Consider the following 72,089-nt stretch of genomic DNA (forward strand, 5'->3'; position numbering starts at 1 on the left):
GAGGTTCGATTTGATAGAGTTTTTTGATTTTTCGTAAACGCCCTGCCTTTTGGCTTCAAGTTTAGGTTAAAGAAGTATAAAAAGTCGAAAAGTGACTTATATATGTTGTCTCTTATTTGTTGCTATCTAAAAATATAATAATTTTAGTACCCATTTTTTTAGGGGTTTGCAAATTGCCACTAAAAAAGCTAGTTTTTGAAGTGATGTGAAAGATTTGAAAAAATGATTATTTTTTTTGTGAAAATAAAGGAAAAGAGATATAAAAGAGTAATTACGTCGTCGTTTAAAGTAAGTCCTCATGGTGAATCGCGTCACATCGTAATTTCCGGAGAGTAGAAATTAAAAAATAAAAAAAGAAATTCAAAATGAAGAATGCAACGGTTATTAACTTCCTCTTCCCTCCTTCCCCTTGTACTTATATACTATTCTTTTGAAATCTGTTAATCTTCTACTCTATTTTCTCCTCTCTCTTTCAATCCTCTGTGGCGCCGCTTGGTGTAGGCCAAGCGTCGGCGTCGCAAAAATAATGGACAATCATAATACATCCATTGTGCCTTATCATGACCCTTTTGATGATGATGATGATGATGATGATGATGATTCTTTTGTTAATATTTCACTCTTTGATGAAAATCCAACCATTGACGGCGGTGACCACCCACCACCTTTAGATGAAAATCCAACAAATTTGAATTCTGATTTTGGTGTCTCCGACTATGATCCAATTTTGCTTGACATTTCATACGAATGTAGTAATCATTTGGTTGGGAATAGTACCAATGCAGAGGGTGATGTTCTGGGGAATAATAATAATAATAATTTGCATAATTGCCAAATTCTAAGAGAAATAACTCATGCCGATGGTCAGTGTGTTTATCTCTTAAATTTCTCTTTGGTTTTGGGGGATTGTGGAATTTTGAAGTAATTTAGTTGTTTGTTTCCTTCACAGGCTTGTTGATATCTAAGCTTGGAATTTTCGGAACAATAGGAAGGATCAGTCATGCAAGTCTTGAGAAATACACAATGGATTTTTCTGATCAAAGCCATGTCTCATCCCAAACATATGAGTACGGAGTTACATACCCTTCTCTATTGCTCTAGTTTATTTATAATGTACCTTTTTTTACTTGTTTGCTGAAATTAACTCTAGTTTTATATTCTTCTTCAACAGTTTTAGCAATGATAGTATAAGCAGTGTGAAGCAATTTTTAGTTCAATATTTCGAGGCTTGTAAGGGTGATGGTTATATGGTGCTCGAAGATCCACTCTGTGAATTCTATCAAGCTTTAGGTGTTGGATTTGACGGTAGTGACTGTATTGACATTGATGGTCTACTTCAGTTATCTCCAACAACTTCGCGTAAGTAGCGTCTTTGCTTAGTCCTTTCATCTGAATAAATTATACAAAATATTGCTTTAGTACTTTCATCTGTATCACCGAGATAATGTTCTTGCACGATATTTACATGCAGATGATATCCAAATGGAACAGCAAGAAATGGCAAACGAAAAAAACGAGGGCACTAGCAGTGACATGAGACACGAAAAGATCCCCCTTTCAGCACAGGTTTGTAGTTTGCACGCAGAGAGCTTATTAATATATATGGCATCAAAAAATTACTTGATTGTTCATTTTCTCTGATACTACATTTATGTAGAGATTTTGCATTCTGATCACTTTTTTCTTTGATAGGGCAGAGGGAAAGAACTGCAAAGTTGAAATTGAAAGACTTTGCAGGATATCTCCATCTTCCCATTGAGACAGCAGCTAAGAAATTGAAAATATGTCCTACTGTGATGAAAAAAATTTGCCGAAGGGATGGCTTACCAAGATGGCCCTATAGAAAGGTCTCTTCTTTTTTCCCTTCCACCATCCCGCCCCTCATTTCTACATTGCCTTGATAATTGAGGTCACGGAATTTATTGCCTTGGAAATGATTGCAGATTAAAAGCATTAAGAGGAAGATATCGGAGCGAGGAAAGAGTTTAAGCTCTACTGATGTTAAAGAAAGGGAGAGTGCAAAGATCGACATCAGGAAGCTGGAAAAGGAACTTGCTAACATTTTAAAAAGAATTCAATGACATCACATAGGTTTCTTATAAGTTAATAGTAATTCTCAACCATTTTTTGTCTCTACAGACTTCGCTTATTACTTGTATTTTTTATTTCTATTGTATTTATAGTTGAAGGCAGATTTAAATGTACAAAATGAGTTATATTGTGTATATACAGAATTTAGGAGTTTGAAACTTTCATATTTCTTTCTGTAATAAAGTTTGTTATGTAGCATAAGCCCACATTTCCGAGTGTCTTAGAGTTAATACAGCAGTTTGTTAGAACTACATTCCATTGGTTGTTCTATGTTTGCTTTTTGTTTGTACTCATGCCAACATCCTAGTAGTTAAAAGGACAAAATTTGCTTGTTTTATTCTCAGAATATACCATGTTTTGGAGCAATTTCCATTCTAGTTCAGATTGTTGTTTTTTCACTTTGTTGGCGTTTTGCTCACAAGAATCTGTAGAGCCGGCCTGTTTGATAAATGACCCTTCGGATACATCAAACCAGAGAGAATATTTCTCTAAGCAAATTATTGAAGACCACAGTACCTTTCTGACGTTCACAACTAGAAATCTAATTCACCTTGAGATGTCCGTGCTCGAGTTCATTAACAGAAAGGGTTGATCAGTGCTAGATATATATGAAGCTATTGCGGCTACTCAAGAAATACTACTGTTCCATCTTCAAGAAGAAGAAGAAGAAGCAGATGGCGAATGTTGAGAAAGTTGTTGGTGTGAAGAAAGTGAGGCAAAAAGATCCAGATGGATGGGATCTGAGCATGCCACTCCCAGGGGACATCATAGAAGGTATTGCTGAATTAGCTGCTGATGATGACTCCTTTATTCAGGCCAAAGCATGGTCAGAGTTAACCTTATTTCTTGGTAAAATTGCTGGACATTTTGTTTGGTTCAAGGTTAGAAGGGGAGAGAGTACACTTAAACTCAGAGGATATGTCTTAGTTGAACGACGTTCCAATCTCCAGAAAAGGTTTGTCGTTAGAGCAGCATCTGATGAGAGACATCTTGCTGTTATAGCAGAATTAACTTTCGAACGTTGCACTGAACTCCAGGGTATAATTCTTCCTTCCACTACTACTACACATTTAAATAGAGTAAAACATCTTTATACTGTCTGCGTATTATGTATTTTTGCAGCAGTCTACCAGGAACATCGTACATAAATTATTTATAGCGGAATTTTGTTTGATGATGCAGAAATGAGCAGAAGAATGGTCAATTCGGGATCACGGGGGTATAACCAAATGGGATTACAATATGACTGGAAGATGAAGGTGGGAACTTATCTACCAGATTCTCGTTCTACAGTTGTATGCTCCATAGTTTTTATGCCTCTGACAAGAGAGTATAGAGTAGAAGCCACATTAGTTCGTACCATGGCCTGGTTTTCAGCAGCAGTATCTTCAGGAATCCCTCTTGTATTCATTAACATTCAAACCGAGCAAATCAACAATTTGGTATTCCTCTCTACCTTTTCTGGTCGAGTTTAATTTCTATACATTGATAGTGTAAAATAATTCTTTACAACATTAAATCACCTAAAATCACTACAAATAACTGTACAAAATAAGGGGATTACTAACCTGGATAACAGATGGAAAATTCTTTAAGCTGTCAGTGTATATAACTAAATGAGTTCACCCAAACAAAAAGTTGCATCGTCAACTAATCTTTTCGTTCTTCTTCATGCTTTTTGTGTAAAGGAGAAGAGAAACACTAGTGGAAAAGATCTCACTTGGAGTAGGCAACTAGATGGCTATGTTGGTAACCAATCCGCACAAGGTGTAAGGCTATGGTATCTACTAGGAATTGCAGAGGTTCCACTTGAATTAACACCTGAACCAACAGAAGCAAGATTTGGAATAGACATTAAACGAACAGATGAAGTAGTAGTCATTGCCTTTTCATTTCCGAAAATGCCTTCATATATATATAACTTAAGGCTAAGACATGCTAAAAGAAAGAAAAGGTAAGCTTCACATACCTTTTATGGATTAATTGTGATTTACAAGCACCCTCACTGCACACTTTCTATATATCTGTCTCCATCCAATCAAAGACGTTAACCCAGCTCGCCTCGTTATCTCCTTGACCTATTAACATGAGAGTAATACTAAGTTTAATAACCTTTCACTTTCCAATTTCCAACTCTACAACCAAGTACCCATAGGAATCATTTCCTTATCCAATACCCTCGACTAGTTTGTTACTAGTTCTAAAGTTATCGAAAATCGGGCAGCATTTCCCCTATAACTTTACCATCCCCGAGATTTCAAATTGGACACCGTGTCAACAACCATACCAACAACAACAACCAACAGCATATACAAGTGAATCACTTCAACATTACACAATACAAACTCCAAACAACTCGCCCGAAGCTACGATATCAAAATAGAGTTTTTAATCTTTATTTCGCAAAACCTTTAACAATACGAAAGGGAGGGTCGTGTGGCTGTAACCAGAAGTACCCACACCCCTTTTAGAACACTTTTCAGCCCTGCAACATGCCATCCAACCAGCTGCAACCGCAGCACCACAATCGCAATACACTAAGTGGTGACATGTGTCAAGCCCTAAGTGGTCCAACGTACCCCCTCCTCCAACTAGAGGCTACCACGTGGTAGGTGGGGGACCACCCCCTTGCTTCAGTTGCTGCCACGTGGCATTCCCAGCTGCTTCCATATGGCACTACCTCATGCTGCCATGTGTCACTCTATTTTCCTCCTCGTGGGTTCGTAATCTCATCTTACTTTATGAAACTATGTAATCCTTACTATGTAAGTTTGGTATGCACTCAAGTAGCTTGAGTATGTAATATTTTTAAGTAGGTAGCTTACGTACGTAAGTCGAGTCCTACGACTCATTCAACAATAGCTCATAATCTTCAGCTTGAAGAAAATCCTCCATATGAGCCTTCCACCAGGAATAGTATTTCCCATTAAATAGAGGTGGTCTATTGACGTGTTGCCCTTCACCGTGTTCGAGAGGAAGTACAGAATTCATAGTAATCTTTACCTTAGTAGTTAGATTCTTTTTAAGATAACCCACTCTGATACCAATTATTAGAATACTGACCCCCTAATTTGCCTAAGGAATAGGTCTGGATAATCTGTTCCTTACCAATTATCAAGACTGGACTTCAAATGACAAATAAAGTAATGACACAATGATTTATCGTAAAAAATTTGATTCAAAAGGATGAAAAATCACGGCCTACAACTCTGTAGGATTTAACTCCACTTCACTAAAACTTTGAGCCTCAATAATTGTTTAAGATTAAAAACCTAAGCCATCTAAGGAATTATAAACTCTAATTCCTAAACTTCAACAATCACCCTTGATTGTTGAACCCTTTCTTCCAGTTTCCCCAACTAGAAGAATACTTTACTCTAAATCAACAATGATTACAACTCGATAATCACTATTACAAATAAAACAAACTTAGAACTATAAGCATAAGCCTATGGAAAAAGTAGTTCAATTTAGTTTCTTTGTCTTCACAGCACTCTGAAATCTCAATCAGAACTCTCTCAAATATGAACTCTCTCTTACTTGAATTTGTTCTGCTTGAAGCTCTCTATCGTAAGTGCGCAAGCCTTCTTTGTGAAAAACCTTCTTTATTTATTGACACTAGACTTCTCCTTCTTTGAGTGGAATTCTGTTTCTTTTCCTTGTTAAACTGCTACTGTGTTTAAGGAAAAACACTGTCTTAGATTTCCACTCTTCCGTGTATCTGTTCTTCTCCTACTCCCAGATGGATTTAGATTGATAGAAACACTAAGTTGTAACTTTTTTCTTCCATCTACTCCTTTTGTCGATCATCAAAATCATTCTTGATCCAACATAACGAATTTAGTTTCATCTATGAGCATGTTTTCAACCAACTGAAAATAATCACATTTACCGTTTTCCTAAATTAACAAAATAAGAAAACAAGTGAATATCTAGGTATTTACATACATCCGGTTTAGTTGAATGTACAGACCTTTCGGATTGCTGAGACATGACTATCAATTTTCAAAGATCAAATGACTGTATTAGTAGAAGAATATAAAAGATGAATAAGAGAATGTGAAATGAATGACAACACATATTTATTATTGAAAAAAATTATCACATTTAATCAAACTAGATGTGACAAAACATTAAAGATTAACACTTCAAAGAATCTGAAAAATCAGCAAAGAGAGATTTCATTCATGTGAATATTTCAAAAGCAAACTGCAAGAATTCACATGAATGTCTAAAAAGCTAATCAGAATAAAAAAATAATTGTAGTTTACCCATTTTTGGCCGAACTCCTGAACTTATTTATTTAATATTTTATATTTGGAGAAGAAGGACCATTATAGTGGTGTCATCAGAGACAGTTCGTCGATTTTTGGATAAAATATCTGTTTTGACACACATGTTTTTAGATAGGATCCATTATGTTGTATCCAAAAAGTATTTGTTTAGATGTCGGACTGAACCAGCTTTAGTAACTGAATTTAAACCAATTTGGATTCAAATAACTTTGCTCAAAAACAATATTTTGCAAGCGAGGCCCCATCTTTCAATCAAGTCATGTGTTTAGAACTAAATAGTATATAGGTGAATGGGCAAGAGAGAAATTAATGTCTTCACTTAAGTGTATATATGGTCTCTTTCTTAAGCAATGAAAAAATAATTCTCGAGTGTCAAGTGACCACTTTGAAAGGGATAAGTCAAATATGTATCTAGTTCAATTTTTTTAAATAGTTGATTGGAAATTGGAATAGGAGACATGGCATGGAAACTTCACCTGATCAATAAACATGAATGATGGCATATTCAGTAGTGTCTTGGATCAAGAGCCCCCCCACAAACACTTGGACCACATCTTTATTCTTCTACCCATTTATCACTTTCTTGTTTTGGTTTTCCCCCTTTTCCTTTTCCTTTTCCTTGGTTGTCTAATTCCAAACCAATCTCCAAGCATAAACTTAACAACCCTTTTTTGTCTTGTTCATCTTCATAGTCTTTTGCACTGTTGGATGAAAGCAACTTCCTTACACAATCTCTAGTTGAACTCTTTATTTTATTCTATAAGGAAAAAAAAAGATTTTCATGCATGCCCTTTATGCTCTTTCCTCAAATGGATGGAATCTTGCCTTACTTACTTTTATGATATATATCCTCTCTTTTTGTTTTGTTTATTAATGTCTGCGTTCACTTTATCCTAAATAAGAAATACAGCGAAAAGGATTCATTTTCATGATATAAAAAAAATATTGTCCTGAAAAGAAAAATAAAAAATATTTCTGTTTGAATTACTGCATACCACATTCGGATTTTTAATTGTTTGGAGGTATAAAGAATTTTGAAAAAAAATTTGGAAGTCATATTATTTCAGTTTTTAATTTTGTATCACTGTTTCAATCGGCATTTGAACTTTAGTAGACATCTTTAGCAATTCATTTTTTTTTAATGAAAGTGCTATCTAATTTATTAACATTATAATTATAGTAATAAATACTTCTCTAGGACAAAAAGTTCACTCACCAACAATATATCAACAAATCATTTTCTAAGAAACTACTTTGTAAAAAATAACTTAATTATTTTAAACATTGTAAAATATTTTTCATTTGCCAAACACAACAAGCTCAGTTATTTTTTTGAAAAAAGGACCAAAAATGTCCCTTAATTGTAGAAAAGAGAATAATTTTGTGCTTCTTCAAAATTTGATCCTAAAGATGCCCTTATGTTATGGAAGGACTCTGATTTATTCCTCATATAAAGAATAGAAAAAATTGTGATTAATGTTATGCTAAAAAAGTAAATTAATAAAATATTGATTTTATTTCTGTTGAACTGAATTTATGCATATGATTTTAATCATGTAGATAAAAAAAATTTGATTTTTAAGAAACTGAAAAAGAAAATATCCTTTAGTCATTCTTTGAGCAAAAAGTAATTTTAGAAAATTATTTTCTGTCCTTTTGATGTGTAAGAATCTTTAGAAAAATATTTTCTATCCTTTTGACGTTTAAGAATTTTTTTAGACATTCTTTTTTTTTTGGTTCTTTCTCTCGTCGGTTAGAAAAAAAAAATCAAATAAACTAATTATGACCTAACATAAAATGATTGATTGAAAGGGAAAAAAAAAGAGAGAAGTGAATTTCGTTAGTTTTGAGAGATAAATTTGAGCAAGTTCTTCCTTGATAGAGAAATATTTGGGATCAAATTTAGATGGAGGCCACATTTACTTTATTTCATATGGTCGAAGAACATATTTAAAATTAAATTCAAAAGGTAAAAGCATTTTTTAGGTGAGTGCACTCACTGTGCCACGTCACCCCTTAAAGGGATATTTAATTCACTTAAAAGATGTTAATGAGGATATTTAAACATATGTATAATTAAAATGCTAAAGTAAATTTTGATGCCAAGGTCGGAGAGAATTTGATATATTTACTCTTAATTAAAGGACTCAATGACAAGTTATATTAAGTCTGAAATAAATTTTGGTATAACTACATGTAATTATAATTTTTAAATTTATATAGTCTATTTGATTCAATTTCTTACGGTAATTTTTGCTTTAAATCAAAACCTAAACAAATTATGTTGGTTTTTAAAATAAGAATAAAATCAAATGAAACAAATAAAATTACTGTCATTTTTTTCTTTGAGGTTCGATTTGATAGAGTTTTTTGATTTTTCGTAAACGCCCCTGCCTTTTGGCTTAAAGTTTAGATTAAAGAAGTATAAAAAGTCGAAAAGTGACTTATATATGTTGTCTCTTATTTGTTGCTATCTAAAAATATAATAATTTTACGTACCCATTTTTTTAGGCGTTTGCAAATTGCCACTAAAAAAGCTAGTTTTTGAAGTGATGTGAAAGATTTGAAAAAATGATTATTTTTTTTGTGAAAATAAAGGAAAAGAGATATAAAAGAGTAATTACGTCGTCGTTTAAAGTAAGTCCTCATGGTGAATCGCGTCACATCGTAATTTCCGGAGAGTAGAAATTAAAAAATAAAAAAAGAAATTCAAAATGAAGAATGCAACGGTTATTAACTTCCTCTTCCCTCCTTCCCCTTGTACTTATATACTATTCTTTTGAAATCTGTTAATCTTCTACTCTATTTTCTCCTCTCTCTTTCAATCCTCTGTGGCGCCGCTTGGTGTAGGCCAAGCGTCGGCGTCGCAAAAATAATGGACAATCATAATACATCCATTGTGCCTTATCATGACCCTTTTGATGATGATGATGATGATGATGATGATGATTCTTTTGTTAATATTTCACTCTTTGATGAAAATCCAACCATTGACGGCGGTGACCACCCACCACCTTTAGATGAAAATCCAACAAATTTGAATTCTGATTTTGGTGTCTCCGACTATGATCCAATTTTGCTTGACATTTCATACGAATGTAGTAATCATTTGGTTGGGAATAGTACCAATGCAGAGGGTGATGTTCTGGGGAATAATAATAATAATAATTTGCATAATTGCCAAATTCTAAGAGAAATAACTCATGCCGATGGTCAGTGTGTTTATCTCTTAAATTTCTCTTTGGTTTTGGGGGATTGTGGAATTTTGAAGTAATTTAGTTGTTTGTTTCCTTCACAGGCTTGTTGATATCTAAGCTTGGAATTTTCGGAACAATAGGAAGGATCAGTCATGCAAGTCTTGAGAAATACACAATGGATTTTTCTGATCAAAGCCATGTCTCATCCCAAACATATGAGTACGGAGTTACATACCCTTCTCTATTGCTCTAGTTTATTTATAATGTACCTTTTTTTACTTGTTTGCTGAAATTAACTCTAGTTTTATATTCTTCTTCAACAGTTTTAGCAATGATAGTATAAGCAGTGTGAAGCAATTTTTAGTTCAATATTTCGAGGCTTGTAAGGGTGATGGTTATATGGTACTCGAAGATCCACTCTGTGAATTCTATCAAGCTTTAGGTGTTGGATTTGACGGTAGTGACTGTATTGACATTGATGGTCTACTTCAGTTATCTCCAACAACTTCGCGTAAGTAGCGTCTTTGCTTAGTCCTTTCATCTGAATAAATTATACAAAATATTGCTTTAGTACTTTCATCTGTATCACCGAGATAATGTTCTTGCACGATATTTACATGCAGATGATATCCAAATGGAACAGCAAGAAATGGCAAACGAAAAAAACGAGGGCACTAGCAGTGACATGAGACACGAAAAGATCCCCCTTTCAGCACAGGTTTGTAGTTTGCACGCAGAGAGCTTATTAATATATATGGCATCAAAAAATTACTTGATTGTTCATTTTCTCTGATACTACATTTATGTAGAGATTTTGCATTCTGATCACTTTTTTCTTTGATAGGGCAGAGGGAAAGAACTGCAAAGTTGAAATTGAAAGACTTTGCAGGATATCTCCATCTTCCCATTGAGACAGCAGCTAAGAAATTGAAAATATGTCCTACTGTGATGAAAAAAATTTGCCGAAGGGATGGCTTACCAAGATGGCCCTATAGAAAGGTCTCTTCTTTTTTCCCTTCCACCATCCCGCCCCTCATTTCTACATTGCCTTGATAATTGAGGTCACGGAATTTATTGCCTTGGAAATGATTGCAGATTAAAAGCATTAAGAGGAAGATATCGGAGCGAGGAAAGAGTTTAAGCTCTACTGATGTTAAAGAAAGGGAGAGTGCAAAGATCGACATCAGGAAGCTGGAAAAGGAACTTGCTAACATTTTAAAAAGAATTCAATGACATCACATAGGTTTCTTATAAGTTAATAGTAATTCTCAACCATTTTTTGTCTCTACAGACTTCGCTTATTACTTGTATTTTTTATTTCTATTGTATTTATAGTTGAAGGCAGATTTAAATGTACAAAATGAGTTATATTGTGTATATACAGAATTTAGGAGTTTGAAACTTTCATATTTCTTTCTGTAATAAAGTTTGTTATGTAGCATAAGCCCACATTTCCGAGTGTCTTAGAGTTAATACAGCAGTTTGTTAGAACTACATTCCATTGGTTGTTCTATGTTTGCTTTTTGTTTGTACTCATGCCAACATCCTAGTAGTTAAAAGGACAAAATTTGCTTGTTTTATTCTCAGAATATACCATGTTTTGGAGCAATTTCCATTCTAGTTCAGATTGTTGTTTTTTCACTTTGTTGGCGTTTTGCTCACAAGAATCTGTAGAGCCGGCCTGTTTGATAAATGACCCTTCGGATACATCAAACCAGAGAGAATATTTCTCTAAGCAAATTATTGAAGACCACAGTACCTTTCTGACGTTCACAACTAGAAATCTAATTCACCTTGAGATGTCCGTGCTCGAGTTCATTAACAGAAAGGGTTGATCAGTGCTAGATATATATGAAGCTATTGCGGCTACTCAAGAAATACTACTGTTCCATCTTCAAGAAGAAGAAGAAGAAGCAGATGGCGAATGTTGAGAAAGTTGTTGGTGTGAAGAAAGTGAGGCAAAAAGATCCAGATGGATGGGATCTGAGCATGCCACTCCCAGGGGACATCATAGAAGGTATTGCTGAATTAGCTGCTGATGATGACTCCTTTATTCAGGCCAAAGCATGGTCAGAGTTAACCTTATTTCTTGGTAAAATTGCTGGACATTTTGTTTGGTTCAAGGTTAGAAGGGGAGAGAGTACACTTAAACTCAGAGGATATGTCTTAGTTGAACGACGTTCCAATCTCCAGAAAAGGTTTGTCGTTAGAGCAGCATCTGATGAGAGACATCTTGCTGTTATAGCAGAATTAACTTTCGAACGTTGCACTGAACTCCAGGGTATAATTCTTCCTTCCACTACTACTACACATTTAAATAGAGTAAAACATCTTTATACTGTCTGCGTATTATGTATTTTTGCAGCAGTCTACCAGGAACATCGTACATAAATTATTTATAGCGGAATTTTGTTTGATGATGCAGAAATGAGCAGAAGAATGGTCAATTCGGGATCACGGGGGTATAACCAAATGGGATTACAATATGACTGGAAGATGAAGGTGGGAACTTATCTACCAGATTCTCGTTCTACAGTTGTATGCTCCATAGTTTTTATGCCTCTGACAAGAGAGTATAGAGTAGAAGCCACATTAGTTCGTACCATGGCCTGGTTTTCAGCAGCAGTATCTTCAGGAATCCCTCTTGTATTCATTAACATTCAAACCGAGCAATCAACAATTTGGTATTCCTCTCTACCTTTTCTGGTCGAGTTTAATTTCTATACATTGATAGTGTAAAATAATTCTTTACAACATTAAATCACCTAAAATCACTACAAATAACTGTACAAAATAAGGGGATTACTAACCTGGATAACAGATGGAAAATTCTTTAAGCTGTCAGTGTATATAACTAAATGAGTTCACCCAAACAAAAAGTTGCATCGTCAACTAATCTTTTCGTTCTTCTTCATGCTTTTTGTGTAAAGGAGAAGAGAAACACTAGTGGAAAAGATCTCACTTGGAGTAGGCAACTAGATGGCTATGTTGGTAACCAATCCGCACAAGGTGTAAGGCTATGGTATCTACCAGGAATTGCAGAGGTTCCACTTGAATTAACACCTGAACCAACAGAAGCAAGATTTGGAATAGACATTAAACGAACAGATGAAGTAGTAGTCATTGCCTTTTCTTTTCCGAAAATGCCTTCATATATATATAACTTAAGGCTAAGACATGCTAAAAGAAAGAAAAGGTAAGCTTCACATACCTTTTATGGATTAATTATAACCCAGCTCGCCTCGTTATCTCCTTGACCTATTAACATGAGAGTAATACTAAGTTTAATAACCTTTCACTTTCCAATTTCCAACTCTACAACCAAGTACCCATAGGAATCATTTCCTTATCCAATACCCTCGACTAGTTTGTTACTAGTTCTAAAGTTATCGAAAATCGGGCAGCATTTTCCCTATAACTTTACCATCCCCGAGATTTCAAATTGGACACCGTGTCAACAACCATACCAACAACAACAACCAACAGCATATACAAGTGAATTACTTCAACATTACACAATACAAACTCCAAACAACTCGCCCGAAGCTACGATATCAAAATAGAGTTTTTAATCTTTATTTCGCAAAACCTTTAACAATACGAAAGGGAGGGTCGTGTGGCTGTAACCAGAAGTACCCACACCCCTTTTAGAACACTTTTCAGCCCTGCAACATGCCATCCAACCAGCTGCAACCGCAGCACCACAATCGCAATACACTAAGTGGTGACATGTGTCAAGCCCTAAGTGGTCCAACGCACCCCCTCCTCCAACTAGAGGCTACCACGTGGTAGGTGGGGACCACCCCCTTGCTTCAGTTGCTTCCACGTGGCATTCCCAGCTGCTTCCATATGGCACTACCTCATGCTGCCATGTGTCACTCTATTTTCCTCCTCGTGGGTTCGTAATCTCATCTTACTTTATGAAACTATGTAATCCTTACTACGTAAGTTTGGTATGCACTCAAGTAGCTTGAGTATGTAATATTTTTAAGTAGGTAGTGATGCAACCATAAATTGTCTACTCAGCCAAGTGACCTAGATGGTGGACAATTAAACAACTTCAAAACAAACTTTAAAAAAAATAAGAAGAAAAAGCTACAACCACAAAAAACTATTAGATTTTTTAAAAAAAAAATTGGGGTCTTGAAGAGGTATATTGTTTTTGACTTAGATAAATTATGAAAAATTTAATGGAGGTAGATTTTTATTTCATCCAATAAGAAAATAACAAATGATAAATATTTTTAAAAAATAAAAAATAAAAAGAGTGTTGTTAGTTTCAAGGATTATAGTGAGCCAAAAAGGTGAATTGAAAGGTATTTTTAGACCAAAATGTGAGTAGAAGGATATTCTTAGACCAAAAGGTGGATGGAGAGTATTTTTAAATATTTTTCTATAGTTCATGAGTATTTTTGGCCCTTTTTCGAAAAGAATAATACAATTACATAGGAAGAAAATTAGGTTTAAGTCACCGACAGCCACTCAAAGTTGTCTGCATATTTCACTTGGACACCTCAACTAGAACGTGTACCTATTGAACACCTTATTTGTTCAAAAGTCATTCCTATTAGACACAAAATGCTGACATGGCAAAAAAAGTGTATGTCACCTCTCTTAAGCGCGTAAAACAATTAGAAATAATATTTCTTCTATTTTTATTTTCAAGCTTATACACCTGGAAAAAAAAATTAAAAATAAAAAAATGGGGTCTTCTTCTCCGGTCCAATGTTTTCCCTGCAACCATTTCCATGTCTCTTTACACACACACCCTAGCCCTCACCTCTCCCCCTCTCTCTCTCTCTCTCTCTCACCCTCTCCAATTCTTCTTCTGTTTTTTCCTTCTTTCGTTTTTTTTAATTATTATATATATCTAAGTCTCAAATTTTCCGACAAAGCTCTATTTTTTGATAAAAATAATATGAATTGATTATTTTCTTTGATAAAATCTGTTATTGTTTTTTATAATTATGATGAAGAAATATTAGTGGGAAAAAAATGAAGACAATGGACGGAGATTTTGATACTATCAAAATGAAAGGGAGTGAATTTTTTAGCTTGGATACGCAATAATGGTATATTATTTGCGCCAATGAAAGGATCAGGTTCAGTAGAAAAGAATAAAGAGGTGGGGGCGAGTTAATTAACAGTGATGGTAGCGCACCGCTGGTGAAAGGGTAAACGGGTTTGACGATGAAGAAGAAGAACGGATGGGGCTGGGGTGGGTGGGTTAATTCAAAAAAAACTTTTTGTTTTTTTAAAATTCTTTTTGAATTATCTAAATGGAGTTTTAAAAAAATATTTTATCCAATCGCCACGTGTTGTCATTTCATTGATCCGTCTACTGTGCATTTGTGTTTGAGATACACGCACCTTTGCCTTTCAACTGATTTTCATTTTGTGTCAAATAGGTATAAATTTATTTAAATTAAAGTGTTCAATCGATACACGTTCTAATTGAAATGTCCAAGTAAAATATGCAGATAACTTTGAGTAGCCGTCGATGAGTTAAGTCAAAAAACTATTGGACTTTATCACAAATATTCTTTTCCAATTTAACAATACATAAAATTTATACATATCTTTAGAAAAAATAGGGTCCTAAAATGTTGAGTCTTAAAACCATTGTTTAACTGCTTTGTAGTTAAGCCAGCCCTCTATTTAACTCTATATTAAGCTAAATTTGGGTTGATGATGTTAAACGCATTTCTCAAAACAGAACACTTGGATATTCACAATAGGTCCTCAATTGATAATTTGATTTTCAATAATTTAATTTTAAAATGTCCTTATTGTTACCTAATAACTTGGTATAAAAGAAAGTAAATTGAGAAAAGAAAAAAAGGAAAAGCAAGAAAAGAGATACTCTACCAATACTGGGGAGAGACGTGGTACATACAGATCCCAATGTGGATGATGGTCCAAATATGAACTCTTTTCTCGACAAAAGCTTACACCACTAATCTCTCCTCCTCCTTCTTCTTCTTCTTTTGTCTCTATTTCTACTGTTTGCTTCACGTTCACTTTTTCTCTCTCATCACCTGCCCTCCCATCAAAATCCCCACCCCAAAACAATCTGCAAACTGTATGGACTATCATCATTAATTATTATTTTTAATTAAAGATTTCAAATATAATGACCTTTTCGGAGAACCCTAAAAACTAATAACCGGTAATTCTTTATTAAGTACAAATATACATATTACATATTTAATCAACATATTTTGTGTATCACAGTTGGGGCTCATAGTTAACTTGGGCCGACAGGCCTAAAGTGGAGGGGAAAAAAATCCAAAAACACCTCTAGACAAAGAGCATGAAAACATCTTGATAGAGAGTGCAATCAGTATATATGATGCCTAAAGGAGAAGTGTGTGCAAGTATGTGACGTCCACCCCCATTTAAAAGGATCTGCTTCATAATTTCAAACTAATGTCGAAAATGACAGCTGTTTCATGGATATTTTTAGAACTAATCCACTTGGAGAAGACATCAACCCCAAATAAATGAACAAATCACACTCCATATGGTCAAAGTTGAAGTTTCTAAAGCTGTGATAGCTCAATAGAGTGTGCAAGATGAAATGTTCCAGCAAGTAGGGTCACTGATGTCCGTAGTACAATACTATTGTTACATCTCCTGAATAGCACATGTTTCCTGGAGATTATTAACTGTTCCAAGTTCAGGAACAAGTTTCCTTTTCATCTTAACTTCCTGTTTATAAAACAACTCGGCCTGTGGCTTTTTTTAGGGAGATTGATGTTGATAGAAGACCAAAAACAGAACAATCACCAGTGTGATAGATAAACAGTTGCAGGCAGCAGTATTCCCTTATTGAACATAGTTTCATTCTCGTTTAGGCATTAAATCCACCTTCAGCACAAGATTATGTTGCAATTTGCAAACCAAAACTTGGAGATAAGATTAAGGATGATTGATTAGAATGCTGAACATCAACCACTACTGAAGAATGGACAATCCTCTTATTTTCAAGATCTGATCCCAATTTCTGTTGAATGGACTTTCAGTTCTGGGAATTCCGCCTCTGTACTAACATTAGACTCCTTATTTCATATAAGTAGCGTTACTGAGAACTCGACCTCTGTACATCTACCAACTGGTAAAGATCACCTCGTCTTTGCTTCTCTAATGGAAGGTTTGTCCTAGATATCAAATGATTCATATGTTAGTGTAGAGGTCTCCTAATAGTTTCTATTACAAAGAGCGTAAAAAGGAAACACATAGTAGGTGGATGGCATCTCACCTCCTCAGCTCAATTTGTGAATAGTCAATCTCCGAGATGACTATTGCCTCGTCATGTTCAGTTGTAGCCAGCACTTCTCCAAACTGACATATATACACACAATTAATCAGAGTTGTAATTACAACTAGTGGTCTTTGTAAATGGATTCACTTTTGTATATTTCCATATCATAAGGACATAAAATATGTTTACTTACTGGTCCAATTAGTGTGGAATGGCCCCAAGCCACATATCCACCACCAGCGTCTCGAGCAGGTGCACATGTTGCAACATATAGCTGAAACAAATACATTTATTTTTTACCACAAAACATATGAAAAATATTCAAAAGAAAATTCATACATTTTCTAAGAGTTTCCATACATGACACTTGTAAACAAGACCATTTTGTGTCCTCTGAACGGTACAGGTAGTTATACTAATTACAATTAGACTTAGCTTCCAGTGAAGTTATTGATTTACCTATGCTGTAGACTGTAGTATCCTTGCCCTATTCCTTATACTTCATTCGTTTTATTTTATTTGTTTTTAAACCCATTTCCAAAACAAAAGTTAAGAGACGATCCAAGTCACAGAGAGTGACAGGAAATCTACAAGCCTGGATAAACATCTGTTTTTGTTCATCTTTCTCCATCCTTCCCTCAGATATTTCATGCATCACATGGTTAGGCTCCACTGTGAAAGCAAAGCTTAAAAGGCAAAAATGGTTCAAGGTATCACAATAAAATGGCGTAGCACCAAAAAGGTCCACACCAAAAAGGTGAGAGGCATCTCAAGCCCTTCACTTTTAAACCTTTTATGGTCCAAAGGAAAGTGATTATATATCCATTCCGTTATACCTGATTATCAACTGCCCTGCAGATGAGAAAAAGGTACAGATTAGTGATGTCACGTGTGGCGCTATTGGAGTTGGACTGGCAAATAATTAAACATAGATATGGTTTTAAATAAACAAAATTTAATATAGTGATGCAACCATAAATTGTCTACTCAGCCAAGTGACCTAGATGGTGGACAATTAAACAACTTCACCGAAAAAAAGACATGCATATATACCTTGCCCTTTGCAGTAACTCCCAGTGCAGTGGTCCAGTAGTCATGTTGAACGCCCCAGGATAGCAGATCAGGTGAGCCCCTGGTAATCACAATTTTCAAAAGGTTCAAAGATTTCGCTGACAAAGATAATGATAGTGGAAAACTATGGATAAACAGCCACTATTGTTAGGCAGGGTGCTGAGTTAGCACAAGTTAGTATCTGAATGAACAAAGGACGGAAACAATTAATGAGGTATCCTAAGAATTCCACATAAGTGACCAAGTAGCTTTGTTATGTTCACCAAGTGTCAAATTAGTTGCATGGTATATCTTACACTAAAAGAAAGTTTGAAGGTTTAATACATCGACAACCCCTTAAACTTGCAAGCAAGTTTCATTTAGGCACTCAAACTACGATTTGTTCCAATCGAACATCTGAACACATAATTACGTGTTCCTATTGACCCATTCGGTTCAAATTTTGAAAATATTTTTGTGTGAGTTTTCAAGCATCTGTTAGGTAGTTAAGTTAACCACATAAATTATGCTCACCAAGAGCATATTAGTTGTGCATGATACCATAAAATAAAATAAAGTTCGAAGGTTTAACACATCGACAACCTCTTAAAATTGCAAGCAAGCTTCATTTAGGCACTCAAACTACGATCCATTGCGATCGAACATCTAAACACATGATAAAGTGTTCCTATTGACACATTCAGTTCAAATTTCAAAAATATTTTTGTACGTGTTCTCAAGCGTCTATTAGATAGTTAAGTTAACCAAATAAATTATGTCACATTTTTTACTTATACACATCAACATCAATTGAAACATACCTGAGGGTTTATGGCTTAATGAGGCTAATGCATATAATTAAAGGGGGTGACATATTTTAAGTGATTAACTTATCTACATAATGGGCACTTAAGAATACGTCCGGGAACTGCTTGAAACTTTGAGCACGAAGTGTCTAATAGGAATACTTTAACATGTGTTCAAGTGCTCAATCGAAAGAGATCGTAATTTGAGTGTCTAAATAAAATTTACCGGTAAATTTAAGAGGACGCCAATGTATTCCACCAAATTTGAAAGTTGCATCAGATTATGATGACACATAGCTCAATCGAAAGAGATCATAATTTGAGTGTCTAAATAAAATTTATCGGTAAATTTAAGAGGACGCCAATGTTTTCCACCAAATTTGAAAGTTGCATCAGATTATGATGACATATTTAAAATCACTGTATCATAGTGCTTTCAAGTTTGTTTCCCTCTTCAAAGAATAAGAGTTGACGCAACCAATGGTGTGGCCTAAATACTACGTGATTTCTTCCCATCTTCCCTAGCCTTGGTAGAAAGAGTTATCACGCACCAATTGCTAGCCGGAGGTGACAAGCACCCCGTGGAACTAGTCGAGGAGCATGCAAGCTTGCCCTAACATGACGGTTATAAAAAAAGAAAAATAAGAGTTGACCACGGTCAAATATTTGAATAAATGAGCCCGGATTCATGATTTGAAGGTTCCAACAAGTTTGTATGATAATTTTGGCCTTGTCCGCAAATTTTGGTTAGATTTCTAGGTGGTTTGGGTGGGTTTGGAACACTTTCAGCATAAATTGCATTTCAAGAGAAAAATAAAGAACATGACCCCTCATTTATGAGGTCAAAAGGGTAATTTAATCGCATGGTTAGGCCTTCGTAATTTGTGACTTATAGCAACTAATTTCATCCAATTTCAAGTTCGTTTGACAAACTCAGCCCATGGTTAAAGAATTATATTGGGTTCATCCAAAAAACAATTATTGGATTCATCATTTCAGACATGCCACGGAAATCAACAATTATACTCCCTCCGTCCCATTTTATGTGGCACCTTTGACTTGGCACGGTGTTTAAGAAAAAAAAAACTGTTGAAACTTGTGGTCTAAAATAATCCTTAGATATTTGTGTGGTTGAGAATCATTTCATTAAAGATAAAAGAGGAATTTTAAAGTTAAATTATCATTCTTTTTGGGACAGAGGGAGTAATACTTTTTGGTTCCACAAGCCAATTAGTTGTATTTATGGCATTGCTCATTCCAGTATATTTAAATACACAAAGGTCTCAATCTTGAAAGATGGTGAACAATATTCCTAAACACAAAGGTTTATCTCCCAAGAAAACAAGTGCAGGCCAAAAGAAATTTCGTTGTGTCCTTTTGCAAGCTGGAATCACTCCACATCAAATCATCCACGGAGACCTGATCTTAACCTCCAAGGACTAAGAGTGATATCCACAGAAGATCAGGAGTGGTTACAGAGGAGTCTTGAGGAGGATGAAGTGTGGGAGAGCAATAAGTCTTGTGCAATTGACAAGGCTCCAGGACTAGATGGCTTCACAATGAACTTTTTTCAGACATTTTGGCATCTGGTCGAGGAGGACATCATGGGAACATTGCACTATTTCCATGAACACCATGTGTTTGAAAGGAGAGCTTTAATACCACTTTTGTGGCCCTTATCCCAAATAAGGCCGGAGCAGTAGAGTTGAAACTTTAGTCCTATTAGCTTGATCTCTGGGGTGTACAAGATATTTGCCAAGTTTTAGTAGAAAGAATGAAGAGAATAACAGACAGACCGGTAAACAAACATCAAATGACTTTTGTAAAAGGAAGAAAGATTATGGATGCAGCCTTAATTGCAAGTGAATGCATAGGTACAAGATCTAGAGGGGAAGTGGCTGGCCTAATGTACAAATTGGACACTGAAAAAGACTATTATCATGTTAATTAGGGCTACCTTCCAAACACTCTCAAACAGATGGGATTTGGGGACAAATAGTTGAAATGGATAGGCTTCTGTATCATAATTGTACTGGGTTTTTCACTTTGATAGGGGACTCAGTAAAGGGGACCTTCTATCCCCCTTCCTATTCATTTTAGCCATGGAAGGCCTCAATAGTATGATGAGGATACCACTAGAATAACTAACTGAGGGGCTTCAAGTCTTCAACATAGGAGGAGGTGGGAGAGGGGATCTGGAGATCTGCCATTTGCTATATGCAGATGATACTGTTTTAATCTGTGAACCTAAAGTGGAACAAGTTTGCAACATTAGTGTCTTGCTGCTAGTAGTGTTTGAAGTTGTATCTGGCTTAAGGGTGAACGAGAGGAAGAGCAACATTAATCCTGTCAAAGAAGTGTCTTAACATTCAGACTTTTGGTAGCATACTTGGGTGTGGTGTGGGTTATCTGCTCACAGTGTACCTAGAGATGCCTTTAGGCAGGAGACACAAGGATGCGGAGATTTGGGAGAACATTCTGGAGAAAGCTGAGAAGAGGTTGGCTCAGTGGAAAGCACAGTACCTTTCACTAGGGAGAAGGGTCACACTAATCAACTCAGTGTTGAACTCTCTCCCTACCTATGTGATGTCTCTATTTTCTATACCTGCAAGTGTGATCAAGAGGCTAAACAAACTGAGAAGAGACTTCCTAAGGAAAGGCAACAAGGAAAGTGGGTGGTTGGGATCTGGGAGGGGGGGGTGGGGGGAGATTATCTGGTCAAATGGGAGGTGGTGCAACAGAGCAAAGGTCAAGGGGGTATTGGATCAGAAACCTGAGAATCCAGAATAACAGTCTAATGATGAAACGGTGATGGAGATTTAGTGCAAAAGAATCTACTTTATGGAAGGAGGTCATATCCCCAAGTTTGGCCAATCTAGCCCATGATATTCTAATGAGGGTGAACTGGATGGGAGTTTGGAGGACGATCAGATCAATATGGCCAAAACTACAAGGCAATTCCAGTATTAGGGTTGGAGATGGTACCAATAGCTTGTTCTGGAAGGATGATTGGATTGGGCAAGCCCCTTAGCAAGAAGCTTACCCTGATCTTATGATGCTGAGTAGTAATCCTGAAGCAACCATTTTTGAGAGCTGGTCAAAAATCAAAGGTGGATTCTAAATTTTAGAAGACATTTGAATGACCGGGAGATAGATAGGGTGACAACTCTTTTGTGTGAAGTGGAAGATTTTCCTAGCACTACTATGCAACATGATACACTGAGATGGAGAAATTTAAGGGATGACTTTTTCTATGTGAATAAAAAGTACAAGATGGACAACAGTGTGATGCATGGAGAATGCCCAAACATCTGGAAGAACATTGGGAAAAGCACGGCTCCCACCAAGGCTAAATGTTTGACCAAGTTAATGGTGAAGAGAGCATGCCTTACACATGAGGTTCTACAAAAGAAGGGGAGAGTAGTAGTGACAAGATGTTTTTTGTGCAACGAAACTGGGGAGACAACAACCATATTTTTTCGCATTGCAAGTTCGCTACACAACTGTGGAACATGTTCCTTAGTCTTGTAAAGACTTAATGGACAATGCCTAAGCATTCTGCAGATTTGATGAGTTGCAGGATGAGAAGAGGGGGTAGCAAGAGTCAGAAAAAATGGTGAAGGACAATACCTTCAAGTATATGGTGGACGGAAGGAAAGGAATAAGAGATGTTTTGAAGACAAGATCAAGTCCATTCATGATGTGAAATGGAACTGTTTAGCAGTGTTGTGAAAAAGCGCTAAAGCGCTCGCTTTAAGCGTGAAGCGAAGCGAGGCGAGGCACTAGCGCTTCAATACCATGAAGCGAAGCGAAAACAGAAAAGCGTGCGCTTCATGGAAGAAGCGAGAAGCGCGCTTCATGTTGAAGCGAGAAAAAAGCGCGCTTATTTGTTAAAAGCGGCACTAGGGTTTATTTTAAAAGAACAAATCTGTAAACTTACAATTAATTATTCGCTGCTGTGACTTCTTCGAGACTTCGTCAGTTCAAACTTCAACCAGGTTAGATTTTCTTCTCTTCTTCTTCTCTTCTTCTCTTTCTCTTTCTATTTTTATTTCTATTCAGCTTCTGCCGCTGTGATGTTCTTCTCTTTTTCTCTTCATCACTTCTTCTCATCTTCTTTTTCTGTTTCTATCCAGCCAGCAGTGCAGTTCTGCGCAGCTGCTGGTATGTTTTGGCCCTTTTTTTTTTGATTTGGGTTCTCAGTGACCTCTGTTTTGTTAAGCTATGCTCTGTTTTTTTCTATCTGTATCATGATTTTCTTTCTCATAAATCATTTTATCATATAATATTAATTAATTTGTTGAGCTGAAAAATTTGGTTGAATTTTTTATAGTGATTTTATTACACAAAACAAGGGCTGCTTTATTACACAAAACAAGGGCTGCTTTATTACCCACTGCAGCTGCTTTATTTTTTTTTAATACTGCTGCAGCTGTTTTATAAGGCTAGTGGGCTGGTGATATGAAGTGGAGAATGGTTATTGGATGTTTAATTAACTGCATAAAGGGAATTTATCAAAAAGTGGAGCCCATAGACCACTTTCATGGCCAATTTTTGACTTAAAACACTGCTGCAGCAGGCCAGTCACTTATGGTGAAGTTGCTACGGCTAGTGGTGTGGAGGAGAATATTTATGGTTTTAGGGGGAGTACTTTAAGGGGCAAGGAAAAAAGAGTAGCTACAGGTTCAAGTTCATGTTCAAAATCAAATAGAAGTAGAACTCTTGTTGATGAGTCCTCCGATGAGGAAGAAGATGAGGACCAAGTAGAAGTAGAACCCTTGTTGATGGCACTTCAAAAGTTTGAGGATCTTGTTGAAGAATAGGATTTTGCTCTCTTTGTGATTTGGTTATGCATTTGCTTTATATGTTGTTACTTATGAGGATTATTGACTATCTAGTTACTTTTTAATCTAAGTCTTTTGAGTTCTTGATTATTTATCTATGCATATTTTATATTTTATATTTTATATTTTATATTTTTATACTAAATAGCGCTTTTTCTGGAAAAAGCATGCGCTTCGCTTCACGCTTCTCGCTTCTGTGAAGCGAGCCCCCGTCGCTTTTTTCCGCTTCTCGCTTCTCAAAACACTGCTGTTTAGTGTCTTGTTTCTCTTGGTGTTAAGGAAACTGTATAGAAGAAGTAGATGAGCTTGTAGATTTCTTATGTGCTCTGTAAAGCTTAAAAGCTTAACCTTACTACATTGTAATTTTTTGGAGGTGGACTGCACTCTTTAATGCAGAAGAATACAACAGTACTTCTTCTCAAAAAAAGCTGAAATGGACCAAAGAAGCCCTAAATGAATATTGGGCTTCAAAACCGATTGATCAAGATGCACAAGAACCTTATCCGCCGTCTACAAATTTTATCCAATGGAATGATAATACACTCCCGATCATACAGGTCTCACAAGAAAAGTCACCAGAAAATTTTAACCAATAGAATGATAAGTTCTCCCGCTCACATAGGTCTCACAGCAAAAATCACCAGCTAAAAGAAAAAAATATTGAAGCAGAGGAGAGAAGGGGGAACTAACTGTAGTTAAAAAGAAAGGAGACAATGAACTGAAAGGCCTGGAGTTGAGTACAAAATTTATGAGTTATGGAACTAGAAGTAGATGGGGATATCTGGCGATAGGAAAATGATGAAGCTCAATATTGTTTCATGGAATGTTAGGGGGATGAATAGTGTGATGAAAAGGGCTGTATTGAAAAATATCCTGAACACTTGGAAGGCAGATTTGATCTGTTTTCAGGAAACCAAGGTAGAAGGGGAGATCACTGACATAATCAAAGAAGTTTGGGGGAACAGATGGGTTAATTATGCCCAATTAGAGGCCAGTGGGACTAAATGAGACATAGTCATAATGTGGGGCAAAAGAGAATGGGAGGGGTATATTAGTAGTGTAGGCAAGTATTCTGTCACCTGCAGTTTCACAGGGAAGTGCCATGATTTCAATTGGCATCTCACAGGAATCTATTCTCCAAAAGTTAGAGAGGAGAGGGAAGAAACTTGGTGGGAGATTGGTGCAGCCAGGGGTCTAATCTCTGGGCCTTGGATCCTTTGTGGAGATTTCAACACAGTTAGATATCCTTCAGAGAAGAAAAATTGCAACAGAATCAACAAAGGCATGCCAATTTCTCGGATTTTGTCAAAGACATCGAATTGGTGGACATTGAGTTATCCAGGGGAAAGTACACATGGAAGAAGGGGACAATCACACAACAGCAGCCAGACTGGATAGAATCCTATTTTCTTAAGAATGGGGGGCAAATTTCAAGAATATCAGGCAAAGCATTCTACATAGAGTGACCTCAGACCACTCTCTCATTATGCTACAATGTGGAGAATGGGAAACCACAAGGCCATATTTCAAGTTTGAAAACTGGTGGGTAACCACAGAGGGGTTCAATGAGAAAGTCCGAGTGGTGGGAGTCTTTCAGATTCTCAGGAAAACCAGATTTTGTGCTGGTGGCAAAACTCAAAGCACTAAAAGGAAAGTTGAAGGAGTGGAGTGAGACTACTCATGGGAACCTGGGGCTCAGAAGCAGAATGTTTTGAGACAACTAGCTGAATTAGAACAGATTCAGGAGCACAGATCTTTAGAGACAGATGAAATAACAACTAGATTAGCTCTAACTATGGAATTTGAAGATATAGCAAAAAGGGAGGAGATTGCTGGGAGACAGAGGTCCAGGGCAACATGGTTAAAGCAGGGGGATAGAAACACTGGGTTCTTCCATAGAATTGCCAATGCTCATAGAAGAATGAACACAATTACAAAGCTGAAAGTGAGAGGAGAATTGTTGAGTAATCATGAAGAGGTACAAGAGGAGATAGTTACCTTTTATGAAAAGCTCTATTCAAAAACAGAAGACTCGAGGCCACACCTGGGAATGAGAAATTGCCCTATGATTGGAGCAGAGGAGAACAACCTGTTAATGGCACCAATGGAGGAACATGAGATTCTACAGAGTATTAAATCAGGTGTAGGGGACAAAGCACCAGGACCAGATGGTTTCTCTATGGCTTTTTTCCCGGTGTTGGGACACTATCAAATCTGATCTGGTGGCTGCAGTACAGAATTTCCAGAAGGAATTTTTGAAAGAAGCATTAATGCTACATTTGTAGCTTTAATTCCTAAAATAGTGGGAACCATGGAGCTAACTGATTTCAGACCTATAAGCTTCATAGGAAGAGTACTCAAGCTTTTGGCAGAAAGACAGAAGAAAGTGATCCACATTCTAGAGGACAGACAACAGATGGCCTTCATAAAAGGAATGCAGATCATGGATGCAGTATTGATAGCAAATGAGTGTGTGGAGTCCAGGCAAAGTAGAAAACAACCTGGAATCCTATTCAACTTGACATACAAAAGGCCTGTGATCACTTGAATTGGAACTTTTTGGTACTTATGATGCAAAGAATGGGCTTTGGAGCCAAGTGGATAAGTTGGGTAAAATACTGCATTAGCACAGTGAAGTTCTCAGTCCTTATAAATAGGACCCTATGTGGATTCTTCTCCACTCGAAGGGGACTGAGATGGTGATCCACTGTCACCTTTCCTATTCATCCTAGCTATGGAAGGTCTAAGTAACTTGATAGAGACAGCCAGGGAAAAGAATTTGGGTCAGGGGATTTCAGGTGGACAATAGAGCTATAAGCAACCTGGAGACAACTCATCTACAATATGCAGATGATACTCTATTTTTTTGTAGAGCAGCTACTGGCTAGATGCTGATACTAAGGGTGATATTAATTATTTTTGAAGCTGTCTCTGGGCTAAATATCAATTGGGGGAAGAGCTACATATACCCTATTAATGAAGTGACAGAGGTGGATAATTTGGCAGCCATTTTGGGTGGAAGAGTAGGGAAATTACCTACTATCTACCTAGCAATGCCACTGGGAGCCAAAAGTAAATCAAAGGGGATTTGGAATGGAGTGATAGAAAAATGTGAGAAAAGGTTGACCAACTCGAGGAGTCAGTACCTTTCTTTGGGGGGTAGATTGACCATGGTCAATAGCTTTCTGGATGCAATGCCTACATATATGATGTCAGTATTTCCAGCCCCTGACAATGTGATCAAGAGAATAGATATGCTAAGAAGAAAAAAAAATTGGCAAGGAAATGAAGACAAAAGAAAACTTCATCTAGTCAAATGGGAAGAGGCCATAAAAAGCAAAACGGAAGGGGGAGTGCAGATCAAGAATATGAAGATGCAAAACAGAAGCCTAATGATGAAGTGGTTGTGGAAATTTATTACAGGAGAGAATATGTTGTGGAAGGAGGTCATCTGTGCAAAGTATGAAACGGAGGATAAATGGATTACTAAAATAGTGACCACTCTTTATGGTTACAGTATCAGGAGATCAATCAGGAAATTGTGGCCAGCGCTATTGTCCATAATAAATTTCAAATTGGGGAATGGACTCAAAGTGGCATTTGGGAGGACAAATGGATAGCTCAGAGCCTTTGAAACAACTTTTCCCTGATCTACACCTTCTAAGCTTTCAGCAACAGGCCACTGTTGCTGAAATGTGGACAGGTCAGGGATGGAACCTTCATCTCAGGAGAAATCTAAATGACTGGGAGGTGGAAAGAATAGCTTCTTTCTACAACACCTTGTCCCCCTTCAGCAACCTAACTGAGGAAAAAGATGCTGCAATATGGAAGGTAGGCAACAAAAGTGTTTCACAGTGAATTCAGCATACAAGAATCTCACCACTTCAAACAACAGGATGGAACAGTGGCCTTGGAAGATGATATGGGGGATAAAATTTCATACAAGGTCAATTGCTTCACATGGCTGCTGACCAGAGAAGTAGTACTGACACAGGAAAACATGAAGAAGAGGAAATACCAATTGGGTTCCAGATGCTACTTATGTGAAGAACAAACGGAGACAGTCAACCATCTCTCTTTACACTGTAAATGGGCAGACCAGCTATAGAGACTATTCATTTGCTTGAAGAAAATCACTTGGGTGAAACCAAGGAACATAGAAGGAGTGCTGAAGTGCTGGATGAGAGTTGGTAATACAACAGCAAAGGAGGAGAGATGGAAGATTGTCCCAGCTTGTATATAGTGGACAGTGTGGAAGGAAAGAAATCAAAGATGTTATGAGGGAAAGCAGAGCAATTTACAGAATTTTAAGATGAGCTGCATGGCTTTATACCACTTTTGGTGTGAGCAAAAAGTGTTGTGACAGACTGAAGATATTTTTGATATTTTAGACTACTTGTAACAAAAAGTACAAATAGGCCTTTTAGATTGTAATACTTTTGGAAGGGGGACTACATTTTGATGTAGTATACCTGTGGATATATAGACGGAAAAGTTACCATTTCAAAAAAAAAGATCACAGAAAAGAAGAGAAAGGAATAAAGCGTTGTTCGAAGTAATTTATTGTGAAGAATGGTGGATAAATGAAGCTTGAAGTGTACACAAGAGAGCAATCTACAAGAAGTGCACTATTCAAGTACTGTCCATTATTGCAGTTGCAAAAATATTACAGGGAATCTTATCATAGCCCTAAAGCTAATAAGTTATTGACTGAGCATATATATACTTTTACAAGTCTTTCAATATACAATGAAATTTCTCACTACGCACAAAGTAGGTGAGCCCTAGTGGCCACTATGTTAAAATAAGTGCTCCTTAATTGTTCTAAATGGTCACTAGGTCAAAGAAAGTGACCTTAGTGATCACTTAGTAGTGTCTTGTTCCGGATGAGCTTTTCAGCTCACATGTTTTACATGTTAAAGTGTCGGTCCAATTATACTCGAGCAGTGTAATGAAGGTTAAAAAAGGGCCTCAGTCGAAGAGGAGCAGAACTCTCTTATTCTTGGAAAATATTGTGGGTTGAAATTGAATGCTTTCTTTCTAAACTTTCTCTCTTGTTTCTATCTTCAATTATGGGAAGTTGATCCTTCATTGAGTGTAGAATCTTAGAAATCACAGTAGGTGGTGCATACCATGGTTCAAAGATTCTTCTTGGATAAAAGCCAAGCCATGCAAGGTTTGTCATGTTAATACTAGGCTAGGCAAACCTTCATCTACAATGAACTTCCCACGTTTTACATTCTACAGATGACATAATTAAATTGGGGAAATTGATTGGTTCAGTTCATATTCTTTTCTATTGGTTTATGCTACACTTATACATTGTCTAACTCTGACCTAAATGCTTGTCCATTCCAGATTATCTTCATCCTGATACACTAATTATGCAGTAAGTCATTTTTCGCATCATATGTAGAAGATGGTGTATTGAGGCTGTAAAACTAAGCAAAACCAAGAGCTACGGCAGTTAGCTGGAAATAGGTTATTTTACTCTTTTTACACCTAAATTCACCATACTGCAGTGAACAAAGGTATGGCATGTATTTAATCTATCACTTGGTGCATGAGTGTTAGACCTAGGATATTGCCAAATTGTCAATACCTTTGCCTTTAGGACCTAATTCCTCAAAATGCATTCAAGAGTAACATTTTTCCTTTTGAGCAGTTGCATTGAAGAGTAATATTGTGAATAATTCTCAAATTCCAGAAGTTAAAACTGAGATCTTGTGAGTTGGTTCCGAATTCCTGGTGATGTACAAACTGTTTTAGTTTAAGTCTCTACTTCACCGTAAGGCAAACGATTTGGAAGCTTCTGCTGTGTATTTCTCAAAGGATGCACAACGCTGAACCTTGTTAAAAAATACTGGACCATATTTCAATGTCATTATGAAACATGAGTTGTATCATCAAATTATCTACATGTCCTGCTAGACCACAGGCATACACTTCAGAAAGGATGCAATGGTAGAAATTGGATGTAAACATACAGAATTTTTCCAGCTAATAAAGCCAAAGTCATTGCTCATTAGCATTACGGTGTAAAACATTACACAACACATTATGTTGACATCAACTATTAGGTTAAAAAAGGTTTACATATATAAACTGCAGTCAATTCATAACTCTACCAAGATTGGAAATATCAATCAGGTGCAGAAATCAAATAAGGGAAAATACACACCTCTTGCTGCATATAGCATGGCCAATTCCTGAAAGCGGATGTCATAGCAGATCCCTATACCAATTCGGCCAACCTCTGCAGAAATATAGTTATGATCATTTCTCAAAAGCACAGGATGGATACATCAATTAACTTAGGACAAAAAAGAGGAAGATATTCAAGCTCTTTCATGAAGCAAAAGCCCATCAACTCAAATCTAACAAAATATGGAACACAAGCAAGCAGTTTAAGTAACTATGTAAACTGGAAGAACTTTCAGAGCAGTTTTTTTGACACTTCCTTAGCAGTAACTTGGTTGATTTATATCGATGTATGTTCGGGAAGCAAGAAGCAGAGAATACCTGTATCCACAACAGTTGGAGTCTCTCCTGCTGTAAGCGTCTGTGATTCCTTAAAGGTTATTTTACCAGGAATATCAATGTCAAAAAGATGTATCTGCAAAGACATCAAACTGTCAGATATTTTGCAGAGTAGCAATCTTCTTGATTTTCCCACAAACTACTGGATATGTTCCTTGTCTTTGGTGTCTGAACTTAGTTAGCTAATGTGCACATGCCATCATGCAAGGCAAAAGACCGGCATTTTATTTCCACTATTTTACACCAACCCTTCAACTCTGTGTGAACAGTTGCAGGAATACTTCGATTAACATCAACACAGCTTACAAATTGACGACCCCAGACAGTTTATAGGCTGGCTCCCAAAATCTATAGTGTCTATATTATTAGTTCCCAGCCTTTTTATCGCAGAATAATACTACCATTAAACGGTCAGTCATAAAATCTGAAGGAGATTTGATTTTTAAAAATAAATAAAAAGAAAATAAGATCTATTGGCAATCCTCAAGTGCAGAGAATAAGCAACAGTTGAATAATCTTAGTTTGTTCTCTTATATTTTTGTCCCACAGTTCGTTAATTTAAACCTGACAATCATCTGTTCAATTCGGACCATTGGCAGCACTCAAAATGTAAAATGACATTATCAAGATGCTATTGCCAACCCAGAATAGCAAAAAAGAATACAAGGAATAGACCCCTCATATCTGTCAAGTGTAAGTTAGCAGTAATTTTAAAGGCAAATTATGAGAAGCTGGAACAAATAAGCAACTGACAGATCTGCACATCAAGAAATGAATGTCTAACTAGAGTCTGCAACGTCATTCAATCTTTGAATTCAAAAACTATTGAACACTGTGAGAACTTTGTCCTATTGAAGTTTATAGTTTACATAATTGATCGAGCATACTAGCATCATAGCAGCTTCTAGATTTTAGTGGCTTAGCTACCTGCCCTCACCACAACAAGAGAGGTGTATGCTTACCTTTCTGTGCTTAGCTTTCAACTTTCCATCAGCATCAAAGACACAGCAAGTATTATACAACTTGTCCCCACAGCGTTCAGGTATAGAGCCTCCCACTATTGTAATCTTCAAAAGTCGAGCTACTTCAGAGAGCATGGCAGTTGAGGAAGACGCATCAGGACCAGCATCAATGTCTTCAGCATAAATTGGGAAGCTATCATTTGAATATGGACTATTCCATATTTCCTAGAGAAAAACAAGGCCCAATAGTAAGCTAAAGTTAACTACTGTAAATTTCAATGGCAGGTAATAGCCAAGCTATTGCGGAAAGATCTGTTTCAGGTAGTAAATTCAAAATAACAGAACATCTCTTTGTTGCCTCACTATCTAGTCTCATATCCTTAATCTCTATATAAGTCTACCTCAGACAACAGGGAGTTGCTCGGATGCTAAAAAACCCTCACTTCCAACCCTACGTTGCGAGTTAGAGTCACCAAGGGAGCAAAAAGAGTGGGAGCACCTAGGGAGGGGTAAAGGGCCTGAAGGGATACTCAAAGTTGATCTACATGTATGCGTGACAGCCCTTGTACAAAATCTGGCAATAGTACGTGCATTTCCTGTCCATTGATGAATTGGTATAAAGATTACAAATAAATTCAGACATGAAAGAAGTGCAGGTTTCATAGGCTTTGCAGCTAATAGGGAAGCTAATTTAAGATTGAAGGGGCAATAATATTTGGAACTCATTTAGCTATGGTTAAAATACACAATGTCCCATGTTTTCCTTATAATCATGGTATACGTGTCAGCTTGCACACACCTCGATTAATTTCAGGGTACTTGTTGTCTCCCACCAACACTAGTATTGGGTAACTATGTCCCCCAAGTCTTAAACAAAAAGGAAAAAATCACCTAGTATACACAATGTCACGTGTAGTTGTATAAAGTATTTCAGAAATTTACACCGCCTACTCTACCCATTATCTCAAAAAAAAAAAAAAAAAAAAATTGGGTTGGATGCTCAGATATTTCACAGCTAATTGGAATATCTCGCTATTGGCTGATAATAATATTTGATTTATAGTTGAATGGAACAAAATATTGAGACCTCGTACGTTGCTCAATAAGACTGAACTCTATGTGTGCACACAAAAAATTACAGTCAATCAGGTTCAATACTAGCAATCAAAAAAAGCATAACTATATCTCTATGCATAGAAAAAGAAACAGCTGCATCGGATGAACAATTGATATCTGAACTCACAGGCAAAACAACAAGCTTAGCCCCCTTCTCAGCAGCTTCCTCAATTGCTGCTCGCGCATGAACAATATTCCTTTCCTTATCTGCTGTCACCGCTAACTGACATAACCCAATCTTAAACTGCTCATTCAACATCAAATTTACAAATCAAACACGGATTAAACATAATTTAAAGGAAAATCAGATCAACTTAGCGTAAATTCCGACACTAGTTTGAGGTCAACTATAAGTATCATAGTTTGAGTATATCTACACGGGTCCACAACTCAAGCTTGGTGAGTGAGACCGGTAACTTTTAACTCAAAAGGGAAAGGGAGACCTTAGTAATGGAGGGAGAGGGCAATTGGAGAGCAGGAGGAACCCTAGCTTGTTCGGTCTTGAAAGAGGAAGCCATGGAAGAAGCTGATGCAGCGAGGGTTGTACGTGCTGGAAATTGGAATCCGTTGCTGTTACTGGTTGTACGATTTGGGATGAAGTGAAAAGGACGATGGAGCAGGAGCGAGGGTGCAGGTCGTACGATGGACCGAGAAATGGAGGATCCAACTACTACTGACGAAGAAGAAGAAGAAGAAGAAGAAAGGGTGGAAGGCAAGAAGAGGAATCCAAGTCTCATTTCAATTTCACTTTCACTTTCATTTTCTGCTCAAACCCAAACTTAATTCCACCCAATAAAATTATCAATTTGTCATTCTTACCAATTAAGAGGATTTGGCCATAAGTCACCAATTCTAATTTATTATGGGTTTTAATTTATTTTTGTCTTTTTAATTTAAAAATAGTATCATTTTTTTTCATTTTACCTAATTACTATTTCCTCGATATTTTTTCACTATTTCATACTAAGAATCCATTTGGATGGCTTAAAAAAAATAACTTTTATGTATGAAGTGTTTTTAGAACTTTGAAGTGCTGGAAGTTATTTTTATAAATAAGCAGTTAAGTGTTTGGATAAAAGTGCTTAAATGAGAAAAATGATGTGAATTTTAGGGTTAAAAGAATAAAAAGGGTAGTTTGGAAATTTAGTTAAAATATAAGGGATATAAAAGTAATTTTCATGGTCAAAGAAAATGACTTTAAGCACTTAGGAAAAAAAAGTTAGGAACCCTAACTTTTCATTTTTGACTGACTTTAAGAACTTTATATCTTAAAGTTAGCATTAGGCAAACACGTTCAAAAGCTAAAAAGGGATTTTAAGTTGGTTTTGACCGACTTAAAGCTCATCCAAACGGGCTCTAAATCCATTCTCCAACTTCCTTGTTATGCTTATTTTGAAATTATTGTTGTGATTTTGATTAAAAGCTTCAAGGTTTTAAGATTATGGCATTATTTAATTGTAATATAATATGGTTTGTTTACTTGTTTTGGTTGCTTTTTTTTCCTTAAAATTAAATAGTTTTAATAGTTATAGTGGTGATATGAATACACTAAATATTTATTTTGAATTTTTATGATAATTTTTTAATATTGAATTGATGGGTGTATTAAAGTCTTGAAATATTCCTCCTTTTGATAGATTTTATGTCGTTATCTTTGTTTTGAATTAAAGTGTAATTATTGTGATAGACTTGAATCCATATGAATTGTTGCCAAAATTAACTATGTAAAACTTGATATAGTGGATAAAATCAAATAAACTAGTAGAATCCATTAACATTTATAGCATGTTTGGATGGACTTATTATAAATAACTTATAAGTTGAAAATTGCTTATAAGTTAAAAAAAATAAGTATGTGCAACTCAACTTATTTTTTTGACTTATAAGTTGTTTTCAACTTATAAACTGCTTAAACTAAGTCCATCCAAACAAATTCAATTATTTATTGGGGCTTATTTTAAGCACAAAATGACTTTAAGTTATCGGTTAAACACTCAAAAAATGTGAAAACAGCTTATAAGTAACTTATAAGTCAATCCAAACGAGCTCTTAGTACTTTGTGAACACTACATATTTGATGAAATGCCTCAAAAACATATTATTGGGCATTATGTTCCCTTTGATAGGTGATTGCTTCCAATTGTGGTCTTCCTTTTTCAGATCTTATTATTTATTATTGTCTGATAAAAAAATTAATTTTTTTATCGAATACTCACATAGATCTTTCCTGTATAGTACAATCTCTTAATCAATTTATGTAATCACCTTGGTCTAAACACTATCAAGCTACGCTCTATACTCTATGATATTTATGTCACGCCTCCAGACTTGATTTGTTCATGTTTCATGCTTCCTCATTTCAAATTCTTGCTAGTTGCGATTCGGATTGGGCTAAATGCCTTAGTGATTTCTTTTTAAGTTTTAATGGCTTTTCCATCTCGTGAAAATTGAAGAAGAATCTGGTTGTATCACTTTTCTGTGTCAAGGTGAAGTATCGTTCAATACATCGACTGATAGCTGAAATTGTCTAAATTCTGTGACTTCTTCGATATCGGTCTACTCGACCATTATTATTCATCACTCTACATTGTGATAATCAGGCAGTCATTCATATCACCATAAACTTAGTCTTTCATGAGCAAACTAAGCATATCAAATTCGATTGTCACTTTGATCGTGAAAAGTCTCAAGTTTTTTTCTTTACTAACAAATAAGAATGATTCAAATAGACTCTAGAATACCAACATGAGTTGAATGATCTGAAGAAATATTTGATGAGTCCACCATTGTTTGCCAAATCCAAAGAAGGACAATTTTCGCTCTTATATCTCACGGTGTTGGAAGTGGCAAATAATATTATTTTGGTTCGAGAAAAAAAGGTACATAATTTCCTATTTATTATGTGAACGGAACTTTAGCAAATACAAATATTAGATATCCACACTTAGAAATAACTTAGTAATGGCAATAAGAAAATTACAATCATATTTTCAGTGCCATCTAATTGTGATTGTAACAACCTATCCTCTAAGGATCATAATACATAAATTACAGACAGAACAAGTAGGAGATATAAGTTAATGGGTATGATTCAACATACAAACCACGAACTGCTATCGAGTTACAAGTCCAAGACAATCAATTCTTAGCATACCCCAATCAAGATAGGGAGCCAGAGGTTGAAATAGAATTCATAAATATCTCAGACACTAAGCCATAAATCTGAATCATATTTACGAATGGAGTATCCAACATACAAGGGTTTGGGTTGGGTATTATTTTTAATGATTTCTTTCGAGAAAGTCCATAAATAAGACATAAGTGTTACGCATGTAACTATTAATGAAAATGAGTATGAAGCTTTAGATGCAGGTCTTGATTTGGCGTGAAACCTAGGGGGAGAAATCCTCGAAGCAAAATACGATTCATTACTAGTTGTAAATCAAATCAACAGAACTTTTGAAGTACAATATGAAATGAAATATGTGTGAAGGAGAAAATACATGGAGAAGGTAAACATTTAAATCACTTCAGAGACTAGAAAGCAACTCACACACCCTAGACACATAACGCAAAAACAAATATTTAGCCAACTTGGGAACTTTAACAAACATACAAGCAAATATAACTCCAAAAAATAGTTTAATTACTCAACTCCGCTTTGAATGTTATCCATGATACAATAATTTACACAAGATTAACATGAGAATAAATAAATAAATAAATAAATAAGTACATTGAATATATGAAAGAATGCAAGTTGCTCGAAGATGCAAAAGCATCTCAAGCTCAAAATAAAAATAGCTTGTTACTGTTTGGCCAAAAGACGGTTTTATCAGAGATCATTCACCATTCTCTAGATAAATGTTTGGGGCCAATGAAACTAATTATTTCATGAATGAAATCTATGAAGGAACATGCGACAATCATTTTGGAACCGAACTATAATGTCACGTGTGAAAGTCAAGAGTGGAGGTGAATTGAAATTTATCTCCTTAGTCGACTGCTTAAGATTGAGAGTTGACTGACCTACAAGTTAGTGTTGACATCCAATTTTGGCTCTTCATTTTTAATTAATTAAGCTTCTGTAACAAATAAAAATAAAATTGTAATGGCATGAAAATATTTTTTTACATATCTATTTTAATATATATTATGTACATATGTATAGTTTCTTTATATAAAATTATTACTTAATTAAGTTTATTTTATAATTTTTATTATTATATATATTACATATCTATACACCTTATGGACATATGTATGTAAAAGGTTATTAATTAAATTTATTATATATTTATATATATTACACATATATTTTTAGTATGTATATGCAGAGATTTTTATATGTGTGTGTGTGTGTCATCTCACTTCTTGGACTTTTGAAATGGCAAGTCTTCGTATGAAAAAAAAAAGGATAAACTTTGGATCCTTTATAAATCAACTTTTACTTTCCTTTTCTTTTTTTTTATTTTTTCTTTTAAGGCTAATGTCCCCTCCTCTTTGTCTTTTACATTTTTTCTCACAATTTTGATATTTTTCAATCAGTCACAGATTGGAACAATGTGCATATTTTTTTTCTCAAACAGAAACTCTTCATATTTAGTCCCATTTGCTTTTTTTTTTTCAGAATATGAATACCCTTTTTGAATCTTGGCTTAGCCACATTCTTTCCTCCTCACATGAATACTATCTTAATAAATAGACATTTCTCAAAACTTATTTCTTTACTAAGTGAATAAGTTTATATTTAATTTAATCAATAAATCGTATATTTTGACATTCATAATTTATAAAAAAAATTCTATTTCTTAATAGTATTATTTTTATCTTTATTTTTTTTCCTATATAACAAGCTTCATACGTTCAAACATTTCTACATGACTATTTGTATATATTATGTATATGTATGCATTTTCTTTATATATATATATATATATATATATATATATATATATATATATATATATATATATATATATATATATTACATATATATTTTAATACATTTTATACACATGTGCATATAAAAAGTTATTATTTAATTAAGTTTATTATATATTTTACTTAATTATATTAATATATATATATATATATATTATACATCTATTTTAGTATGTATTATATACATACGTGCATGTATACATATATTTACATGATATGTGCATAAGTGTTTACTTTACATATAAAGTTATTATTTGATAAAATTTATGATCTACCTATATATATTGGTTATTAATTAGATGTTCATTTATTTAATTATCTTTTAAATTATTTAAATTATAGTCTTTTCTATCCAATTTATTTAATCCTAATCAATCCGCATCCAATTCATTTCAATTCTAGCCTAATTGAATTCAATGTGGTCTAATATTAAATCTCAATTTCAATCACATCCATTCATTTATACTGATCAATGACCACGATTTAATCCCTTATTTTCTAATCACTTAAACCCTTATCCTAACTTTTTACTTCATCTTCTCCAGAAGGGAGAACAAAAAAAGAATGGTTTCTCTCTCTACTTCATCTCCAAAAATGGAGACAAACCACCTCTATATTCCCTCTTTTTTGCTGCCGCACACCCCTAACTCTAGCGAGATCGTCGTCTCCACCATCTTCTCCCTCACACTACTCTTCTCCTCATCTCCTCTCAAACTCTCATCGCCCTCTCCGGCGAAGGTGGCTGGACGAGCAGCCATCACTGCTGCTCCACCGGTGGAACGCACCACCGCGTCTCCTCTCTTTATTTTCTCTCCATCGACACCCTTCTTTCTTCCTCTCCTCCAGTCAACCTGAACCACCACGCAACTCTTCAACCCAGCAGCCCAATCGCACCGCTGCTGCTTCTCCTCCGAGCTACTGTCCAGCGAGCAGTAACCACCAGCAGCAGTCGCTGCTCCTTCATCTCTTCCACCGGCGAACAACAACATTAGCAGCACCGCTAGTATCATGCTTAGATCTAAATTAAAGTAATAGTTTTTAATGAATTAGTCTACCGATTTTATTTTAATTAAAAAGGGATCATTATATATATGGGTTAGAACATTGAGTCTTAATTTTACTATCATCATTGTGCATTTAAAATATATCATTTAGTTTTAACTCCTTGAAACATCTTTTAGCATATATTAAATAATATTTTTTTCAAACTTGTGCCTTGTTTGAGTCAAATCATTGATTGTCATATTATTAAAATTTTAAGAGTTTAGTAGTTAGATTGGTACTAAAGCATATTCTTAGCCTAAAGGAATTTAATTATAATATTTTCATGCACTGTAATCTATTATAAAACTCAGTCTCAGAATATCCATCTGAATTGTCAATATGTTAATAATATCTTGCCTATAGAAAGTAGATTTGTTACATGTTCATTTAGACATTATAAATAATTCTTGGCATGTCAATTCACATAGAAATCTTGTCTATAAGATTCATTTAATATTTTTAACATGTTAATCTATATAGATATCATATCTAGGATTTAATAAACATTTAGTATGATACTTTAATAGATACAATGCCTATTGATCTTTTCAATAAAATTCTTAGAATGTTATGTCACGTAGAAATCATGCTTATAGAATTTAATATTATTTCAAGCATATAGAAATCATGTTGGTAAGAATATTTTGAGTCTACTATGTTCATGAGATCTAATAATATTTTCAGCACATTTTATCATATAATAATCATGTCTATAGGTACTATAATTCTAACATGCCGATTAAATAGACATTATGTCTACATACCTTTATAAATATTTTAGCACAATGTTATATATAGAAATCATGTCCACAGGATTCTAATAAATATTTATCATGTCATTCTATTTTGAAATCATGCATGCAACTTTAATTAATTTTTCAGCATGTCATGTTATGTTGAAATCATGCCCATAGATTTTCATTCATTTTCAACATATTGATTCATATAATATCATGTCTCTAGAGTTTCATTCACTTTCAAACATACTAATTCATATGGAAATCATACCTATAGGATTTAATAAATATTTTATCATATTATTTGTGTAAGATCATATCTAGTGGCCTAAATGATTATAAATTATCCTTGTATGTTTAATAATACACTTTTATTTTCTTTATTTTTATGTTGACTTGTGATTTGTGACGCACACGCTCATTATGTTAAGACTCTTCACTATCTATTTGTATTTTTAAGTATGCTAATTAATTAATCTAGAGGCTCATTTGAGACTTTACATGCTAACTGCTCGTCTTATTTATTTTGTTTGACGTTGTGACTAATTAGGAAACCTATATTTCCTTTTAGTCTAGAACCTATCCAATTAGTAAATTCAATGTCTCTTAAATATTAAGTCGAGACGATAGGCACGCTTTAGGACGTTAGTTTTTATTTCTTTTTATATCGCTTTAGGGTTATAATAAGAAATGAACATAAGAGAGGTAGTGGTAGTTAGACCCTTCGAAAATGATGGAAGTTGACCCGAACAGAAAAGCGACAAAAATTCATATATTTTGTCTTCCGATTAATAAGCCGGCATTGGTCTGAAGAAGATAAGAATGTAGATATTTTATTTCCTGTCAACTTTTAAATATTTCATTTATATTTGGGGTATTTTAATTTTTTTTAAAAAAAAACTTAATGATTTTTTAGGCATCACTAATTTTATTCATCCAAATTATATTTATTACATATCCATATATCTACACTTATTCATTATTTCATTTATTTTATTTTCTTTTATATCGCGTATATAAATAAAGTAATGCATTCTAATACTCGATAGTCATAATTAGTTACCATAAATTTAAGTAAACTTATTTTTTAATATGATTTTAAACATACATCTATATTTTAATACATAAAGTTTTCATACATTTCAAGCATATTTATTTATTATTTATTTTACCATACAATGAATATATTACTACTAAATTTGCTCCACTCGTATTATAGACGTATATATGGCAGGCCTTGTATTTTTCCTCTTTTTTTCTCGAATCAATGAATATTTTTTTATCATCATTTTCTAAAGCAAATAAATGAATAAAATATTCCTAATCATTTTTCTAAAACTAAATTTAAGGACTATCTTCGGATAGACTCTGAGGGATGCTTAACACCTTCCTCTCAAGTAACTAAAACCCTTACCTAGAATCTCACTGGTTTAGCAAATCAAAACAAAGTTTACATTTACATTCTTCAAAAATGGTTTTCCTAATTTTTTCCTTAAAATTAGGTGGCGACTCTAAACATTTTCAAAAATCAGAGATATAGCCATTTTATGTTGAGAACTATTTCGATCAGTTCAAAAATGGGGTGCGATAGTATCAAAAATAATATATAAAAGACAAATGCTGAGAAATTAAAGACAAAGATTTTATCCTGATTCGGATCACCGATATGATGCCTAGTCCAGTCCTCTTGGGTTACTGTCACGATCCAAGTTCGGGCCATGATGACGCCTACTATAATCCCCTAAGTAGGCAAGCCAAACCCAATCAAGCGGATGTCAAACCGCATTTTAAATAAATAAGAAATAACATATGAAAGAAGAAACAAGACGATTATAACAAAAGAATTCAGGCCAAGGTATAGATATTTAAATATGATACAAAATATACAAAAAGGCTCGAAAGTGACCAAATATGATGGACTGACACTACACCAAACCCCGGACCTGGTGTCACCTATACAGGAGCTACTAAGTACAAAAACTGACAACATGTATAGACAATACAAAACTAACTATCCCAAAATACAAAATAATAGCCAGTACAAAAGAAGGAATGTAGCAACTCTCTGAACGCTGGAAGCTCACCACAATCTGGATCTGGCATCGCTACGGATGGTCAGGCGCGTGCTGGGGGTGACTCGAACTGGAAGCTGCATTAAAGAGATGCAGAAGTGCAATATGAGTAGCAAAACACAGGGTACTTAGTAGGCATCATAGGCTGATCGAGCTCAGAAAAAAATAAATATATAATAAGCAGCACGATGATACTAATAATAATAAGAGAGGAGCATAAACTACAAATATGGAGAAAGATGGTACGGAAAGAGTCATACAGTAGTCAAGTAAGTCCAACCAAACAGGTAATCACATTAATAATCTCAACCCACAAATTATTGGAGGAATGCATGAATATAAAGTAGTAGATATGGATCAATATGACCCAACATTAGCATAGAGTGTTTGGAACAACCTTCGATCTCATCAATATCGAAGTAATAACCCGAAATATGTATCAACAAGCCACTAAGAATTCACACCTCAAGCTTATCAACGGTGAGTATAAAAGTGTAGCCCAAAATTAATAAAAGGGTCTCCTGGAATCATACCTCGAGCTCATCAACCATGAATTTCCATAAGTAAAGATATCGCCATATTTCCTTAAATCCCTCATATTTATTCATCAACCAAAAGTCCTTTTCTCATCTTTTACTCTTTTTTTTAAAATATATATTTTTAACACCGGCGAGGTAAATAAGAAAAGTAGCATGTTAAAAATCATATATCACTTACCTAAGACTTCGGTGTACTGAAAACACATCCTCGGCTCCAATATTTCAATATCATAAGCAAACAAGGCATAAGCATAAGCCCAAAACCACAACGAATGGCCAACTAAAACCAAACTAGTCAAACAAGCAACATCCTAAGTTCAAATCACATAAGAAATAGTTCTAAGGATTCTAAGTGATGTAAACAAACCAAGCTAGCACCTAGACTAAGGCTCCAACGACTAATATCCCAAACTAGATATTAACGATGACCATCGATTCCAACATGCTAAATAGGATATCAACACCTAAATCACCAACCTAATCACTCGTTGCCACCCAAAATATATCAATTCCAACCAAGCCAAGTCTAATAAGAGGAAGCCATAACCTACCTTAAGGCCAAAACTGCACATGAACCGCTAAACCTGAGCTTTTTCTTTTCGGGCAGCCTTCAAACGATGCAACTCTACCAAATTATCTAAGAACATATCAAACAAAGCCAATGATACCCATATTACTATAATTAAAAATGGAACTAAAATTGGGTCAATATTTGACATTGGGACCCGCACACAAAATTGAAAAACCAATTCTATCACAAGGTCCCAAATAGCTCAAGGAACTTGTGTCCCCAAAATGGGCACGTTTCGAGCACCGAAAGAGCTCAAAACAACCCACCAATATCAAGCCCTAAAATAGCCAAAAAATTGCAAGGAAAGAATGAATTTACGCTAAACTTAAGGGTTTTAGGATGAGAAAGGGTCTCGGAATGTCCCCGCAAGAATTTCCAACACACCAAAACAAAAATGATCAAGAATTTCTTTCCAAATCACACTTTTTCTAAGTCCCAAAATGACACTTAGACTGCTAAAAATGGGTAGTTAATTCACTGAAGCCAGTAAATTTATTCATTGCGATCGCGAGGCCCAACAAAAATACCCTTCGTGATCGCGACACTTATCCCCACGATCACAATGACCAATGACCTTGCCCTTCTCGATCGCTGCCCCTAACTCGTGAACGCGAAGAGCAAACTGGCCTGCACCAGCAGTTCAGCTGATGCTAAACTTTGAGGAATGAGATATTTTTCCAATGGGGGTACAAAATGCATTCGAAACCCCCAGAACATAAAAGTACTATGCTACCCAATTAAAAATGACATTCCAAACTCAATTGAATCGACGGATTTTTCAACTGAGGTCATTTCGTTGAAATATTGACCAAAGTCAACACTTTCCAAAAAAAGCATTCAAAATGTACAATCGGCCTAAACCTCATCCCGAGCACCTAGAGAACCTAAATAAGGGTCGTTCTACACCAAACTCGACATTCTGGAGCTAACCGCACTAACATAATTTTCATCTAAGCGCGTTTACTCAAAATGTTGACTGAAGTGAAACTTGGCCAAAACTGTAAAGTTAAAACGAAAAATTGCTCAAACTTAAAATAAAGACTCCAAAGCCCAAACCAACCTTCCTTTAAGACCAAAATAGACCTTCCGAAGCTAATGAAACCGTCAGAATTCTCATACGACACCCGAATCTCTAGATGTTGACTAAAGTCAACTTTTTTAAGACCACACATGAGCTATAAAGAAGCTACATGGAGGGGTAAAATTATAAAAATACGCAAAAGCACGGAAATGACCTTGGAGGTCATTACAGTTACAAGGATTTCTTTTAGAGCTTTTGGAATTCTCAGGGATACAATCACAAAACTATTAGAACTTTGTATGATATGCAAATCAGACTTCTTGACATAACGTCACCTCTACTCGTACAACCTATGCTAGAGATAGTTCTTTCTCTTTACTGTTAATGATACAAAGCTTTCTGAAAGATGAGAAAAAACAATAGCATAAGTTCAAGTAAAACGCGCAATTATCTTGCTAGATGAGGATGACTTTATATATGGAATTAATGAGATAGGCATCATCTCTATAAGGAAAATCAAAGGGATTTTCTTTTAATCAAGGATTTGTAATGTTTCCTTGATTTAGAATATACATCCATATCAAATATGTTCGTGCAATATCTTCGTTCCTTCTTTCACTGGTTCTTTGCCTTGTACATAGCACAACAACTTCACCTTATCTAGCTCCCCCTACCTTTAGCTCCCCCTTTCTGTATGTATCTTTGTCTTCCTTGTATAGTTATCTAAATTCTCCCTCTTAGCATAATCAAAAAGGAAAACAACAACAAAGAGGCATAGAAATATATAAACAAATATGCACGCACATATGCCAATAAAAGCTTAAACATCCAAAGTGAGGGAAGAGGCCCCCAATATTAGAGGACAAAAGTATAGAGGGACATATCCCTCTAAAATAGAGTCTTAACAAAAGAAACAGGAGAACCAAAGTCAACGATCACCGAGAAAGTATTTGAGAGTGTTTAGGATGTCCCTACAGAAGGTGTTGTAGGAATGTTCGACATTTTTAGAAAAGTTGGAGTAGAAAGTCTTGACAGACATAGCCAGATCATTATTGGAAGAGTCGGCTCCTGCTATGATGGAGTCAACTAACTTGATCAACCTGTTGACAGACCTAACTCTATCTTTCTTCAAACTCTCCATAAACAGACGCAACTTCCCCACATCAGTACTAGTCTCCTTGCTCACTTATAAATTTTTACTAATATTTTTTTGCATAACCTGCAAATTGGATTCCAAAGTAGCCATGCAAGGCTTCAGTTCCTCAGCTTCTTAGAGAAGGAGAGAAGCTTAATCAGCGAGTACCGAGAAACTTTGGAAGTGTCAATTCTTACTTTTAGAGACTCCTTCTTATGCCATTTTTTCTCAACGAGAACATATCCCATGCTGGAGAATATTCTAATATCATAGGTGGAAGCTACCTCGATAGGTTTGAACTTTGAGAGATCCACCAAGGAGTCGACTATGATGCGAGAGATAAGAAGACTATAGGACAGACTAGCAGTGGAATTTGGATCATCAACACTTTCCAACATGTACTCCCGAATCCAAAAAACCTAGTTGATTTGATATTTTTTCAAGAGACAATATAGAACAAACACATTCCTGTTTAAGATACTGCTAAGAGAACCTTTCCGAGGTACCAGAGTTGTTGCAATAATATGAGCCAAAATATGATTTTCAAAACATAATGACAAAGAACCAAAGTCAGACAAATCAGTATTTGACTCAGTAACAGCCACCTTTGCAGGTTCTAAAGAAACCTCAAACTCTTCAGGCCAAATTCCATTCATGAAAGGAATATTACCAGAAAATTCATACCTAAGCACTTTTTTGAACAAATATTTAGTTATAATGATACGATTTTCCAAGACTAGGGTTTCTAGATCCCTACTTTCCTCATAGACACAATGATTAGCATAGAATAGATGAAAAAGTTCTTCCTAAAATTCAAGATCACAAAGACGTAATAACAGAGACAACTTTTGAGTTCTGAAGTAGGAACTTATCGGACAATGAGATTCTTTTCGTTGTTCCAAGTTGACTATACGTCTGGGCACCACAGGTCATCTCTTAAGACTTCAAATTTTTGCTTCTGCTCAATACCCTAGAATTTATGTATGTTTTCTGGTCTAAAAGACAAACAGGATCAGAGCGAGCATTCTTGGAGTCCTTCTTCTTAACATAAGAGGATCTTTTCTTTGAAGAGGAAGACTTTGCAGAGGTCTCTGCTTCAGATGAGTCAGAGAAGAGCGAAAGGAAATCAATTTCGAATGACCTAGATTTCTCAATAGCTATCTTTTAGGTAGCCATTGATCTTGTTTGAGTTATATTGAGATAAATAAGTGAAAGAAGTTCTCTTTAAGGAAGAGAAGAGGGCAATCAAGGGGTTTCTTGAATGAAGAGTGGAGTGACGGTTGATGGGAAAAGACTGATAAGACGGGAATGGGAAGAATTTTTCTGAAAAAGAAACAAAAATTGAAGCACATAATTATTATGCAAAAATTCAATATTAAGAGATCCTAATTAAGAAAAAGTAAATAATGCATTCCTTGTTGTATCTATTTGTATGGTTTTGTTCATATGTCATGAGATCTTCTCTGAGCTCCTCATAGGTCATTTGTTGTAGATCGCTATCTTCAAGAATTGTTGCTTTGGTTTCCCAAGCTTTTGGGAGACTCTTGATGAGTTTCCTGACTTGTAGAACATTTGAGTAAATCATACTAAGAGATTTAAGTTCTCAAATAATTTTTCTAAATCTTGAAAAAACATGGTTTTCGCATTCTCATCATCCGCCATTTTGAACGGATCATATTATTCACTAGAGAGCTAATTTGAGCTTCCTCTACTTTGCTTGTTCTTTCATATGTGACTTCAAGTTTGTCCCACATCTCTTTAGCAGTCTCTTATGTTGAAATCTTATCGTATTCTGCTTCGCTAACTGCATAATATAACAAACTTATAGCTCTAACATTAGTTTGAATTACCTCTTATTGTTCCTTTATTATCTCAAAGGATTACATATCGATTGTTTTGTCAGAGGCTTTTTTTTCTAATAATGCTGGAAATAGGTTTTGGTTCCTTTTTTATTACAACCCATGCTTGAAAGTCATTTGATTGAACAAATATTCTGAATCTATCTTTTCAGTGAGAGTAATGTTGTCCATTACAGTAGGAAGGACGATTTGATGAATGACCATCTTGAAAAATTGCACCAAAAATCTGATAGTTAGCCATTGATCTTTTCTCAAGTGTGGTTAAACATTTTTAGTGGTGAGACCTTCTCTGAATTATGCCATGTGCCAAAGTTAGGTGGCAATCCAAGTCAAATTAAATAAGCCACTAGAATTATGCCATGTGCCAAAGTTAGGTGGCAATCCAAGTCAAATTAAATAAGCTACTAAAATCATGCCACATGTCAAAGTTAGGTGGCAATCCTAGTCAAATTAAATAAACCACTAAAATCATGTCACATGTCAAAGTTATATGGCAATCTAAGTCAAATTAAATGAGCCACTAGAATAATGCCACGTGTCTATGTGACATATTCTGACCGATCAAATTAAAACACTTCAACAAAGAAATCTGATTGGTCAGTTCAAACCAACCAATCAAATCACACCCTCATACCATTCCCTACAACTATAAATAGGGGTCCTCATTATTCTGAGAGGGGAGGTTTTTGGAAGAACAAGAAGCAAGAAGAGAGCTCGTGGATCAAAGACCGCAAATTCTCTACAAAGCTACAAAGTTCAAGCAATCAAATTCGAGTTCAAGATCAAGAACGAAGAAGAAGATCAAGATCAAGTTACTTGTTCATCTTTACTGTTCGTCATAACCATACAAGTGTTCGTGACGAATAATTCAAATCCAAATTCGAAGACGAAGATTCAAGATCAAGCTATTCAAGCCCTTGACTCTAAATCAAAATCAAATTCAAGTTCAACGTGTTTCATATTATTTGAAGAATCAGAGGATTATCATAGAGATTGTAAACCGCACTACATTTTGAAATCAAATATTACACTTTGTTACTCCAATTTTCTGGTCTTGATTATTTATTTTTCTCGGCTCGAAAATTTGTTGTTTACAAATTTTGGCACGCCCAGTGGGATAATCTCTACCTCTCATCTCTTCACATCGATCATCAAACTTCAAGAACACTTAAATGGCATCTAAGAAGTTTGACTCCAGGACTATTATTGCTAAGGCTACTGATTCCAAGTTTTCCTTTGAGGTGGAGAACATACTGGATGCTACTATGGGAAGTTTGGGACCCATCACTAGGAACAGAGCAAACTTGCTAGGACAACAAACACTTCAAGTGCCGTCCGCATCAGTTCCTATTTTTGATCTTCCATCTTCAAATGGGGCAAGATTCTTTCTGAATGAATTGGAAGAAGGAGAGAATATAGCTGATATTGTTGAAAAGACGTTGGCTCGACTTAGTCCTTTTAACACGAGGAATTGCACTATTCAAGATGAAGATGATGTCTTGATCACTAGATCTGCCTCAGTCACTCCACGTAACTTGTTTCAGATAGATTTCAGTTTGAGGGAAAATCCATGCTTTGCTCCATCATCCATAACGGCCATCCAAGCGATGATGACTAACACCTCAACTGTTGAAGAACAACTGTCGAGTTTGACGAAGGCAATTGAAGGTCTAATAAAATATGTGCAAGTTCAGGATAATCGAATTGTCAAGTTGACAGACAAAGTTGAGAATGTTATGGAGGGAGACTCAAGTCATGCACCTGGAAAAGGCCCGATGATACAAGAAAAGGGAGATTCAGTTACAAAGCAAATAAATGTGGGTGATGAGCTGCAAGTATCTGCTGAAGGAGGAATTCCCATTCATCAACTGAAGGACTTCATTATAGGAACTATCAAAGATAAGTATGACGTGTCTTCAAAGTCATCATTCACATATGCAAAGCCATACACTTCAAGAATCGATGTTTTGAAGATGCCTGCAGGTTATCAACCTCCAAAATTTCAACAATTTGATGGAAAGGGAAATCCAAAACAACATATTGCCCATTTTGTTGAAACCTACAATAACGCTGGAATATATAGAGATTATCTGGTCAAGCAATTTGTGCGCTCCTTACAAGGAAATGCTTTTGACTGGTATACGGATCTCGAGGCAGGGTCTATTGATAGTTGGGAACAACTTGAGCATGAATTTCTTAATCGCTTCTATAGCACAAGGCGTACTGTGAGCATGGTTGAACTCACAAATACACGTCAATGGGAAGATGAACCCGTCATTGAGTTCATCAACCGATGGAGAAATGCAAGCCTCAATTGTAAGGATAGGCTTAGTGAAACTTCTGGAATAGAAATGTGTATTCAAGGAATGCGTTGGGGACTTCGTTATATCCTACAGGGTATTAAACCCAAATCATTTGAGGAACTAGCCACACGTGCTCATGATATGGAGTTGAGCATGTCTGCAAGCGGGATTGAAGGACCAATTATTTATGGGCCTCGCAAGGGAAAAGACAAAATGGAGGTAAAGAGAGGGGGAAAATCGGCACCTAAGTTTGGAAACAAGGAGTCGATGAGTGTTAATGCCGTACCTTTGAAAGTGGCTACAAATCTAAGCAAGAATCAAAGGGTGAAGACCACAACTTTTCAGAATAACGCTGGTAGAAAGCTGACTTTGAAGGAAATGCAGGCAAAAGAGTATCCTTTTTTGGACTCAGATGTTCCAGCAATTTTCGAAGAGCTTCTGGCGTTAAAACTCTTTGAGCTACCTGAAATGAAGCGTCTAGATGAGGCTGGGAGGACTAATGATCCAAATTACTGCAAATATCACCGTTTGATGGGCCATTCTATTGAAAAGTGTTTTATCTTTAAGGAAAAGATTATGGACTTGGCCCGTGAAGGAAAGATATTGCTTGAAGATGAGAAGGAGATTTCAAATCAAGTCTCTGTCACTTTTGGTTCACTTGACCCCATAGTTCTTTGCAACTTTATCGAAATACATGATAGTGGTGATGACCTAGCCACATCACCATCAAAGATGATTAAATTTGGTGACTTCAAACCAATAAATGTTAACGTATCATCGCTTGTTCCTTTGATGAATGAAGTAATATGTGAAGATAAATCTCTAGAGGAAAACCAATCTTGCGATACTTATACTTATGATGAAGGATGGATTTTAGTGACACGACGAAGACGTCGTAAAATGAGCTTGCAAAGAGAACCAAATATGCAAGTGACTAGAGCGAAGATAAGAACAAAGTGGTGCCATCCACCTACCCCTAAAACTCAAAGGGTGAAGAAGAATGTGAAGAAGTCAAGAGTCGAGGGAAATTACTATCAAAAGCAACGTCCTCCGGTGATATTAGAGGAATTCTTGCCAAGTTGGTTTCGTGAAAAGATTTTTCATCGTGACACCAAGGCCTCGTGTTGTAACATTGATAGAGAAGAGACGATGGTAGAAATCTCATCACCATCATTACCTCCATCACATGAAGTCCCTATGAAGCCTCACTCTAAAGAAGTGGACACTTGTGATGCGAAGTTTACATTCACTAATGCTGATCTTTTATTGGGTGAAGTGTTGCATAATCGTCCTTTATATATGGTAGGTTTTGTGCGTGGACATAAAGTAAATAGGATCATGGTGGATGATGGATCTGGGGTCAATATTCTCCCTATTCATATTGTGAAAGAACTTGGAATACCGATAAATGAACTGTCTGAAAGTCGTCTGATGATTCAAGGTTTTAACCAAGGGGGGCAGAGAGCCATTGGTGCTGTCAAATTAGATATAACGATGGGGGATATGCGTTCGAGTGCATGGATGCATGTTATTGACTCAAAGACCTCGTATAACATCTTGTTAGGAAGACCATGGATACATGAGAACAAAGTAGTACCGTCCACCTACCATCAATGTTTCAAATACTTTGAAGATGGGGTTCAAAAGAAGGTAGTTGCTGATGATAAACCTTTCACCGAGACGGAAGCACACTTTGCTGATGCAAAATTCTACTTGAAGAATCATGTTTCAAAAGAAGTTAAAGTTGATAACGTGATACCTGCTGATATCACAAAAAGGGTTGATGTAGCACCTGCTAATGTGAGGGTCATGATTGAAAAGGATAAAACACTTTCAGATATGAGTAAAGTACCTAAGATAAGTGAGGCATCTTCAAGTAAGAGAATGATTCCTGTTCCTCACTATGTCCCAAAGACAAACAAAGTCAAGATCCCACCCTCTGAGTTGCAGAGTAGTAAGTTGACATTCCCTATCAAGCAAATTGATGCGATCAAATCACCTTCAAAAATGATACAGGGATTTGTCAGACCATCGAATCATGATTTACATGAATCACTCCCTAAAAATCGTACAAATGAGGGTTTTGGCCCGAATGCATATAAGTTGTTGGTGAAAGCAGGATACAATCCCGATGAAGCTTCTAAAGTAGGGAAGCTTCCAAATGAAGTTATTGAAAGGGCAAATCATGGCCTAAATCCAACTCAAAGGATGATGATAGAGAAAGGGTATGATGTCAAGCAATCGCGCGAAGGCCTGGGTTACAAACAACCGTCACCAATCCGAATCTCTATAAAAAGGATGAGCATCAACTATATTACCCCTGTGGAAGAATCGATGATGTTCAATAAAAAGCCTTCTGTGTTTGATCGACTTAGTGGCATGACTCCTAAGGTTTCTGCATCTGATCGACTAATAGAATCAACTCCAAATATTTCAGTATTTGATCGATTGGGACCAATGAAGAAGAAATACAAGCGCCAAGGAGATTATAGAACAATGGAAGAACGAGTATATGCCCGGGAGCATAATTCACCCAAGAATTGGCCCAGTTTGATCCCTTCTAGAATGAGGCGAGAATTAAAACTTGTAGTTTCATGTGGAGATGTTCTGAGAGCAAAAACTCATACCATAGTTCACACTAGGGAGCGAGATGAAGATGAAGAAAGTGTGGGATTGTCAAATCACATCACAATTTGTGATGAAGAAAGTACTCCACTATATGCAAAAATTGATGATGGATTTGTTAATATTCATGCATGCCATCACATATCTTTTAATGATGGTGATCCTCAAGAAGATGAGGATGCTGAAGATACGCCACCTGAACTTGAGGAAGGGATAAAGAATACTGTTGATGCATTGAAGGAAGTAAATCTTGGAGTTGATGATGATATAAGGCCTACATATGTGAGTGCTTCGCTGGATGACGATGAAGAGAAGAAATATATTGAGCTGCTTATGGAATTTAGAGATGTATTTGCTTGGAGTTACAAAGAGATGCCAGGGTTAGAACCTAAAGTTGCAGTTCATCATCTTGCTGTAAAACGAGGTACTCGTCCTGTTAAACAAGTGCAACATCGCTTTAGACCTGAATTGGTTCCTTTGATCGAAACTGAGGTTAACAAGCTCATTGAAGCAGGTTTTATTCGTGAAGTCAAATATCCTAAATGGATTTCAAGCATTGTACCTGTAAGAAAGAAGAATGGCCAAATACGAGTTTGTGTTGACTTTAGAGACCTTAATAATGCATGCCCTAAGGATGAATTTCTTCTTCCAATCCCTGAGCTTATGATTGATGCTACAACTGGATACGAGGCAATGTCCTTCATGGATGGTTCATCTGGATAGAATCAAATTCGCATGGCACCAAAGGATGAAGAACTTACTGCATTTCGCTCTCCTAAAGGTATATATTGCTACAAAGTGATGCCTTTTGGTTTAAAAAATGCTGGAGCCACTTATCAACGAGCCATGCAGAATATTTTTGATGACATGCTTCATAAAAATGTTGAGTGTTATGTCGATGACTTAGTAGTAAAATCAAAGAAGATTGATAACCACTTGAAAGATCTGAGAATGGTGTTTGAACGGCTTCGAAGATACCAACTCAAAATGAATCCTTTAAAATATGCCTTTGGAGTTACTTCGAGAAAGTTTCTCGGTTTTATTGTTCAACATCGAGGAATTGAGATTGATCAAGATAAAATAGATGCTATTTTGAAGATGCCTGAGCCAAAAAATATTCATGAGTTGAAAAGCTTACAAGGAAAATTAGCATATCTTAGGAGGTTTATCTCAAATCTGGCTGGGAGATGTCAACCATTCAGTCGTCTTATGAAGAAAGATGTTCCTTTTGAATGGGACCAAGCTTGTACCAATGCTTTTGAGAACATAAAGTCTTATCTGATGAAACCTCCAGTACTTGTAGCTCCTATACCTGGAAAACCATTAATTTTATACATTGCAGCACAAGAAAGGTCAGTAGGAGCACTTCTCGCACAAGAAAATGACGAAGGGAAAGAAAATGCCCTATATTACTTGAGTAGGATGATGACACAAAACGAGATCAAGTATTCACCTATTGAAAAGTTATGTCTGGCACTCGTGTTCTCAATTCAGAAGATGAAGCATTACTTCAAGGCTCATATTATACAACTTGTCTCTAAAGCGAATCCTATCAAGTTTGTCATGTCCAAGCCTGTCTTAAGTGATAGGCTAGCAAGGTGGTACCTCCAGTTTCAACAATTTGAGATTGTGTATATATCTCAGAAGGCAGTGAAAGGACAAGTGCTAGCAGATTTCTTGGCCAATCATCCAATTCCGAATGATTGGGAGTTATCTGATGAATTACCTGATGAAGACGCAATGCTAGTAGAAATTCAGCCACCTTGGAAGATGTATTTTGATGGTTCTGCACATCGTGAAGGAGACGATGCTGGAGTGGTATTTGTCACTTCCCATGGAGAAGTTTTCCCATACTCCTTCACTCTAACACAAAACGGCTCCAATAATGTTGCTGAATATCAAGCACTCTTACTTGGGCTTGAGATAGCCATTGATATGAAACAATTGCAACTACAAGTTTTTGGGGATTCCAAGTTGGTGATCAATCAAGTCTTGGGTAATTATGAAGTAAAGAAGCCTGAGTTAATCCCATACTGCAATTACGCTCAAAAGATGATAGGATGGCTTGGAGAGGTGACTATTCAATATGTCCCAAGAAAGGAAAATAAAAAGGCTGATGCATTGGCTGCTTTAGCTTCTGCATTAGTATCTCCTGATGAAATACAAGTTGTGGTTTGCCAAAGATGGATAACTCCACCTCCAGATGAGCATGAAGAGGAATTTCAACAAGTTATCGCCACTTCGGAAGCTGAAATTGACGATTGGCGACAACCAATAATAGATTACTTGTGTTATGGAATATTGCTAGAAAACCTTCGAAGAAGAACAGAAATCCAACGACGAGCCCCTCATTTTCTTTATTATAAAAATACACTTTACAGGCGATCGTTCGATGGAGTTCTCTTACGATGTTTGGGGGCAGATGAATCTACTCAAGCTATGCAAGAAGCGCATTCTGGAGTATGTGGAGCGCATCAGTCTGGACCAAAACTTCATTTTCACATAAAAAGGATGGGATATTACTGGCAAACCATGGTTAAAGATTGCTTGGATTACGTTCGAAGATGTAAAGCTTGCCAATTCCATGCGAATTTTATACATCAACCCCCAGAAGTATTGCACCCAACTATTGCCTCATGGCCATTTGAAGCTTGGGGTTTGGATGTTGTTGGGCCATTGTCTAAGTCCTCTGGTGGACATTTGTACATCCTGGCTGCAACTGACTACTTCTCAAAATGGGCAGAAGCTGTTTCTCTTAGAGAAGTAAAGAAAGAGAATGTCGCCAACTTTATTCGAGTTAACATTATCTACCGTTTTGGTATTCCTCGATACATATTGACAGATAATGGCAAGCCATTTGATAACAAGTTAATGATGAAGATATGTGATCTTTTTGGCTTCAAGCAATGTAATTCCTCTATGTATTATGCGGCTGCTAATGGTCTCGCTGAAGCATTTAACTAGACACTCTGCAACTTGTTGAAAAAAGTTGTTTCCAAGTCTAAGAGAGATTGGCATGCAAGAATGGAAGAGGCTCTTTGGGCATATAGGACTACGTATCGCACGCCAACACAAGCGACTCCCTACTCTCTTGTTTATGGAGTTGAAGTAGTTCTTCCACTTGAACGTCAAATACCGTCATTGCGCCTTGCCATTCAAGAAGGGCTCACTGACGAAGAAAATGCTCAGTTGCGCCTTGAAGAATTGGAGGCTCTTGATGAAAAAAGACTAGAGGCCCAACAAAGTCTGCAATGTTATCAAGCTCGTCTAGCTCGATTTTTTAATAAGAAGGTTCGTCTTAGATGCTTCCAAGTGGGTGATGAAGTTCTTGTTGTAAGAAGGCCCATTATTACTTCTCGTCGGTCTGGAAGCAAGTTCTCCGCCAAATGGGATGGACCATATGTGGTACAAGAAGTATACTCAAGTGGCGATTACAAACTGGTTGACTCAGAAGGATTGCGCATTGGCCCTATTAATGGAAAGTTCATAAAGACATACTATCCTTGAAGAAAAGAAACTCACTCTTTAAGGTACGAGTATAAACTGCATGTTACTCTTGGCCCACAAGAGTATAAACTGTGCACGACACCCCATAAAAAAAATGTCCGCTAGGTTGAAAATCTCCAAAGAGGCGGCCTAGGCAAAAGTTAAGACCAAAAAAAAAAAATCTCTTAGAACTACGTTATGACTTGATCCTCTTCACCGAGGTACGTAGGCGCTTAGAATTACATTCTGAGTTCAGTCGCATGAGTATCCAAAGAACTCATAGTCTCTCTTGACCCTCTCTACCATAATCCATAAGTTACATCCTAAATTTTAGTCTCATAAGTTCAAAAGAAATGGGGCACACTGTTATTTGAGCATCACAATGTTCTTGTATATTGTCATATATGACATATGAATTAAAGAGGGCCAATCAAGACAGAATTTGAATTGACTTCAAAGAAATATTCGTACAAATCCATAAAGCTATTAGCTGTGATTATTGTATATGTTATAGTTTTTTGGATTCTCTACACTAAGATACGAATATTTTCTTTTAATAAGAACATACGAATGTGAATCTATCAACTTTTCTGTATGTGAAATTCATTTTTGAAGATTGCTTAGAACTATCCTGCAAGACTTGAACTATAAATTTTGGATATGTTAAGAAGTTTGGTTTCTGATAGATTGAACCTCTTCTGGATTTGGTGCTCTCATACAATGATATATCTCTCGTACTATCGAAATACACAAGGTAATAAACAACAATGTTTAGGGGAAAGTCCACACTTAATGTGAATTACATCAATGCATCAATATGAGCATATAACTGTTGAAACTGAAACGTAAAAAGATATACTTAAAGAAATAGGTAACATAATGCAATCAAAAGAATTTATGAAAGAATGACAGCTAAAAAAAATGATAATATATAGTTCACAATAAGCTAGCCTAAACGCAGCTTATAATTAGTTAAGTCTTGAAGAGAAACCTCTAAAACTCTCTTCTTCTCTTCCACATCATTTGAGGCATTCGCAGTAGCTAGAGAAACATCAGCACATTTGTTATACTCTTGTTAAGCTGCTGAGACTTTAGATTCGACATCTTCAACTTCTTTCATGACAGCATCTCGAAGGGCTTTTAACTCTTTCACCTTCTTCCTCGCCTCCTTAAGAGATTGACAGATGTCAGACAATTCTTCGAATTTCTCATTCTTTTCAATCAAGACAAGATCAAGGTGTCTTTTAGCATTTATATATGGCTCGGATTCTTCAATTTTCAAGGCTTTATCAGATAGGGATGATCGTGCTTGGTCGTAGGAGGTGGCAAGTACAAAGAGAGATCCCAATAAGTTCTTCAAAGGAGAAATATCCACACCCATTTCATCTACATCCTTAAGAATTACTTGGACCTCATCCTCAAGAGAAGAAACACGTTCTGCAGTGAGATCAGCGAGCTTAGAACGAATCTTATTCCAAGCTCCTTCGACAAAATTCATTCGAAGCTCTGAGATGACTTGCTTTCCATCAAAAATTGACACGGACGTAGTCCTTTCATGTGGGACAAAAGTAGCCTCTCGCCCTAATTTGGGTGACAAAATTGATTTTCTTGAAGTCGGCCCCTCTACAGATTCATTACTATCTTATGGCTTGCTTTGACAAGAAGTCTCCAACATGCTAACGTCGTTCGCCTGAAAAAATAAATAAATTAAAAAATAAAAATAAAAAAATATCATAGTTAGTGGAATCGTGTGGTATCATGGAATAAAAAATAATAATAATAATAAAAAAATCATTACCTCTTTAATAGCTGTCAAAGTCTTTGAAGAACTAGCATTGTTGTCATAAATCTTTATCGGATGTGAACTACCATCGTTTGGCGTGTCACAAGGTAGTTTCAACTTCTTCCAACAACGATCACTACGGGTGCTACTACTTTCATCTTGAGATGGCCGCTTGTGAGATGTCCGTTGAATTTGAGCTGAATACTTTTCTTTTTCAACTTTCTTAAGGGAAAATCCCTTGATCTTGTCTGGAACAACAACTTTAGACTTTAAAATAGCAGTTTGACTTACCATTAAGACCTCCTCGTCTTTCTTTTGAAGAACATTACTATCCAGACCAACAGCACTCACCAAGGACTATATATAATTTTCAAGAAAATTTCCATGCACCTTCTCCCATCAAGACTTGTAATTGAGCGAAAAGAATTTCTTCAAGTTGGACCCACTAGGAGGAAATGTTGCTCTTGCCCTAGATTTTGTCAGTACACAAATTCGTGCAAGTCTTAAGCCCTCGGCTAATGAAGCTTCACGAAAATCTTGATCTAATCGACCAGGAGCATCTTGAAAAAAGCCAAATTGACGACTGAATCTGTGGGGACTATAAGGCTCCACAATAAAGATATTTTCGTCCCTTAAAGTGAGATAGTTTGAGCGAAGGCTCATATAGAAATTTGATTGAAATTCCTTTTCAGTGCCGTCGTCGCGGTAGTGGTGAGCATTAGGCCTTTGGATCAATATTGCATCCCACACAATGGTTCCCCCTCCATGTATACGCTTCCTCGCATCCTCTTTATCAAAATACCTGGCAGCACCTTCACCAGAAAAAGAAGCCATACGAGGATCAGCTGGTCTACCTGCTAGTGGGTAATGAGTTTTGAAGTAGTAGGCCAACCAACCATACACATGATGAATTGGAAAACAAGTTTGAACGAGATCAAGTCGTGAGCATTTTGAAATCGTATTTAGACCTTTGTAAATGCTAGCTAAGATGGGAACTGCAAGGCTAACTCTTCGTCCACATGCTAAATGACAGGCGATTCTGAAGACGCCCGGACGAATAAAGCCATCCTCCTTCGTAGGAAGCACAAATACACACAACCAGCAAGATAAAAAAGCTGCCAAGTATATTTCATTTTTTTTGTGACTCTTAACTTCCATCTGGTGAAATAAAGCTTCTTCAGCAGGAGACCAGTTAACAGATTCACCAATTACGCCATTTGGGTTATGCGATGACTTAAGACGGGCAGACTTCTTTTCTCTTCTCGGTAGGGGTTGTCCATATTTCATATCTTTCTTACACCAAAACTCTACCCATCTTTCCACAGAAACATTTGGGTCATGATTATTTTTTACTCGGATTCGATGAAAAGCATCAAATAAATGCTCATAAGAGTGAGGAAGAAACCTTTTACCCTTGTCAAATGTGCCTAAAAGTTCTGCAACATTTGGCACGACTTCCTCGTAAAGACTTCCTGCTATGGGTAGACCACCAATCACGTGTAAGTCCCAAAGTGATATAGATAATTCTCCGACTGAAGTAAGCAGTGTATTTGTAATAGGACACCAAGCTTCGCAGAAGGCCTGCAAGATGTTAGTGTTACGATCATAAGTAAAAAGTGAACCATACACAACATCATATATTTTTGCATCCTTCAAAGTCTGGCGATTCCTGCTAAGGATATCTTCAGTCCACTCCCAATAGCCTGGAATGTAGTGAAATTCTCCATCAAGTGTAAAAGTGTCATTCCATCGAGTCTCTCTATTAATGATTCGTCGCCCCAAACATGGTAAAGAAGTTGCAATATTTTTGGTACGATGATTAGGATTATGAAGTATCCACGTCTTAGGAGGACGGTTGTTATATTCGAGAGTCCAATCCTCTAAACCAGGAAGTTCCCCCAAAGATGGCCATGGAGCAGCATATTGGCCAGCTAAGGGTGTACTTACAAGCAGTTTGGTCTCCACCTCACTATCTTTATGATCTGATATCACAAGGTATCGCAACTCTGAAGAAGGAGAAGTTAAATCTCTAAAGTAAACCATGATTCAATCTGCAAAAAAAATAAAATAAAAATTAATAATTATATATATATGTTTTGTTAGCTCATAAATTAGTAATTCAATAATCATGGTCATGCATCTTGATAACGAATGACTATATTCTTTGAGCAAGGCCTATGCCTAATTCAGACGGTGTAAAGTCTTTGCCAAAAATCATGTAAAGTCTTTGCCTCAGACGGTGTAAAGTCTTTAGCTCGGACTATGAAATGCCTCTAACTGAGACGGTGTAAAGTCTTTGCCATAAATCATGTAAAGTCTTTGCCTTAGACGGTGTAAAGTCTTTAGCTCAGACTATGGAATGCCTTTTCTTTGCCACAAATCATGTGAAGTCTTTGCCTTAGACGATGTAAAGTCTTTAGCTCAGACTATGGAATGCCTCTGACTCAGACGGTGTAAAGTCTTTGCCACAAATCATGTAAAGTCTTTGCCTTAGACCGTGTAAAGTCTTTAGCTCGGACTATGGAATGCTTCTGACTCAGACAGTGTAAAGTCTTTGCCACAAATCATGTAAAGTCTTTGCCTTAGACGGTGTAAAGTCTTTAGCTCAGACTATGAAATGCCTCTAACTCAGACGGTGTAAAGTATTTGCCACAAATCATGTAAAGTCTTTGCCATAAATCATGTAAAGTCTTTAGCTCGGACTATAGAATGCCTTTTCTTTGCCACAAATCATGTAAAGTCTTTGCCTCAGACGGTGTAAAGTCTTTAGCTTGGACAATGGAATGCCTCTGACTCAGACGGTGTAAAGTCTTTTCCATAAATCATGTAAAGTCTTTGCCTTAGACGGTGTAAAGTCTTTAGCTCGGACTATGGAATGCCTCTGACTCAGACGGTGTAAAGTATTTGCCACAAATCATGTAAAGTCTTTGCCTTAGACGGTGTAAAGTCTTTAGCTCAGACTATGGAATGCCTTTTCTTTGCCACAAATCATGTAAAGTCTTTGCCTCAGACGGTGTAAAGTCTTTAGTTCGGACTATGGAATGCCTCTGACTCAGACGGTGTAAAGTCTTTGCCACAAATCATGTAAAGTCTTTGCCTTAGACAGTGTAAAGTCTTTAGCTCAGACTATGGAATGCCTTTTCTTTGCCACAAATCATGTAAAGTCTTTGCCTCAGATGGTGTAAAGTCTTTAGCTTGGACTATGGAATGCCTCTGACTCAGACGGTGTAAAGTCTTTGCCATAAATCATGTAAAGTCTTTGCCTTAGACGGTGTAAAGTCTTTAGCTCGGACTATGGATTGCCTTTTCCTTGCCACAAATTATGTAAAGTCTTTGTCTCAGACGGTGTAAAGTCTTTGACTTGGACCAATAGAATAAAAGTTTATCGCATATGAAGTAATATTTTTATTTAAAAAATAATAATAATAATAATAATAAATATATATATATATATATATATATATATATATATATAAAATGTACCTCATATGTTGATGAACTCAAGAGGATATGCAAAAAGGATTATCAAAACTGTCAATACCAATGATGAAAATAAATAGAAGGAGAGAGTCTATTTATAGACAAATAGTGATGGTGAGAGAGTCCTTCTTCCAAAGTAATTGTAATTACTTTTTGGTAGAACTCTAGTAAAATGATACAAATTTATTCTCTCCAAATCCTAATTGGATGTGAAATTGTGAAAATTTGGGCTATCCATATTCTAAAAGGAGTGTGTCCTTTCAGAATTCTAATTGGATTTGGAAAAAAAAAACGTGAAAAAAAAACGTGAAATAAATAAATAAATAAATTATCTAGAACGATATTGAAGGAGTTTAAATCTAAATTTTGGATATGTTGTATAACTTTGTGTCTAAATTCAAAATAATCAAGCGGCTTGTGATTTTGAAGTTCCTACATGAAGATGCAAAAGTTTTAATAAAATCACTCAAATCTGAAACCGTCAGCATGGCAAAATCTAGAGCTAACTTTAATTTTTTTTTTATCTAGAATGGTCATGAAAGTATTAAATTCTCAATTTTGGATATGTTGTAAATCGAGAAGTCTAGTTTCTATAAAATCACACCGTTTATGATTCCTACGTATCTACAATAAGATATGAATTTTCTACGACAGATATGTCAAGATGAGGAAAAGGCTGTTGAAAATCAAAGAAAAGAAAGAAGAAAGTACCACGACGCTGATCGTCAAGCCACATTGCTGCAAAACAATGAAGGTAAGACATCTATTTATAGAGGTTTATTAGCACCTATTATAATTAGATTCAAACTTGAATTAGGCTTCTACAAAATTGACTCCTAATCGGATTCCAATTAGTGGTGGAATCTTGCATGACAAGTAAACACCCAAAAAAAAAGGCAAAAAAAAACGTGAAAAAAAAATGTGAAAAAAAAAATCTTTTTTTTTCTCTTTCCTAATCCTCATTGGATATAACTAATTTGCTACATTCCGGTCACTCATTCTGAAGATGAGGATGATCCTGACCAAAGGGAGGAAACAAACTAGGAAGATCAAATAAAAGCCTTTAGAACCACTATGGAAGTTTTTTTGCAGAAGGAAAAGCAGCAGGTCCATGAGGAAAATGATCCATCTTCAACAAGTAAGCAAACAAAGAAGAATAATAAGAAAAGTACCATCACCAGTTCTGATAATGTTGCTGTCAAAAGCAACATCAACACAAGGTCCAAAACTCAAAAACCCTGATGATTAGTATAATTTGTTGGAATGCAAGGAGTATTGATACTCAGGGGGCCCTTGACAGGTTACAAAGGTTGAAAGACTTTCATAAGATGTCTATCATAGCAGTGCTGGAACCATTCTCCAACAAATCTCAAATTCAGTTCCACAGAATTCAGCTAGGTATGGATAATGTTATGTCCAACTCCAATAGCAAAATCTGGTTATTCTGGAACAAAGACATTGTTTGCAACATTATGGACCAGGATGAGCAGCAGATCACTTGTGAGATCACTCATGTGGCCTGTCCTAACAGCTACCTCATTACCTTTGTCTATGCAAAGTGCAAGGATTACATGAGAAGAGACTTATGGAACAAGATGTTGCAGTTCTCCAGTAAGGAGAAGCCTTGGTGCACTATTGGAGATTTCAATGTTATTACAGATGTTGAAGAAAAGATGGGGGGCCAGCCATATAATATGAACAAGAGCCTTGAGTTTATTAGTGTGATAGAAACATGTGGACTCACTGATCTGGGGTTCAGTGGGCAAAAGTTCACCTGGTGCAACAATAGGGACAAAGATGCTAGAATTTGGAAAAGACTTGACAGGGCCATGGTTAATGACTCTTGGTTAGAAGTCATGCCTGTAATAACTGTCAATCACTTGGCCTCCACAGGATCTGACCACTGTCCTCTACTGCTGGAAAGCATGGCAAAACAAGGTAATGTTATCAAGTATTTCAAATTTCTAAACTGCTGGACAGATAATGTTAATTTCATTAGCACTGTAAAAGCATGTTGGCATAATCCTGTGGAAGGGAATCCAATAAGAATCTTCCAACAAAAGCTGAAAAGAGTTTCTAATACTCTTAGTAAGTGGTCAAGAAATGAGTTTGGGGACATCTTTGCTTCAGTAAAAGAATATGAAGAGCAGGTGAGACAAGCTGAAGAGAAAATAATCAGTGACAATACTGAAGAGAACAGGTCCAAGCTACATCAGATCAATGCTCAGTACATCAGATATCTGAAGATGGAGAAGGCTATCTTAAAGCAGAAAACTCAACTTCATTGGTTCAAAGATGGAGATGCCAATACCAGCTATTTTCATGCTATTATCAGAGGAAGAAGAAGAAAGTTATTCATCCATCAGATTAGTGATGAACAAGGCAATACTATTCAAGGTAAAGACAATATTGCAAGAGCAGCCACAACACACTTTGAAAAAATATTCACTGGAGAAGAGAGACTGATCAGGGAAGATGTTCTTAAATGCATTCCAAAGATGGTTACAGAGGAGCAGAATGAGAGCCTACAATCCTTACCTACTATGGATGAGCTGAAGAAAGTTGTTTTTTCTATGAGCCCTACATCAGCCGCTGGACCAGATGGAATGAATGGGAAATTCTTTCATTCATGTTGGGATATCATCTGTGAAAACCTACTGAGATTAGTCCAGTATTTCTTCAATGGACATGGTATTCCCAAGTTTATTTATCATGCATGCTTGGCTCTACTTCCTAAGAATGAGCATCCTAACAGCCTCTCAGAATGCAGGCCTATTTCTCTCAGCAACTTCACTAACAAGATCATTTCTAAGCTGATAAGCCTCAGAATTGCTCCAATACTGCCTCAGCTAATCTCAGATAATCAATCTGGATTTGTTAAAGGTAGGAGTATTTCAGAGAACATAATGTTAGCTCAAGAAATCATCCACAATATTAAGAGACCAAAGGCTGGGGATAATGTGGTGATAAAGCTGGATATGGCCAAGGCCTATGATAGGGTCTCTTGGTCATTCATTTGTATGGTCATGAGGAAAATGGGGTTTGGAGAAGTGTTGATTGATATGGTTTGGAGGATTATGTCAAACAATTGGTACTCAGTCATCATTAATGGTGCAAGGCATGGCTTCTTCCACTCTACACGAGGACTCAAGCAAGGAGACCCCCTATCCCCTACTTTATTCATCATTGGAGCTGAAGTTCTGTCTAGACTTCTCAACAATCTTCATCACCATTATTTATATACAGGTTTCCAGATGGAAAGAAGAGGTCCTCAAGTAAATCACTTGAGCTTTGCAGATAATGTGATCATTTTCACATCTACCAACAACTTCTCACTTACACTGATTACCAAAACTCTTAAACTGTATGAAGCTATTTCAGGACAACTTATCAATAAAGATAAGAGTCAAACCATGATGCCACTGAATACTCCCTCTGGTGTGGTGGAAAGGGTCAGCATGATCACAGGATACAAATGCACTCATAGCCCAATCACTTACCTAGGCTGTCCCCTATATATAGGAGGACAAATGATCATATATTTCTCTAGTATGGTTTCTAAGGTTCTAAGCAGGATCAGGGGATGGCAGACTAAAATGTTAAGCTATGGAGGTAGAGTCACCTTGGTGAAATCAGTGCTGCAATCCATTCCTATACACCTGCTGTCAACTATCAGTCCTACCAAGACCACTATGAATCAGATCAAAAGACTAATTGCTGACTTCTTTTGGGGATGGGATACTGAAAGAAGAAAATATCACTGGGCCTCTTGGGATACTCTTAGTTATCCTTATGAGGAGGGTGGTATAGGTGTTAAAAAATTAGAGGACGTGTGCTTATCCTTCCAATATAAACAGTGGTGGACTTTCAGATCAAAGAAGACACTATGGGGGGGAATTCCTTAAAGCAAAATACTGCCAAAGGGCTCATCCAGTCATAAAAAAGTGGGACACAGGACAGTCCCTCATGTGGAAGCACATGATGATCAATAAAAAAGATATTGAGCCTCATATGCAATGGAGAATCAAGTTTGGAACAAGCAGCTTGTGGTGGGATGATTGGTTAGGGGTAGGTCCATTAGCTTACCACAATAAAAGTCTCCCTAGATTGAATAACACTACCATCTCTGAACTAATAGAGAATGGAGGATGGAAGGCAGACGAAGTAAGGAAACATGCACCCCCTCAGCTGGTGTGCAAAATTCTCAGCACTCCCATTAGCTATATTCCAAATATGCAGGATCAAGCTATCTGGAAGCCTAACTCTCATGGCAACTTCACTTGTGCATCAGCTTGGGAGTTAGTAAGAAAGAAAAAGACAAGATCTCTCACTAACAACAACATATGGCACAATACCATTCCTTTCAAGGTCTCTTTTCTTTTGTGGAGAGCGTTCAGACTTAAGCTACCCACAAATGACAGAATTGTGGCCTTTGGACAGGAGCCTGCTGCATGCTCTTGCTGCTATAGAGCAGGTCTTGATGATGTAGACCATATCCTTATTTCAGGCTACTTTGCACAACATATTTGGAAGCACTTCTCAGGGTACTGGGGTCTACAACACAGCAACACTCCTCTAAAAAACCTATTGATGAGGTGGTGGCTAATCAAAACTAACAATGAGCTTCATAAGTTAGTAATGCAAGCCACCCCCATTTTTGTATGTTGGAATCTATGGAAGAATAGATGTGCATGCAAGTATGGAGGCAAGAAGTCTAATGCTACTAGAGTAATATTCTCAATATCCAAAGATCTATATATGCTTATCTCTACTGTGTATCCATATATTGATTTGCCAAGTAAGTGGGCAGATTTGGTTACCATGGTTGAAAAAAGCCAATATGAGTTGAGAATAACCAAAGTATGCTGGACTAAACTACAACCTACAATGATCAAGCTCAACACAGATGGGAGTGCCCTTAACAATCCAGGGAAGATAGGGGCAGGGGGCATTCTTAGGGACCATAATGGGGGTGTTAATATATGCTTTTGCATCTCCACTAGGTTGTGGTTCTAATAACTAAGCTGAAGTGCAGGTAGCACTTATTGGTATTCTGTGGTGCTTACAACATGGATACAGTAGGGTAGCCCTTGAAGTTGACTCTGAACTTCTAATCAAGTGGCTTAAACAAGAAGTTAAACCTCCATGGAACATTATTACTTATATTACTGAACTGCAGGTATTGGTAGCAAACTGGAAACTTTCCAGTGCAGGCATATCTTTAGGGAAGCTAATTACACTGCAGATTCACTCTCAAAGGAAAGCCACATGAAAAGCTATACACAACACTACTACAGCTTTCAACAGCTTCCAAGAGAGACCAAGAGACACTACAAAATGGACAAAGCTGGCATGGCTAGCTTCAGGAGAACTGAGATGAAGAAGATCAATCCACCACCTTGAAGGAACTTCTTCATACCTTGTAATATTAGCTGATATAAATAAATAATGATAATCAGGACCATTGTAAAAGGGAGAGTCTCCCTAATTTACTGCTTTTATAGAATAATCTCCATACCATTAGATTTAGGGGTTAGAGTAGCTATCTCTTCCTTTCTTTTCCTTTTGCATATGCAGGTAGTTGCAGGTCTGGAAAATTTCAGGGTGAGCAGCAGCATGTGGACCTGTCCAAAGGCATCCAATCTTTGCAGGGTTTCAGAAAATACTATATTGACAAGGACCAAGAAGTTTCAGCCCAAACGGATAATTGGAGACGTTAGGCGAGCGACATTGAAAAATTCAGCCTAAAGAGAAGGCCTTTAGTAATTTGGATCCTCCAACTTGGGAAACAAGCCTTAAAATTTTGCATGGCTAAAGAAAAGGATATGTATGCAAACCTCATGAAGTTTCAGCTCAAAAAGATAATTGGAGACGTTAGTCGAGCGACTTGGAAAAAGATAACAGTCTCCAAAGCTCTTACTGAGGTACCTTCTTTATTGCTAGTTTGTGCAAGTTTTTTTTTGGTTGGATTTGTTTGTTGTATTATTGCAGGTTGCTGGAGTGATATAACAACTTTCTTTAACAACAAATACATAGAGAAAACCTCAAATACAACTTCCAAACACCCTGCAACATCTAAGCTTCAGCAGGCTAAGATGTGCAGGGTGTGTAGCAGCATGAGGACATGCACCAAGGCATCCAAACTTTGCAGGATTGCAACAATTACTATTATGACTAGGCCCAAGAAGTTTCATCTCAAACGGATAATTGGAGATGTTAGGCGAGCGACCTTGAAACAATCAGCTGTCTTAAGCCTAAAGAGAGAGAAATTTGCTATATGGAAGCTCCAACTTGGGCAAAAAGCCTTCAAATCTTACAAGGCTAAACAAAAGGCTATATTTTCATACCTCATGAAGTTTCAACTCAAACGGATAAGTGGAGACGTTAGTCGAGCGACCTTGAAAATCCTAACAGGCTCCAAAATTCTCTTTGAGATCCATTCTTTTCTGTTAGCCTATACAGGTCTTTGCTTGTCTTTGGTTATTTGCTGTGTAGTTTCAGGTTGTTGGAGATATACACCAACATGCTCTAACAACAAATACATAGAGGACACCACTGATACAAAACTCTCCATGACTGAAACAAAAGGATGGTGCAGAAATGGAGACCCCTCTTGTTTTTGGTGCTTGTTTGGTTGTCTGTATTCCTTTGATTGTTTTTGTTTAGGTGAAACAACTACTAGGGAACCACACACACAGAAGCTGAACCAGATCACAAGAAAGGGCCTTCTTTTCTGGAAAGCATGCTCCAACAAGTTCCTTAACCTCTCCTACTATGAAAGAAACTTGAAGCTGCACACAAACCTACAACAGCTTATCCATTCTCCCCATTTGTTTGTTTCTTTGGTGCTTATTTATGCAGGTTCAAAGATTCCCAAAAGAAGGGAGACAGCAGCTGGGCATAACTGGACCTCCTCTCCTAATCACTATTCTATCTCTGCCTTCTCTAATAGCTCAACATCTGCAACAGCTCTATGTGCAAACCCTTTTTTGCTGGTTCTTGTTTGTTGTGTAGCTGTAGATGTCAGGATGGATTCATCAACATGTTTTATCAACACCTACATAGAGGACATCACAGATACAACCACCAAAACAAATACCTTCACTAAGAGGCCTACACAAGGACTGTGCAGAATTGCAATTCCCTCCTGGTTTTTGTGTTTGTTTGGTTGCTTGTCTTTGTTTGATTGTTTTTGTTTAGGTACATCAACACAATTGAAATCTCCAAGAACAAGGTCTCCAGTATACAACAACTCACTAGAACATAAAGCAACATCAACACATACCTACAACAGATGGGCTACAGCAGCAGCAACAGCAGTACTATATTATTGTTCCCTGTTGTGTGTCTCTTTGTGCAGGTACAACTGCTTCAACACTAGTAAGAACATGAGGAGCTACAGTCTCAACAATTGGTCCATCCACAGCAACTATACCTTAACCACAGCAACTTAGGGATTTCCATTTCTGTTTGTGCCTATTGGTTTTTTGTTTAGTTGGCTTGGTTTTATGCATTTGCAGGTAGCTGGAGATACATTAAATCAAGTAACATTTGTGGATACAAGACAAAATACACAACACCTCCAACAACATGCAGCACCCAAGGAGATTGCAGACTTGCAGGAATCAGCAGAATTACCACTCTTAATGGGGCTCTCTATTGCAGGATACCTCCTACAATGCATGCAAGTAATAAAGAAACCAACTAGAGCTCCATTACAAACCGTCTTCTGCTGGCTACTACAATCACAGCAACACTGGAGTACAACAACCTAGAAGCCCTCAAGATCATGCACAATGCCACTGCAAGCTGCTACTTACTTGCTGAGATGCAATCTAGGGACACAAAATGCAGCCAAGCATTTGGACATCCCAGCTGCATCTTCAACATTGTGGATGCACTGCTTCAACATTTGTGCCTCATTAGTTTTTGATTGTAGTTGGATCTCCAAATAGCAGTTCAGCCACAGCTGCACCACTTACATCCGCTACATACATCAATTCAGGACCATATCATCCTCAACAACAACTCCAAAGATGCTGACTGATACAGCTCTAAAGCTGCTGACTGTTACACTTCTTTCCATTTTTCATCCTCCATAGCTGCTATAATCATGATCTTGAAGTTGATGCATCCTTCCATCTAGACTCACTTGGTACGACAAGACGAGAAAGGGCAAAGATGAAAAGAGCTTCTTCACCCCATGCGAGATAGAAGGTTCATATACTTGTTCTTCTTCAATTTAGCTATGTATGGTACGTAGCATAGTTGAATAGGACTAGTGTAGGTTACTTTCTTGTCTTCTCATGGAAGGGGAGAGTCTCCCTCATTTATGCTTTCTTAGTCGACTTGTATCGGGAGGAGTCCTCTCATAGGTTTACTGCTTTCTAGTTATAGATAACTCCTTTTGCTACGGGGATGAGTTAGCCGACATTAATAGGTTAGCCGACTTATGAACCAACATAGGATCGGAGGTAATGTTTATGTCTCTCTCCTTGTATTTTTCTGTTTTATTTTTATGTTAAGGCTTGGGGGTGATGCTCAACCCCTGACTGTGCACGAGAGGTGGGAGCCTCGTGTAGGGTCTGTTCCCATAAAATAATAATAATAAAAAAAATTGCTACATTCCTACTCCAACAATGATGAAGGGGTGCACCAATATAGTATGAATTCACGGTACACCTCAAAATAAATGGCATGTCATTATCCTACAAGTAATACTTCAAGTCTAGTCTTCAAAAGATAAAATATCTCGACAAGACTTGAAGCAGGGGGCATTTGTAATCATTTACAATTTATTAAATATAAATTTATAGAATGGTTCAATTTATATTAAATTCAAGATATATTAGTCCAAATAAATATTTTGGATTAATAAAATTGGGTCAATTATTTAAGCCCAATAAATGTGGATTTAATTAAAAAAACTAAATCCATTGATTTGGGCTATAAAGATGACTCAACTTTGTTAAGCCCAATATCATCTCATCCTAGAGGCCCATTTTTATGCCACATATCAAAGTTATGTGGCAATCCAAGTCAAATTAAATAAGCCACTAGAATTATGTCATGTGCCAAAGTTAGGTGGCAATCCAAGTCAAATTAAATAAGCCACTAGAATTATGCCATGTGCCAAAGTTAGGTGACAATCCAAGTCAAATTAAATAAGCCACTAAAATCATGCCACATGTCAAAGTTAGGTGGCAATTCAGGTCAAATTAAATAAACCACTAAAATCATGCCACATGTCAAAGTTAGGTGGCAATTCAGGTCAAATTAAATAAACCACTAAAATCATGTCACATGTCAAAGTTATGTGGCAATCTAAGTCAAATTAAATGAGCCACTAGAATAATGTCACGTGTCTATGTGACATGTTCTGACCAATCAAATTAAAACTCTTCAACAAAGAAATCTGATTGGTCAGTTCAAACCAACCAATCAAATCACACCCTCATACCACTTCCTACAACTATAAATAGGGGTCCTCATTATTTTGAGAGGGGAGGTTTTTGGAAGAACAAGAAGCAAGAAGAGAGCTCGTGGATCAAAGACCGTAAATTCTCTACAAAGCTACAAAGTTCAAGCAATCAAATTCGAGTTCAAGATCAAGAACGAAGAAGAAGATCAAGATCAAGTTACTTGTTCATCTTTACTGTTCGTCATAACCATACAAGTGTTCGTGATGAATAATTCAAATCCAAATTCGAAGACAAAAATTCAAGATCAAGCTATTCGAGCCCTTGACTCTAAATCAAAATCAAATTCAAGTTCAACGTGTTTCATATTATTTGAAGAATCAGAGGATTATCATAGTGATTGTAAACCGCACTATATTTTGAAATCAAATATTACACTTTGTTACTCCAATTTTCTGGTCTTGATTATTTATTTTTCTCGGCTCGAAAATTTATTGTTTACAATCATGATCACACCTATCTAGATATTATGAAATTATTCATATAAATTGAATTGAGTCACATTGGCATCTTCCATTTAGATATTGTTTCATAGGATTTATTTAATGTTTTTTTGTATGTTTAAAATCATATGGAAGTCATGCCACTAGTATCATGCTTAGATCTAAATTAAAGTAATAGTTTTTAATGAATTAATCTACCGATTTTATTTTAATTAAAAAGGGATCATTATATATATGGGTTAGAACATTGAGTCTTAATTTTACTATCATCATTGTGCATTTAAAATATATCATTTAGTTTTAACTCCTTGAAACATCTTTTAGCATATATTAAATAATATTTTTTTCAAACTTGTGCCTTGTTTGAGTCAAATCATTGATTGTCATATTATTAAAATTTTAAGAGTTTAGTAGTTAGATTGGTACTAAAGCATATTCTTAGCCTAAAGGAATTTAATTACAATATTTTCATGCACTGTAATCTATTATAAAACTCAGTCTCAGAATATCCATCTGAATTGTCAATATGTTAATAATATCTTGCCTATAGAAAGTAGATTTGTTACATGTTCATTTAGACATTATAAACAATTCTTGGCATGTCAATTCACATAGAAATCTTGTCTATAAGATTCATTTAATATTTTTAACATGTTAATCTATATAGATATCATATCTAGGATTTAATAAACATTTAGTATGATACTTTAATAGATACAATGCCTATTGATCTTTACAATAAAATTCTTAGAATGTTATGTCACGTAGAAATCATGCTTATAGAATTTAATATTATTTCAAGCATATAGAAATCATGTTGGTAAGAATATTTTGAGTCTACTATGTTCATGAGATCTAATAATATTTTCAGCATATTTTATCATATAATAATCATGTCTATAGGTACTATAATTCTAACATGCCGGTTAAATAGACATTATGTCTACATACCTTTATAAATATTTTAGCACAATGTTATATATAGAAATCATGTCCATAGGATTCTAATAAATATTTATCATGTCATTCTATTTTGAAATCATGCATGCAACTTTAATTAATTTTTCAGCATGTCATGTTATGTTGAAATCATGCCCATAGATTTTCATTCATTTTCAACATATTGATTCATATAATATCATGTCTCTAGAGTTTCATCCACTTTCAAACATACTAATTCATATGGAAATCATACCTATAGGATTTAATAAATATTTTATCATATTATTTGTGTAAGATCATATCTAGTGGCCTAAATGATTATAAATTATCCTTGTATGTTTAATAATACACTTTTTTTTCTTTATTTTTATGTTGACTTGTGATTTGTGACGCACACGCTCATTATGTTAAGACTCTTCACTATCTATTTGTATTTTTTAAGTATGCTAATTAATTAATCTAGAGGCTCATTTGAGACTTTACATGCTAACTACTCGTCTTATTTATTTTATTTGACGTTGTGTCTAATTAGGAAACCTATATTTCCTTTTAGTCTAGAACCTATCCAATTAGTAAATTTAATGCCTCTTAAATATTAAGTCGAGACGATAGGCACGCTTTAGGACGTTAGTTTTTATTTCTTTTTATATCGCTTTAGGGTTATAATAAGAAATGAACATAAGAGAGGTAGTGGTAGTTAGACCCTTCGAAAATGATGGAAGTTGACCCGAACAGAAAAGCGACAAAAATTTATATATTTTGTCTTCCGATTAATAAGCCGGCATTGGTCTGAAGAAGATAAGAATGTAGATATTTTATTTTCTGTCAACTTTTAAATATTTCATTTATATTTGGGGTATTTTAATTATTTTTTTTAAAAAAACTTAATAATTTTTTAGGCATCACTAATTTTATTCATCCAAATTATATTTATTACATATCCATATATCTACACTTATTCATTATTTCATTTATTTTATTTTCTTTTATATCGCGTATATAAATAAAGTAATGCATTCTAATACTCGATAGTCATAATTAGTTACCATAAATTTAAGTAAACTTATTTTTTAATATGATTTTAAACATACATCTATATTTCAATACATAAAGTTTTCATACATTTCAAGCATATTTATTTATTATTTATTTTACCATACAATGAATATATTAATACTAAATTTGCTCCACTCGTATTATAGACGTATATATGGCATGCCTTGTATTTTTCCTCTTTTTTTCTCGAATCAATGAATATTTTTTTATCATCATTTTCTAAAGCAAATAAATGAATAAAATATTCCTAATCATTTTTCTAAAACTAAATTTAAGGACTATCTTCGGATAGACTCTGAGGGATGCTTAACACCTTCCTCTCAAGTAACTAAAACCCTTACCTAGAATCTCACTGGTTTAGCAAATCAAAACAAAGTTTACATTTACATTCTTCAAAAATGGTTT

General features: G+C 36.0%; 5 protein-coding genes across 6 annotated transcripts; 4 read left to right on the forward strand and 1 right to left on the reverse strand.

Annotated features, from left to right (window-relative positions):
• The first annotated feature begins 458 nt into the window (after nucleotides 1-458).
• On the forward strand, nucleotides 459-2,286 carry LOC129888305 (uncharacterized). Its single transcript, XM_055963310.1, has 6 exons — nucleotides 459-863; nucleotides 950-1,067; nucleotides 1,172-1,359; nucleotides 1,472-1,566; nucleotides 1,698-1,847; nucleotides 1,944-2,286. The coding sequence occupies exons 1-6, from the start codon at nucleotides 527-529 to the stop codon at nucleotides 2,079-2,081; spliced, it is 1,026 nt and encodes a 341-aa protein (XP_055819285.1). The 5' UTR covers nucleotides 459-526; the 3' UTR covers nucleotides 2,082-2,286.
• A 232-nt stretch (nucleotides 2,287-2,518) lies between these two features.
• On the forward strand, nucleotides 2,519-3,847 carry LOC129888306 (uncharacterized). Its single transcript, XM_055963311.1, has 2 exons — nucleotides 2,519-3,129; nucleotides 3,274-3,847. Exons 1-2 carry the CDS (start codon nucleotides 2,700-2,702, stop codon nucleotides 3,564-3,566), a joined length of 723 nt encoding a protein of 240 aa, XP_055819286.1. The 5' UTR covers nucleotides 2,519-2,699; the 3' UTR covers nucleotides 3,567-3,847.
• Nucleotides 3,848-9,193: 5,346 nt separating this feature from the next.
• LOC129888307 (uncharacterized) lies at nucleotides 9,194-11,021 on the forward strand. Its single transcript, XM_055963312.1, has 6 exons — nucleotides 9,194-9,598; nucleotides 9,685-9,802; nucleotides 9,907-10,094; nucleotides 10,207-10,301; nucleotides 10,433-10,582; nucleotides 10,679-11,021. Exons 1-6 carry the CDS (start codon nucleotides 9,262-9,264, stop codon nucleotides 10,814-10,816), a joined length of 1,026 nt encoding a protein of 341 aa, XP_055819287.1. The 5' UTR covers nucleotides 9,194-9,261; the 3' UTR covers nucleotides 10,817-11,021.
• A 232-nt stretch (nucleotides 11,022-11,253) lies between these two features.
• Nucleotides 11,254-16,518, forward strand: LOC129890582 (uncharacterized). The gene is made up of 4 exons (XM_055966110.1): nucleotides 11,254-11,864; nucleotides 12,009-12,289; nucleotides 12,514-12,696; nucleotides 16,441-16,518. Exons 1-4 carry the CDS (start codon nucleotides 11,435-11,437, stop codon nucleotides 16,516-16,518), a joined length of 972 nt encoding a protein of 323 aa, XP_055822085.1. The 5' UTR covers nucleotides 11,254-11,434.
• Nucleotides 15,741-32,962, reverse strand: LOC129889198 (omega-amidase, chloroplastic-like). 2 transcript variants are annotated; one of them, XM_055964395.1, is made up of 10 exons: nucleotides 32,609-32,960; nucleotides 32,293-32,409; nucleotides 31,050-31,274; nucleotides 30,070-30,163; nucleotides 29,729-29,803; nucleotides 17,901-17,979; nucleotides 17,684-17,699; nucleotides 17,041-17,121; nucleotides 16,845-16,927; nucleotides 15,741-16,743 (listed from the first exon to the last, which is right to left on the reverse strand). In XM_055964395.1, the coding sequence occupies exons 1-10, from the start codon at nucleotides 32,900-32,902 to the stop codon at nucleotides 16,665-16,667; spliced, it is 1,143 nt and encodes a 380-aa protein (XP_055820370.1). In that variant the 5' UTR covers nucleotides 32,903-32,960; the 3' UTR covers nucleotides 15,741-16,664. The 2 variants fall into 2 exon arrangements, with proteins under 2 accessions (XP_055820370.1, XP_055820371.1); XM_055964396.1 differs by lacking the exon at nucleotides 29,729-29,803 and having other exon boundaries at nucleotides 32,609-32,962.
• Between the last annotated feature and the right edge of the window lie 39,127 nt (nucleotides 32,963-72,089).

This window comes from Solanum dulcamara, chromosome 5 (genome assembly GCF_947179165.1).
Source record: "Solanum dulcamara chromosome 5, daSolDulc1.2, whole genome shotgun sequence".
Classification (NCBI taxonomy): Eukaryota; Viridiplantae; Streptophyta; class Magnoliopsida; order Solanales; family Solanaceae; genus Solanum; species Solanum dulcamara.

What these genes read in the sequence shown, in the direction of transcription:
- LOC129888305 (XM_055963310.1), top strand. Translation starts at nt 527, where the DNA reads ATGGACAATCATAATACATCCATTGTGCCTTATCATGACCCTTTTGAT. An exon ending in AGAAATAACTCATGCCGATG is followed by an intron (nt 864 to 949) that starts GTCAGTGTGTTT and finishes TTTCCTTCACAG; the next exon opens with GCTTGTTGATATCTAAGCTT. An exon ending in CAAGATGGCCCTATAGAAAG is followed by an intron (nt 1,848 to 1,943) that starts GTCTCTTCTTTT and finishes AAATGATTGCAG; the next exon opens with ATTAAAAGCATTAAGAGGAA.
- LOC129888306 (XM_055963311.1), top strand. Translation starts at nt 2,700, where the DNA reads ATGAAGCTATTGCGGCTACTCAAGAAATACTACTGTTCCATCTTCAAG. An exon ending in ACGTTGCACTGAACTCCAGG is followed by an intron (nt 3,130 to 3,273) that starts GTATAATTCTTC and finishes TTGATGATGCAG; the next exon opens with AAATGAGCAGAAGAATGGTC.
- LOC129888307 (XM_055963312.1), top strand. Translation starts at nt 9,262, where the DNA reads ATGGACAATCATAATACATCCATTGTGCCTTATCATGACCCTTTTGAT. An exon ending in GTCTCATCCCAAACATATGA is followed by an intron (nt 9,803 to 9,906) that starts GTACGGAGTTAC and finishes CTTCTTCAACAG; the next exon opens with TTTTAGCAATGATAGTATAA. An exon ending in GTTATCTCCAACAACTTCGC is followed by an intron (nt 10,095 to 10,206) that starts GTAAGTAGCGTC and finishes ATTTACATGCAG; the next exon opens with ATGATATCCAAATGGAACAG.
- LOC129890582 (XM_055966110.1), top strand. Translation starts at nt 11,435, where the DNA reads ATGAAGCTATTGCGGCTACTCAAGAAATACTACTGTTCCATCTTCAAG. An exon ending in ACGTTGCACTGAACTCCAGG is followed by an intron (nt 11,865 to 12,008) that starts GTATAATTCTTC and finishes TTGATGATGCAG; the next exon opens with AAATGAGCAGAAGAATGGTC. An exon ending in ACATTAAACGAACAGATGAA is followed by an intron (nt 12,697 to 16,440) that starts GTAGTAGTCATT and finishes ATTCTCGTTTAG; the next exon opens with GCATTAAATCCACCTTCAGC.
- LOC129889198 (XM_055964395.1), bottom strand. Translation starts at nt 32,902, where the DNA reads ATGAGACTTGGATTCCTCTTCTTGCCTTCCACCCTTTCTTCTTCTTCT. An exon ending in ATTCCACACTAATTGGACCA is followed by an intron (nt 16,928 to 17,040) that starts GTAAGTAAACAT and finishes TATATATGTCAG; the next exon opens with TTTGGAGAAGTGCTGGCTAC. An exon ending in TCACAAATTGAGCTGAGGAG is followed by an intron (nt 16,744 to 16,844) that starts GTGAGATGCCAT and finishes TTTGATATCTAG; the next exon opens with GACAAACCTTCCATTAGAGA.